This window comes from Nicotiana tabacum, chromosome 5, assembly GCF_000715075.1.
Source record: "Nicotiana tabacum cultivar K326 chromosome 5, ASM71507v2, whole genome shotgun sequence".
Classification (NCBI taxonomy): domain Eukaryota; kingdom Viridiplantae; phylum Streptophyta; class Magnoliopsida; order Solanales; family Solanaceae; genus Nicotiana; species Nicotiana tabacum.
In genome coordinates, this window is record NC_134084.1 from 21,719,284 (window position 1) to 21,791,372 (window position 72,089).

The 72,089-nt window shown below is 39.2% G+C and overlaps 1 protein-coding gene across 1 annotated transcript; it reads right to left on the bottom strand.

Annotated features, from left to right (window-relative positions):
- Nucleotides 1-19,922: 19,922 nt before the first annotated feature.
- Nucleotides 19,923-23,247, bottom strand: LOC107800924 (histidine decarboxylase-like). Its single transcript, XM_016624193.2, has 6 exons — nucleotides 23,091-23,247; nucleotides 22,395-22,623; nucleotides 21,700-21,934; nucleotides 21,053-21,246; nucleotides 20,807-20,943; nucleotides 19,923-20,710 (listed from the first exon to the last, which is right to left on the bottom strand). The coding sequence occupies exons 1-6, from the start codon at nucleotides 23,112-23,114 to the stop codon at nucleotides 20,132-20,134; spliced, it is 1,398 nt and encodes a 465-aa protein (XP_016479679.2). The 5' UTR covers nucleotides 23,115-23,247; the 3' UTR covers nucleotides 19,923-20,131.
- Between the last annotated feature and the right edge of the window lie 48,842 nt (nucleotides 23,248-72,089).

Genomic DNA, 72,089 nt, shown 5'->3' on the forward strand with positions numbered 1-72,089 from the left:
TTAAAAAAGTATTTACTGAGGGCTCCGCAATTTGTGTTTTTATTCGGCGAGGCTCATCTCATTCTTATTTTTAAAAATGAATTTGCAACGTCATGAAAATGCATCTCAGACCACGTCACAGTCAATGCACCCGTGATTAGAGACACATTTCGATTTCGCTGAGATTTAGATTTGGGTCACATAAATGTGCACCCGAGTTTAGGAGAATTAAATTATTAAAGGCGCGCCTGAAGCAACTAGCGCATTATTATTTTGGGTAGGGTCGTGAAACTTACTAAACGGCCCGTCCCGGAATCTAAGTATTTAATATATACATTTAGAGGGCCCCGCGACTTGTGCATTTTTTCTTTTTCTTTTTTATTTTTTGCGAGGCTCGTCTCATTTTTACTATTTAAGGGCAAACTTAAAACAACTACGATTTCCTACTAGTGAAGCCATCCGAGATTAAACAAAAAAAAACGATTCTAACAGGTAATAATATCCATGGTAAAAATGAAAAATAGAATAACCTCGTTCATATGCTCATATTTACTTTAAGCATGCAGTAACTAAACATAAAATACCATTTTTTAACACAACAACAAAAATTGCATCGTTGACATTCATAAATATAGGATATTTTCATTTATTGCCTTGAACCATAATATGCAAATTGAATGAAATGAAACAAAGGACGAAGAACACCAACCTTCGAACCTCGACAATCCTAGAACGACAAACAGTGCTTCCTACGGAACTCGAACCGGACTTCACTGAACAAGGAACAACAAAGAAAACCCCGGAACAAAATCGACGAACCGGACCTCGACTCAACTTTGGACTTTGGACTGGAACTTGACTTCAACTCGACCTCACTGACGGACTGTTTGGTCGACGACTGTGGGGCCAGCGGGCAGTGTTTGACGACGGGGGGTGCAACAGGCTGTTTGGGCAGTGGGTTTGGGGTGCAGTGACAACAGGGTCGTCGTGGGGTAGTGGTCGACGGAACTGGGCAGCAGCGACGTGAGGGAGTAGGTTGAAGTTGCGAGGAGGATGAAGCAAGAGGTTGACGGGCAGGTGGGTTTGGACGTGATTTTGCTGGTTTTCGTTATGAGGGTGACGGAGGGGTTGGGCTGTAGGGTTTTTGCGGTGGAGGCGACGGGTGGTGTTGGGTGCTTGGTCGACGGAGGTGGTGCTGGTGGTTATGGACGCTGGTTTTGGGACTGGTTTCGTCAACTGTGAGGCTGTGACGGGAAGGAAGCTGCTGTTCCGGCATCGGGGAGGGTTTGCGACCGTAGAGGTGCCGGGGAAGGTGACGGGTGGTGATGGAGGTGTTGTTTATGGTGGTTTTGGGTGGTGGAAGGGCTGGTTTTTGGTAGTAATGGAGGAGTGAGCTTCTAGGGTTTTTTGCTTCTTCTTCTTCTTGAAGAAGAAGCGTGAACAGTAGTCCCTCTCAAAATTTTCAAAAAAGTCCTCCTCCTCCAGTCCAAGTCTCGTGCATTTGTATGGGTTTGCCTCAGAAATTGAGCCCCACGCGTGGTGGGGTTCGAGACTTATGTCCCCCCACGCGTGGTGGGGTTCCCTATGTGTCCTGGACACGGTTTATTGTGGGCTAGGTCCGAAAATTAGGCTTAAAACCGGGTAGTTTAAACCCGAATATTATTCTTTTGCCAGGACCCGAGAAATAAGAACACGTTGCTTAACTAGTCCTATGTAAGCAAAATAACTACCAAAAATAAGACTAGTATTTAAACAAAACTATCTTTTTTTAAATATTTTTTAAAGATTTAAAATAGCTACAAAATATTAATGAAACTATTTTTTTTTGTAATTTTCGTTTTTCTTAAATATTAAGATAAAATATGAAGTAATATTTTTTTGTATTTTTCCAAAATTAAAACGACTACAAATCATTAATAGAATTATATTTTTTGTAATTTTCGAATTTTATATAAAGTACCAAAATAAAGTACAATTTTTGTATTTTTCAAGTTTATGAGAAATACATAAACTAAAATTTATATATATATTTTTTGAAATTTTTTCTTTTTTTCAACGAAATAAAGTAAAAATAGTTAAAATAGCTAACTGGACCCAATTTCACATATTCACGCTAAAAATGTGAAAATTCTCGGGGAGGGTCAAAAATCACGTGCTTACACCATGTACTGGTAAGTGCAGAGCCTAACCTCGACGAGGTAGTGATGAGGCTACGGCGGGGCAATTATAATATAACCTGCATACAGTATATAGTAAAGCGAAAAAAACGTACGGTACAAAATAAAACAGTAACTTGCAACAAAATGAATATGGAACTTCAAATATCTTATCAGTACCAACTATAACCAATCTTTAAGTGAGAAGGATACATAAATAATAAACTGATGCGGCGTGCATCCTGATCCCACCATATAATCAGTAACAATATGAACATTCACCCTTATTACTCCTTATCAATTCACCCTTATTACTCCTGTTGCGGCGTGCAACCCGATCCCACCGTGCAGTAACAATCTACCCTTATTACTCATCAATCTATCATCCTTATTCCTCCTCAATATATCAACCTTATTCCTCCTGTTGCGGCGTGCAACCCGATCCCACCATATCAGTACCAATCACAGAGTAAGAATAGAAATTTCACAATTTGGCTAAAACCCTCCATAATACTTACACCTCAAACCAAAGCAAGCATGAGGCTATACAATTATGAAACATCACTCAACTAATACTACACAGCGAGACCAACCAAAATATACCATGAAATACCGGTAACCAACTTAAACCAATAATTTAATACAATGAAAATACGGAATAACTAATACCTTCAAAAAAAACATCTAACAAGAAGCAATTAAACATGGAAGCACCAAGCATGTAGCAGTTAAAACAGGAAGACAACATGTTAGGAACGGGGAAGGGAATAGGCTAAACATATAATGTGGCAACGCATAGGTACTAGTCGCCTCATCTATACGCGACACACATCGATTTTCACATAGCAAGTAAGTCGGGGATCCCTAATCCCTCGAGTCAAAGTTGGATACAATATTTACCTCAATCCAACGGCCAACTCAAAGCTCAATTATCGCTTTTCCTCTAGATTCCACCTTCAATCCACTCGTATCTAGTCATAAATAACCTAATAACATCAATTATCGCTAAAGAAATCAATTCCAATACATAATTACAAGTTTTCCAATATTTTTCAGAAAAAGTCAAAAATCGACCCCGGGCCCGCTTGGTCAAAACTCGAGGTTCGAACCAAGATCCATTCACTCATTCACCCACGAGTCCAAATATATAATTAGTTTCGGAATCCGACCCCAAATCGAGGTCTAAATTCCCAAATTTGCAAAATCTCCAATTCTCCCAAAATCCCTTATTTTCTACCCTTGGGAACAAGATTTAGGGCTAGAAATCAAATGGGTGTTGATGGAAATTGAAGAAAATGAGTTAAAGAATACAAACCTATGATTTGGTGTTGAAATGCCTTTTCATGAATTGACCTAGGTGGAGTTTTAAAGGAAGAGATATGAAAAATTCCCGTTTTGAAGTCTGTTTTTAAAACACTGGACAAGTCTTCATCGCGCTCGCGAGAGTCCTGTCGCGATCGCGATGCACAACAGCCTAAGGCCTTCGTGTTCGCGATCCTATCTACGCGTTCGCGTAAGGCAACTCTCCCCCGCTCCCCCCGGCCTTTGCGACCCAGTGGTCGCGTTCGCGTAGAAGAGCATGACCCCCTGCCCCAGGTCCTATATTCTTCGCGTTCGCGAAGGTTAAAGCCCACGCTGCTCCGCGTTCGCAACCAATCCTTCGCGTTCACGAAGAGGAAATTCCCCCTTCCCCATTTTACCTTTCGCGTTCACTATACTACCAATGTGAACGCGAAGAAGATCATATTAGAACAGCTGCTGCAACACAATACCAGATTTTTCTAAGTCTAAAACAACCCGAAGCCTATCCGAAATTCACCCGAGCCCTCGAGGCTCCAACCAAACATGCTCACAAGTCTAAAAGCATCATACGAACTTGCTCACGATCAAATCGCCAAAATAACACCTAAAACTACGAATTTAGCACCAAATTGCATGAAATTTTCAAGAAAGTTTTAAAACTTCTATTTTCTCAACCAAAGGTCCGAATCACGTCAAATCAGTCTCGTTTCTCACCAAATTTCACAGATTGGATATAAATAATATATTAAACATGCACTGGGCTCCAGAACCAAAATACGGGCCCGATACCAAAGAGATCAAACATTAATCAAATTCTTTAAATCATTAGATTTTCAGTCTTACAATGTTTATCAAAAATTCATTTCTCGGGCCTGGGACCTCGGAATTCGATTCCGGGCATACGCCCAGGTCCCATATTTTACTACGGACCCACCGGAACAGTCGAAACGTGGGTCCGGATCTGTTTACCCAAAATATTGACCGAAGTCAACAAAAATCAACTTTTTAGGCCAAAAAATACATCAATTTTCCACATAAAAGCTTTCCGGAATCACGTTCGGACTATGCACGCAAAACGAGGAGAGATAAAAGAAGGCTTTTAAGGCCACGAAACACGAAATCGAGTTCTAAAACAGGGGATGACCCTTTGAGTCATCACAATTATGCTGGAACATTCCGTTTGTTAGAGTTTTAATATAATATGCTGGAAGTTATACGCATGAACTCCAAAATCTAGCATCTTATGCTGGAAATTTTCGGATTTCAGCAAAATAATGGCTATTTTTCAATTACCAGTCTGAAAACTGGCTAACCCATACTATTTTCACGATATAATTGTTGACATATAAAATTGGGATATTGTCATTTTTAGCTCTTACCAGAAACTATTTATATTTGGTAGCCGAAAAAATGTATAAAATTTGTATATTTTTTGTATATAACATACATAATGTATATATATACAATATATATATATATATATATATATATATATATATATATATATATATATATATATATATATATAGATAGATAGATAGATAGATAGATAGATAGATATTTTAATTTTTTAGCACAACCAACTTAAGTGAGACATATATTCAATTTGTTGCCCAAATCAACACATCCGATAGATTGCGTCACATTTGATTATATTACTAATTACTAATACAAAGCAAACCGTAAGAGAGTTTTGTCAAAAAATAGAAAAGAAAAGACAAATAAATGGTTTTGACTATACGATATATTGCGATATAGAATATTTTCTTAGCTCAGCCGCATAGCTACAAATTATTTTTAAAAGAAAACAGAAAAGTGATTTTAAGTTAGGTGGATTGAGTTATGGCCAATTATCCAATCCATTTATGACCCAATTATTATCTCAGCGTGACTAATGTGATTTAGCCAACCTTAAATCATGAGCCTATTGAATAACCAGTGGTACTTGACTTGTTAAAAAGTTGATATAGAGACCTTATTACTCTAATATCATTCTTTTTCTTAGATCAATTTTCCTTTTCTCCGAACAATGATTTATCAAACCTTTGTGAGGTAGCACTTTATTCTTGATATGTGATTTTTAGACGTAAATTTGAATTGTCAGGCTACAATAAAAGTACCGGACACGATCAGAAGGGACACACACGAAAAAAAAGATATATATATATATATATATATATATATATATATATATATATATATATATATATATGTATGTATGTATATACCACACGTATTATATTTTTATTATTTTTTGGTCTAAAATATATTATCTCTTCCGTCCCAATTAATGTGGCGGTGTTTTTCTCGTCAAGGAGGTTAAAAAAGAAAGGAAGAATTTTGAAATTTGTAGTCTTAAACAACTCATGAATATTTGTGTGGCTATAAATCGTTTTACTACGAGTAAATTATGAATTTTAGGGTTGAATTATTTTCGAATAAGGAAGTATGACATTTTTTTTACAGATTATAAAAGAAAGTATGACATATAAATTGAAACAAATAAATTATTAATAACTAGTAAGCAATACAAAACTACAACTTAACATAGTCTAAGCTACAACAACAATAACCCACTATAATTTTACTTAGTGGGGTCTAGGGAGGGTAGTGTGTATGCAGACCTTACCTCTACTCTCTGGTAGAGAGACTGTTTCCAAATAGACCCCCGACGTCCTTTCCTCCAAGAACTTCCCACATCGCTCTTGGGGAGACTCAAACTCACAACCTATTGGTTGGAAGTGAAGGTTGCTTACCATCAGAACGAAGATAGTCTAAGCTGCATTATATATATTGACCACTTCAAAAAGCATATCTAATGGAGGTGGTTGGAACTGAGAAGGGACAACAAAAACAGTATCAACTAAGTTAGGTGACTAAAGAATTAAGATTACGATTTAGTTTTGAACTCTGTCAGAGTCTTAGTGGATTCTATTTTATTATTTATTGTTTGAAATAAATGACACATGACATAAGGGCTTGGGATAGCATTTGCTTAGATTATGATGAAAATGATCGGGCTTGTTTGGATATTGTACTTTATTATGAAAAATTAGGTAATGGCAACTATCAAAAAATGAAAATCAAATGTTAAATCTGAAGATTAAGTTCTAATGTCTAAGCATGTTGTCATCTCGTATTTCCGCGTCACTTAATTTTGACTTGGGAAAAATATTGGTTGTTCGAAGGTTCGCATTGGTTGGTAAGAACAAGGACTATGCAGTTCTAAATACCAATGGTGGATGCAGCTTTTGTTCCGTACCAGATTCATTTGAATTTAGTACATTCGATGTCGTATATTAATTTATGTGTAAAAAGATTTATTAAAATTACGATAGATAATAAATATAAATTTATAACTTTAAACATATAATGAGTTAAATAATTATAAAAACCTTACAAATTAAATTGATAGGGCTTAAATCCTAGATTCTATCACTGATAAATATGGCTTGACAACACTCTTCATCTCACGTTGATAACCCTTGAGCCGATAGACTTGCTTCACTCTTTTTCTATTTATCTATCTATACTATATTAAAAGCACGAACACCTTTAGCGAAATATCGTTCGCTTTTTTTACCCTTTAAAAATATATTTTATATTGGACAAAATAATAATTTGTTTATCTTCCTAATATTTGGGACTTCTAAATCAACTAAAATTTTATTTATTATATCTTTCCTTATTTGATATATATATAGAGAGAGAAACTCACATATTGTAAGGAAATGATTCAGCGGCAATAATGGTAAACGAATAGTACAACTAAAGTGAATGTTCACGCTAAGTGATTTTGGTCAAACAAATTAAAATACTCTTAGTGGAAAGGAAATTGATAGCGTAGATTTATGAAAACAATCCGCCTATTCTATTCTTTTTTTTCCTAAATATTACAAAAAGTATAGTTATAGCCGTGTCATAATTAAATTAAATAATTTATGTAAGGTAAATTTTAGTTAATATTAAAGTTGTTTTCTACATAATTCAAATAAGAAAAGATATAATAAATAAAATTTTAGTTGATTTAGAAGTCCTAAATATTAGGAAGATAAGCAAATTATTATTTTGTCCAGTATAAAATATATTTTTAAAGAGTAAAAAAGGTGAACGAGAATAATATATTGTTTGAGTAGGAAAAAGTTCAAAAATAATCCGCATCTTCTATACTATCTTAAAAGCATGAAATCTCAACAAATAATTAAGTCTTTGCATTAATAAATTAGCAAAAAAAAAATCAATTCAATATTTTTCAAAATCATTATGTAAGTAAAATTATTTGTCAAGTTGATAAAATTTTTAAGGTACATAAATTTATTTTCATTAGAACGGTCGTGAAAGAAATAAGAAAATAGAGCAAAATCCATTATAATATAGTATTAAAAATTAAATTGCTAAACATGCTAAGTTAAAGCATTAAGGATGTAGCATAAGATAAAAGGTATTCAAAAGAAATGTCATTATCATTTTCTTTCTTTTTATATTTATTCCAATAAATGATAATTTCCTATATTTTCAATATAGTATTATATATTTTTGTAATTCAATATTAGTTACTTAAAACTTTTATGGTTATTTATTACTATTTTTCTATAAGGAGCTCTATCTCATCACTCACAAATTTCTACAATACTAAAAGATTCAAATTCTTCAATTTGTTTTGTTATCTTTAAATAATTGTGGTAAAAGTATTTTTGTATTATTTGCTTATAGTATTTGGTAACAAAGATAACAATAATTTTCATAAGATATTTCACACCTCATAAATTATAATAAGGGCATATAAAACTTATGTTGAGTATGATTTTTTTTTATTGAGCTAGCTTAGTGAGATTAACATTCGTTATTTTAGGAACTTACATTTTTTCCTTTAATATTTGTTCAGTAACGAAAAATACATTATTTAATAATATTTACTTAATTTTTAGAATTTGTATATTCATTGACACGTGTAGGACATGCGTAAAAGCACGTACCCTAAGACTAGTATAATATAATATGCGCACTAGTTTCATAAAAAATTTAAATAATTTTTAAAAAATTCACTAGCTTGTTGATTGATCAAGCTCTAACTATGTCACGACCCGAATTTTTCACCGTCGGGATCGTGATGGCGCCTACTCTTGAAAGCTTGCAAGCCGACAGATATAGTTTTACCACATTATTTATTAACTAGAACAGAAATAAATAATAGCTAAAGACAAACAAAGATAAAGTTCGGAAGTGTTATAATAGTTCAACAACTCTAATACATGACTACCCCAATGATCTGGTGTCACAATCTACGAACGTCTAAGAAATTCTACAAATACTGGTTTAAAAGATGTACATCTGTTCTCAAAATAAAAACTGACAGGAAATCCAAAATAGGGGAAAGGGGACTCCAGGGTCTGCGAACGCCAACAGATTTACCTTGGATCTCGCGTGGATTGAAGGTAGCAACCCAAACTCTACTCACGAGGTCCGGTACCGAAATCTGTACAGAAAGTGCAGAGTGCAGTATCAGTACAACCGACCCCATGTACTGGTAAGTGTCGAGCTTAACCTCGGCGAAGTAGTGACGTGGCTAGGACACAACAACAATATAAACATGTGTAATAAAAATTTAACAGATAAAGATGAGAAGGGAAAACATAAGAAACAACAAAATGGCACAACATCACCCTTCGTGAATATCAGATTCTGACAGTAATTCAATGGAGAAGCAAAGTAAACACCATATTTGAACCAACAGAAATAATGATATAGTAACACGTGCACGGCATCACCTTTCGTGCTTTTACTCTCATCCTCACCATAAGAAAACAACAGAAACGACACGATATCACCCTTCATGTATTAACTCTCATAATCGTGGCACGACATCACCCTTCGTACATTAACACTCACAAAATATGGCATAACATCACCCTTCGTGCATTAACACTCACAGAATATGGCACGACATCACCCTTCGTGCATTAACACTCACTCAAAATATCGTGCACGACATCACCCTTCGTGCTTTACACTCTTCCTAACCCAAATAGTAGAAACAATAACATCCCGACAAGGGAATCAATAATAACAAATCTCATTTCAATAGTTAACTTCACAAAATAAGTCTCAAATTGAGTCAATACTCGACAACGATCTAAAATCAATAAAATATCATAAGAGTTGTTCAACATGGAGAATAATCAATTTAAGCATAAACAGTACGTAACAAGAGACACAATGGTCATAGTATATGACTCACTTGCATGCCCAACATCAACGTATAGATAGTCGACACCACACCTATACGTCGTACTCAATACTAACACGTAGAAAATAAGACACCAATACCTATTCTCTCAAGATAAGATTAGACAAAACACTTACCTCGATTCCACGGCCAAACTCAAGCCTCAAATACCGCTTTTCCTTTAGTTTCCACTTCCAAAACCGCCTGAATCTATGCATTATTAACTAATTAACATCAATTAACGCCAAATAAACTAATTCTAATGCATGATTATAGATTTTCCAACATTTTCCCCAAAAAGTCATGAACCGACCCCGAGCCCGCTTGGTCAAAACTCGAAGTTCGGACTAAAACCCGATTACTCATTCACCTACGAGCCCAAATATGCAATTAGTTTTGAAATCCGACCTCAATTTGAGGTCTAAATCCCCAAATTTTGAAATTCCTAAATTCTACCCAAAAATACCCAATTTTCAATGAAAAATCCTAGATTTTGTGATGAAATCTTGTAAAAAGATAAAATAGATTGAAGGAAATGAGTTAGAATCGTTTACCTATGAGTTGGGAAGAACTCTTCTTTTGAAAATCGCCTATGAGAACTTAGGGTTTGAAAATTTGAGAGAATGAGTTTAAATCCAGTCTAAGTCATGTTTTGATCAGTTGCAGATGTGGCAATTGCGAAACTCGCAAATACGAGACAGGCATCGCAAATGCGAACCTACATCATGTCTGCTACTGTTGCAATTCCGAACCTTTGGTCGCAATTGCGATGGTTGACCCTCCCTAATGACTTCGCAAATACGAAGATATATTTGCAAATGCGAACTATGCTGGCCCAAGTCATCATTGCAATTCGATAAAACCCTTGCAATTGCCAAGCCTATGGAGCTCGCAAATGCAAAGCTTGATCTCGCAATTAGAGATCAGAGGCCTGCAACAGATACCAGATGCAACATCAGATTTTCTAAGTCCAAACTCACTATGTGGCCTATCCAAAACTCATCCGAGCCCCCAGGGCTCCAAACCAAACATGTACACAACTCTAAAAACATCATACGGACTTGCTCGTGCTATCAAATCGCCAAAATAACATCATAAACAACGAATCTAACTCCAAAACTCATGAAATCCTTAAGAACAGTGAAATTTCTATTTTCACAACCATACGCCCGAATCACGTTAAATTATACCTGTTTCTCACCAAATTTCACAGACACAACTTAAATACTATATCAAATTTGCACCGAGCTCCGAAACCAAAATACGGGCCCGATACCAACGAGATCACACTATTCTATTTCTAAAAATTCTTATATTTTCCAACAAATAATTTTCTTTAAAATTTTATTTCTCGGGATAGGGACCTCGAAATTCGATTCCGGGCATACGCCCAAGTCCCATATTTTCTTACGAACCCTACGGGACTATCAAATTACCGGTTCGGGTCCGTTTGCCAAAAATATTGACCGAAGTTAACTTTAATCAAATTTAAAGGCAAAAAATTCAATATTTTTCTTAAATTTCACATAAAGGCTTTTTGGAAACGCGTTTGGACTGTGCACGCAAATCAAGGAGGAAAAAAATAAGGTTTTCAAGGCCTCGAACCCGGATTCGGATTCTGAAACAAAATATGACCCTTTGGGTCATCACATTCTCTACCTCTAAAACAATTGTTCGTCCTCGAACGGACATAGAAAAGTCCCTGAGTCGGTGATAAGATGGGGATATCTACTCCTCATATTGGACTTGAACTCCCATGTAGCTGCCTCAACAGGCTGACCCCTCCACTGCACACAAATCGAATGGTAACCCTTTGATCTCAACTGACGAACCTGCCGGTCTAGGATAACTACCGGCTCCTCCTCATGGGTCAAATCCTTGTCCAACTGGATAGTACTGAAGTCTAACACGTAGGATGGATCACCGTGATACTTCTGAAGCATGGACACATAAAATACTGGATACACAGCTGATAAACCCGACAGCAACGCAAGTCTGTAGGCCACATCTCCCACTCGATCAAGGATCTCAAAAGGCCCGATGAACCTAGGGATTAGCTTGCCCTTCTTCCCAAATCTCATCACGCCCTTCATGGGTGACACCCGAAGCAACACTCGCTCTCTGACCATGAATGCCACATCATAAACCTTACGGTCGACATAACTCTTTTGCCTTGACTAAGCTGTACGAAGCCTATGCTAAATAATCTTAACCTTATCCAAGGCATCCTGTACTAAATCTGTACCCAACAACCGAGCCTCCCTCAGCTCAAACCACCCAACCGACGATCGACACCGTCTACCATATAATGCCTCATAGGGGGCAATCTGAATGCTCGACTGATAACTTTTATTATAGGCAAACTCCGATAACAACAAGAACTGATCCCAAGAATCTCCAAAGTCAATAACATATGCTCGGAGCATATCCTCCAAATCTGAATAGTACGCTCGTACAATCCGTCCATTTGAGGATGAAATGTTGTGCTCAACTCGACCCGTGTACCCAACTCATATTGTACTGCCTCCATAAATGCGAGGTAAACTGCGTACCTCGATCAGAAATGATAGACACCGGCACACCATGAAGGCGAACGATCTCACAAATATAGATCTATGCATATTGCCTTGAAGAAAAGGAAACTGCCACAGGAATTAAATGCACTGACTTAGTCAGCCTATCCACAATAACCCATACTGCGTCGAACTTCCTCTGAGTCTGTGGGAATCCAACAACGAAGTCCATAGAGATACGCTCCCACTTCCACTCAGGAATCTCAATCTTCTGAAGCAAACCACCATGTCTCTGATGCTCGTACATTACCTACTGATAATTCAAACACCGAGCTACATACGCAACAATATCCTTCTTCATCTTCCTCGACCAATAATGCTGCCTCAAGTCCTAATATATCTTAGCGGCGCCCAGATGAATAGAATACCGGAACTATAGGCCTCCTCTAGAATCAACTCACGAAGTCCATCCATATTAGGCACACAAACTCGACCCTGCATCCTCAAAACTCCGTCATCTCCAACGATAACCTGTTTGGCACCTCCGTGCCACACTGTGTCTCTAAGGATAAGAAAATGAGGATCATCATACTGCCGATCTCTGATACGCTCAAATAATGAAGAACGAGCGACTGTGCAAGCTAGAACACGACTGTTCTTAGAAAAGTCCAACCTCACGAATTGATTAGCTAAAGCCTGAACATCCAAAGCAAGCGGTATCTCACCGACTGGAATATACGCAAGGCTGCCCATACTAACTGACTTTACTCAAAGCATCATCCACTACATTGGCCTTCCCAAGATGATACAAGATGGTGATATCATAGTCTTTTAATAGCTCCAACCACCTCCTCTGCCTCAAATTTAGCTCCTTCTACTTGAACAAGTATTGCAAACTCTTGTGATACGCGAACACCTCACACGACACTCCATATAAATAATGCCTCCAAATCTTCAGCACGTGAATAATGGCTGCTAGCTCCAAATCATGAACTGGATAATTCTTCTCGTAGATATTCAACTGCCATGAAACATATGCAATAACCTTGACATTCTGCATCAACACCACACCAAGTCCAATATGAGATATATCATAATATACTGTATATGGCCCTGAACATGTGTACAATAACAAAACCAGTGTCGTAGTCAAAGCTGACTCGAGCTTCTGAAAGCTAGCCTCACCTACGTTCGACCACCTAAATGGGGCACCCTTCTGGGTCAATCTGGTTATCGAAGCTGTTATAGATGAAAACCCCTCTACAAACCGACGGTAGTAGCCCTCCAAACCCAAGAAACTCCGTATCTCTGTAGCTGATATGGGTCTAGGCCTATCCTTGACTGCCTCAATCTTCTTAGGATCCACCTGAATACCCTCTACTGATACAACGTGACCTAAGAAGCAACTGAACTCAACCAAAATTCACATTTCGAAAACTTAGCATATAACCGACTGTCTCTTAGAGTATGAAGAATGACTCGAAGATGCTGCTATGCTCCTCTCGGTTTTGGGAGTAGATCAAAATATCATCAATGAAAACAATCACGAAGGTATCCATAAAGGGCTTGAACATCCGGTTGATCAAATCCATAAATGTTGCTTGGCCATTTGTCAACCCAAATGACATCACTAGAAACTCGTAATGACCGTACTGAGTGCGAAAAGATGTCTTAGGGACGTTAGATGCCCTAATTCTAAAATGATGTTAGCCAGACCTCAAATCAATCTTCGAAAACACCTTGGTACCCTGAAGCTAATCAAATGAATCATCAATCCTCGGCAAAGGATACTTGTTCTTGTTCAACTGCCGATAGTCTATGCACATCCTCATCGACCCATCTATCTTCTTAACAAACAACACCGGTGCACCCTAGGGCGAGACACTAGGTCTAATAAAGCCTTTATCAAGTAAATCTTGCAATAGTTCCTTCAATTCTTTCAACTCTGGTGGGGCCATGCGGTATGGAGGAATGGAAATGGGCTGAGTGCCCGAAGCCACATCAATGCAAAAGTTAATATCCTTACCGGGTGGCATCCCTAGAAAGTCTATAGGAAATACCTCTGGAAACTCACGAACAACTGGTACGTAATCCATAGAAGTAACCTCTACATTGGAATCGCGAACATAAGCCAAATAAGCCAAACACCCCTTTTCGACCATACGCCAAGCCTTCATATAAGAAATGACCCTACTGGTAGAATGACCAAAAATCCCTCTCCACTCAAATCGAGGCAACCCCAGTAAGGCTAAAGTCATGGTCTTGGCATGACAATCCAATATGGCATGGTAAGGTGACAGTCAATCCATCCCCAAGATTACATCAAAATCGACTATATCAAGAAGTAGGAGATCTACACGGGTCTTAAGACCCCCAATAATAACCACACATGAGCGATATACACGATTTACAACAATAGAATTACCCACAGGTGTGGACACATAGATAGGAGCACTCAAGGAATCACGAGTCACAACTAAATATATAGAAAAATAAGAAGACACATAGGAGTATGTAGACCCTGGATCAAATAGAACTGAAGCATCTCTATTGCAAACTGAAACCGTACCTGTGATAATGACATCTGATACCTCAGCCTCAAGCCTAGCTGGGAAAGCATAACATCGGGGATGGGCCCCACCACTCTGAACTACATCCCTGGGACGGCCTCCCGCTGGCTGGCCTCCACCTCTTGCGGCCTGACCTCCACCTCTAGCTGCCTGACCCCTACCTCTAGCTGGATGAGCGGGCGGTGGAACACCTGATGCCGAAACCACGACACGAGAACCCTAATGCTGAGAAATGCTCGATGCTCGAGGGAAAAATCTAGCAATATGCCGCGGATCGCCACAAGTATAATAAGACCTCGGCTGCTGGGACTGCTGACCCTAAAACTGACCCTGACAGCCTGAGTAACCACCCTGAAAACTCTGGAGCGCCGGTGCATTGATAGGAGCTAGTGATGTACTGTAGGGTAGCTGATCAGAATACTGCATATGAGAACAACGACCACCTGAAGCACCGTGAGAAGCCTGAAGTGCTGAATGAAACGGTCGGGGAGGATGGCCCCTGCCAAAAGGATCCCTGCCTCCAAACAAGGCACCACTGAACCTACCAGATTGACGAGGCCTCTTGTCAAACCCCTGACCGCTCCCTTGAGCTAGAACCATCTCAACCTGCCTGGCCACATTGACCGCATCCTGGAAAGAAATCTCGCTCCATGTCTCCTTAGCCATCTGCAATCTTATCAATTGAGCGAGACCCTCAATGAACCTCCTCTCTCTCTCTCTATCTCGGTGGGGAGTATAAGAAGAACATGACAAGCCAAATCAACAAACCTAGTCTCGTACTGGGTGACAGTCATAGAACCTCGCTGAAGATGCTCGAACCACCTGCGGTAGTCCTCTCTCTGAGTGATAGAAAGGAACTTCTCGAGTAATAGCTGAGAGAACTAGTCCCAAGTCAAGCCAGGTGACCCAGCTGGTCTAGTCATCACAAAATCATTCCACCATCTCTTGGCGGACCCTATCATCTTGAATACAGCAAAGTCGACCCCATTAGTCTTTACTATCCCTATGTTTCGCAACACCTTATCGAAGCGGTCAAGATAATCCTGGGGGTCCTCAAAAGCTACCCCACTATAGTGAACCGGGAAAAGCTTGGTGAACTTATCCTACCTCAACAAAGCCTCAGAAGACATAGATGATCCACCAGCGGCCTGAGCCGCAACAACTGGCTGAGCTGCTGGAGTCTGGAACTAAGGATCCATCTGCTCCGGGGTGTGGGTAGCGGGAGTCTGAGCTCCTCCCCCAGCCTGAGAGATGGCTAGTGCTATAGGGAATATGCCAGTCTGAGCTACGCTCTCCATAAGGCCCACTAGATGGATCAAAGCATCCTAAAGTACCGGGGTAGCGATCAATCCCTTGGGAACCTGAGCTAGCCCTATCGGAACGGTCTGAGCCAAAACCTCATCATCAAACTCCACATGATGCTCCGCTTGCTGTGCTATTGCTTGAGTTCTAAGCTGAGCCCTTCCACTTCCTCAACCTCTAGCATGGCCTCGGCCTCGTCCTTTGCCCCGCGTAGGAGCTGCCACTAGGGGCTCGGGCTGTTGATCAGTGGATGAAGCGGTACATGTCTCGCCATCTGCAAAAGAATAGAGTAGGAGTTCAATTATCATTGAGAAGTCAAATCGCACGACAGAGAAGAATAGATGTGAAGTTATTCCTAAACTCTGAAGCCTCTAGGGGATAAGCATATGCGTCTCCGTACCGATCTCTTAGACTCTACCTAGCTTGTTCGTGAATTGTGAGATCTACGCAACCTAGTGCTCTAATACCAACTTGTCATGACCTGGATTTCCCACCTTCGGGATTGTGATGGCACCTACTCTTGAAAGCTAGGCAAGCTGACAGATATAGTTTTACCACATTAATTATTAACCAGAACAAAAATAAAAAATAGCTAAAGCCAAAAGAGATAAAGTGCGGAAGTGTTATAACAGTTCAACAACTCTAATACATGACTACCCTAATGATTTGGTGTCACAATCCACGAACGTCTAAGAAATTCTACAAATACTGGTTTAAAAGAAGTACATCAGTTCTCAAAATAGAAAGAGATAAGAAATCCAAAATAGGGGAAAGGGGACTCAAAGGTCTGCGAATGCCAGCAGATCTACCTTGGGTCTCCCGTAGAGTGAAGGCTGCAACCCAAACTCTACTCACGAGGTCCAGCACCGAAATCTGCACAGAAAGTACAGAGTGCAGTACCTGTACAACCGACCCTATGTACTGGTAAATGTCGAACCTAACCTCATTGAAGTAGTGACGAGGCTAGGACACGACAACAATATAAACATGTGCAGTTAAATAATATTCAAGAAAACAATAATAACAGAAATTTAACAGATAAAGACGGGAAGGGAAAAACATGCTGCGAGTGAATATCAGATTCTGACAGTAATTCAATGGAGAAGCAAAGTAAACACCATATTTGAACCAACAGAAATAATGATATAGTAACACGTGCATGACATCACCCTTCGTGCTTTTACTCTCGTCCTCACCATAAGAAACAACAAAATGGCACAACATCACCCTTCGTGCATTAACTCTCATAATCATGGCACGACATCACCCTTCGTGCATTAACACTCACAGAATCATTGCACGACATCACCCTCCGTGCATTAACACTCACAAAATATGGCATGGCATCACCCTTCGTGCATTAACACTCACACAATATGGTACGACATCACCCTTCGTGCATTAACACTCACTCATAATATAGTGCACGACATCACCCTTCGTGCTTTACACTCTTCCTCACCCACACAGTAGAAACAATAACATCCCGGCAAGGGAATCAATAATAACAAATCTCATTTCAACAGTTAACTTCACAAAATAAGTCTCAACTTAAGTCAATACTCGACAATGATCCAATACCAAGAAAATATCATGAGACTTGTTCAACATGGAGAATCAACAATTTAAGCATGAACAGTACATAACAAGAGACACAACGATCACAGTATAAAACTTACTTGCATGCTCAACATCAACGTATAGATACTCATCACCACACCTATACGTCGTACTTAATACTAACACATAGCAAATAAGACAACAATACATATTCCCTCAAGCTAAGGTTAGACCAAACACTTACCTCGATTCCACGACCAAACGCAAGCCTCAAATACCACTTTTCCTTTAGTTTCGACTTCCAAACCGCTAGAATCTATGAATAATTAACTAATTAACATCAATTAACGCCAAATAAACTATTTCTAATGCATGATTATAGATTTCCCAACATTTTCCCCCAAAGGTCAAGAACCGACCCCAGACCCGATTGGTCAAAACTCAAAGTTCGGACCAAAATCCGATTACTCATTCACCCATGAGCCCAAATATGCAATTGGTTTTGAAATCTGACCTCAATTTGAGGTCTAAATCCCCAATTTTGAAATTCCTAAATTCTACCCAAAAACACCCAATTTCTCATGAAAACACCTAGATTTTGTGATGAAATCTTGTAAAAAGATGAAATAGATTGAAGGAAATGATTTAGAAATCGTTTACCTATGAGTTGGGGAAGAACTCTTCTTTGGAAACTCGCCTATGAGAGCTTAGGGTTTGAAAATTTGAGAGAATGAGTTGAAATCCCATCTAAGTCATGCTTTGATCAGTTGCAGATATCGCATTTGCGACTAGAGTTTCGCAATTGCGAAGCTCGCAAATGCGAGACAGGAATCGCAAATGCGAACCTGCTGCATGTCTGCTACTGTCGCAATTGCGAACCTTTGGTCGCAATTGCAATGGTTGCCCTTCCCCGATGACTTTGCAAATGCGAAGATATGTTCGCAAATGCGAATAATGCTGGGCCAGGTCATCATCGCAATTGCGATAAAACTCTTGCAATTGCCAAACATGTGAAGCTCGCAAATGCGAAGCCTAACCTCACAATTGCAAGATCAAAGGCCTGCAACAGATACCAGATGCAACAACAGATTTTCTAAGTCCAAACTCACTCTGTGGCCTATCCAAAACTCACCCGAGCCCTCGTGGCTCCAAACCAAACATGCACACAAGTCTAAAAACATCATACGGACTTGTTCGTGCGATCAAATCACCAAAATAACATCTTAAATAACGAATCTAACACCAAAACTCATGAAATCCTTATGAACATTGAAATTTCTATTTTCACAACTAGACGTCCGATTCACGTCAAATCAGTCCCATTTCTTACTAAATTTTACAGACACGACTTAAATACTATATCAAACCTGTACCGGGCTTCTGAACCAAAATACAGGCATGATACCAACAATATCACACACTATTCCATTTCTAAAAATTCTTATATTTTCCAGCAAATATTTTTCTTCAAAAATTCATTTCTCGAGCTAGAGACCTCGGAATTCGATTTCGGTCATATGCCCAAGTCCCATATTTTCCTACGGGTCGTCACATCGCGAGTCTGGGTCCTTTTTCCAAAAATGTTGACCGAAGTCAACTTTAATCAATTTTAAAGGCAAAAAATTCAATATTTTTCTTAAATTTCACATAAAGGCTTTCCGGAAACGCGCCCGAATTGCGCATGCAAATCGAGGAGAAAGAAAATGAGGTTTTCAAGGTCTCGAAACCCGGATTCGGATCTAAAACAAAAGATGACCCTTTGGGTCATCACAAACTATATGCACAAATTATTGTCTTATATTTGTTTCAAGTTTTATTTCATTTTTTATTAGCTTTACATTTTGGGTTAATTTCAGAGACCTCAACAAGGACATCGAGTTCCTAAGTAGAAGTGTATGTAAGAATCATGCAAGCAAATTTCAAGATTAGAGATGTTTGGTATATAAATAAGCAACCGTAAAACCTATAAATGCATTATAAAGTCATACAGGTTTAGGATAAAGCGAGCAATATTACTAGTGAATCAAACTATTTGATAATGTAGTACCACATTCCCCATCCATGCATGTTTACCATTCCTCTAATTCTCAGTTCTAATCACCCTCCTTTTCAACCTTTACTATCTTCTATACCCCACTAAATGGAATTACGCTATGCTAGTTTTGAGGTAATTAAACTAATATTGGAGTTATTTTCTTGTGTTTCAGTCAGAAAAAGTTAATTTCTAATCCCAAAACTTGTTGTATATGTTAGAATTCATAATGTGATAGATCTGATGAAACCTTTAATCAAGATATATAACATGCAAAGTAAGTTGTGAAACTGATTCTCAAATATAACCATGTGCATCAAACCATATATTTTTCTCGACATTTTTTTTATGGGGTACAATAGCAACCCTACTTATAGTATACAATTCATTGTAGACGTAAATAAAAAAATTGAAGTCATAGAAAAAGTTACAAAATGCCATGTCCATAGAGACAAACTCAGTAGCAAAGAGTAATAGATTTTCATGGTCCTCTATGGGATAATGAAATCAATTTTGTGGTAAGAGCAAGCACAATTTTGGGCACCAATATCTTCTGCAACACAAGGAGGTGTAACATTTCCATCTTTGTACCATTTTTTCCTTTGTTGCAATAAATCATTGATGAAACTGTCCAAGATTTCTCTGGTTATACCTGGCATAACAATAACATGTGCCATATCTCTCACACAAGAAAGCTGCCAACGACGAACAAATTCATGGTCACGAGGTCTCTCGAGGACAACTATGATGCTAAGTTCATTGAGCATGACACTGACTCCTGCTTGTTGAAGACGATCTTTTAAGTATTTGGCATTGTCAAGACATCTTTTAACGTCTTTTTGAAGCCCAATTTGTCCTTTAGAGCTTAAACTATACCACAGGAATATTGGAGCTAAACCATTTCTACTTCCAGAAATTGTGGCATCTACTGAAGCAATATACTCAACTTTTCTTGAGAGGTTGTTAATGTAACTTTTCCTTGTTATTTGAATTCCACAAGGCATTGGACATCCCAAGAACTTGTGACCAGAAATTGTGACGCTTCCAATTGGCTTCTTGAATGAAATCATCTGTTGTAAAATACAATCGTAAATGTCAGAGCTAATTTTATCTTAATCTATAATACTTCAAATATTTTAAGATAAAAGTAAGAAAAACGAACTTACATTTTTAATAAAAGGGATAATAAGCCCATTGAGTGCTGCATCACAATGGATGTAAAATTGATCATATGTATAGCCACAATCTTTAAGTGTTTGAAGAATAATATCAAGATCATCAACAGCTCCTTTGAAAGTAGTACCTATAGTAAAAATTACAATCATTAACCAAAATATGTATGATAAATAATCCTCAAACAACTCTCTAGCGAAAAATGAACAAGATTAAAGGGAGGATAATATAATATTTACCAATTGTAACATTAATTATTGCTGGTTTGCCCTTGTTTTGAAGTAATTTTGCTTTCAAATCTGAATAATCCATTTCTCCATGTACTGATGTATTAACCATTTCAAAGTCCATTCTGTACATCATTGCAGCTTTGGCGACCGAATAATGAGAGTCTTTTGATGCATATAAGATCCCAGTTGGAAGTAATTCTCTCCTGCAAAAATAAAGTTAAAATGTTATTCTTGAGTAGTAAAAAGAAAGACTTCTATTTTAATTGCTTTTATTAAATTAATGATATCAATTATTAATATTTTAAAATTTTACTCATATTTTTCAACATTGACTTTCTGACCCCAAATTTCTTGTGCTTTGTTAGATGAGAAACAACTAGCTAAGAGTATTTTTTTTTTTTTTTTTTTACAAAAGTAAATAACTTCTTTCATTGAAATAGAATTTATAAACTTGGGTGGCTGATTAGGGGCTTAATTATATTTTGCATAAAGCTAGAGTGGTTGAAGAAAGTGTTTTGGGCTCACGTAATCAAACATAAAAAATTAGGATATATAAAACTTTCTCAATATATTTGCTTAGTCTATTTCCAAAATTCTTTTTCTTTTCCAAATAGGAAATTAGGAAATAGAGGAAACTAGTCAAAATTGGTGCATACCCAACCAAAATGCCATGGAGATTTCCTTCAGTGCCACCATTTGTAACATAACCCCAATATTGATCTTTTTCAATTTCCCATAAATCTGCAAACCAATTCAAAACAGCCACTTCGAAATCTTTTGAATGGAAATCCACTGTGTTTTGAAGAAAGGGATCACCACAATTATTCAAGTGGAATTGCAATAGTGGGGCTAAGCTAGCATAGTGCTCATAGCATATGTTCACTGGATAACCTGAAAAATAAAATAATCGAACAAGATTTCAACAATTCAATATTTGAAAATTCATAAAAATAAATAAATATGTTATCCTTTTTCTTAGAGTATTATAGTCAAAGAAAAATAGTTAGTTTTTCATTATAAATAACGTTGAGATGAACTGAGACAACCTATTTTGACAGCTTTAGTCAAGAATCTGTAATAGATTAAGATAATAATTTTGTCGGCTCCATTTTGAAAATTTTGAAAGGTAAATATGCCTCAAATACTATTTGTCAAGTTCTCCTATTCGATACGAGTATTTCCCTAAAAGAAATTGTCAACCCCATATCGTGGAACGAGTAGTAGACCTAGACTTAGAACCGTATATGCAATGTTTTTATTATGTACATATACTAGAAATTGATTCTCTTAATAAAAAATTTGCCTGCAGTTGAAGAATATTATGTATTTAAAAAAAAGAGAGACGAATTACCTATATGATAGTTGATACGTTGAGAAAGAGTATCAATATAATTCATCAAAATGCAGTCGAGACTTGGTCCGTTATTTCTGGACCCTGGCTCTGTCACTGCAACATTCAAATTCTTCCTTGGTGCAGTTGGCGTTGCCACCTTTAGTCTTTTCATTTCTCCAAAATCTCCATTTGCTATTAAACCAGGTGGTGCCAATCCTCTGGGAGTTACTGCTGATGGCTCAAAATCCTTTGAAATATCACAGAAGAGAAACCATATTAATTTTCAAAAACATGAACATAATTTTTTTTTTGATGATTTAGAAGGAATTATTAGACCTAAATAACCATGCAAAAACGACTAAAAATGATAAGAAAAAGAATGTTCTGTGTGTGTGTTCTGTTTTTTTTTTGGTTTCCTTTGTCTTCAAGACAAGATATTAGAAACCATGCATAAAGATGAAGCAAAGAAACAAGAATAGGATTAATTAACCTCAAGTCCTTCAGCTAAACCAAAAGGAAAAAAATTGTAAATAAATTTTCTTTTGGATATTAATGAAAAATGATAATAATTCAATTCCATAATCTGTACACTACCCATGAGTTATATTTTTTGGTTTCATAAATAACAAACTAAAAAGATCCGAATATATATATATTTGGTAAAGTAATGGGGATTGTAATGATAACAAGAAATTGGATGAAATATTAGAATACCTTCTCAAATGATAAGCTTCCCATTCTTGGAGAGCTAAAGGTATTTTGAGTTCTTTTTTGTTAGCTTGGAATGGAAACTAAGTTGCAATAGAATTATGTATATTATCTTAGGATTATATAGGTCTAAAAGATCGTGGGTTTGGGCACCAACCACAATTTACTTTTTTTCTTGTTTCTTTTTTCCTAACTTTTTCCTCTTGGTTTCCTTCTTTCCCACTTACCTAAATTAGTGTAATTATAAGAGTCTTTTTAAGTATTACAAAAGTAAAAAGTCATCTTGCTATTATGACGTGTGGCCAATTTTTGACCTCGTGTTGAAAGACATACACTAAACTTTGCCAACCCAATTTTTTAAAAATTGGTAGGTGAGAATATTCATTAATCCAATTCAAATTAAAGATTCATGCAGACAGTAGTGTCCAAAATCGACCTTGCATAAACAAATCATTTTGTGCTTGTTTTGGATTTATGATCAATTATCACTAACTACAAATTACAACATAATCATTTCCTCCCAAATTTCTCTTTTTTGGTTTTCCACTTGGTATCCAGTAGGGGCAAATTTATAGACACTATGGGAAACGTAAAGTGATGATCTTTTCGTAAAATTAAATATTTTATGTTAAATTTCTTAAAATTGATATAATACTAATTGTCGATACCTATGCTACAAAACGGTTGGCTGGTGCCTTTGGTTGAAGGTTCAATTATTTACCAAAAGAAATAGGGATCAATACTCACTTAATATATTTTTTTCTCCCTTTTTTTATAATGTACCTATGTACTAGAAATTTTAGATCAACCTATGGTATCTAGTATGTATTTTGAAGCCCGACTAATCCGGATTTACTCTAGGAAGCTCCATTTTGGATGTAAAGTGCTCCTATCAAAGGGGACTCCATACAAGACTCGAATATGAATGTCATGACCCAAATCCTAACCTGTCGTGATGGCGCCTATCATGGTACTAGACAAGTGTAAGGCCCCGTAAAATTTTTATTTAAAAACCCCAGAATTTCGTGGTGCTAAGTTACGCTTTTTGGGTTAAACAGTGCACCGGAGAGTTAAAGAAAAATGTTGGCAGAATAAGGCATTTCTGCAGCCCACTATGCGGTCGCAGAATCACTCTGCGGGCCGCAGAGTGAGGCAGTCATTTGGGCCTTTTTGATGTCACTTTTGCGGCCCATTATACGACCGCAAAATGATTTTGCGGGCCGCACTTTGATCGCATATCAAGCCTCGAGATTTCTCAAATGGTGGTTCCGTGGCGCATTATGCGACCGCAGAACAAGTCTGCGGGCCGCAGACCGGTCACAGACTGAGGCAGAAAATTCCAGTTCTTTAGGGCCATTTTGCGGCCCATTCTGCTAATCGCAGATCTGGTGTCAGGGCTCCTAATTTCTAATTTTTGGACCCGATCCTATGTCGATATATCTCATGCAATACTTTATTTTGAGCCTATTTTATGGTACTCTTAGAGTGAAAATGGAGTCTTAGAGGGAGAGAGTGTTCCTCATCAAAATTACTCCTCAATTCTTTTTTAAACCTTGAAGATTGTCAAGAGAGGCACCTAGTTCTTCTTCCTAAGAGGTAAGATTCTATCACCAAAATTCTTAATATCAAAATGCAACTAGAATGGGCAACTAGAAAGGTAATTCATGGGGATGAGAGTGATTATCTTGCATGAATGTGTTACAAAAGAATGTAGGGAGATTGTGAGCTAAAATGGTGAAGAATGGGACGTGGGATGATAGAATCTTTCACAAAAAGGTCTTAAGAACATAGTGCACACCTAGTGTTTGATAATGTGCTCAAATGAACTAGAATCTTGATCATCCTTGTAATTGTTGATTCAACTTGTTATATCCTAAAATAGATTTAAGGTGCTAAAGGTTCCAGAATTATTGTAAAAAATTAAGAAAAGCTCGATTTTGGTATGTATGGCTAAAACACCCTCTTCTTAGAATTGAACCCCATGGCGTTCATGCAATCAGTATAAGTCCCAAATCAATCATTATAGAAATTGTTATCTCGAATGTGCTTGCGGTGAATAATATATGTGCAATGTGTATTCCAATGATTTCATCATGTTATCTTACCATTTGAGGTTGTGTTAAAATATGGAGCATGTGCTAAGAATGCCTAGACTTGAAGTCAAATTTGAATAAAGGTTGTTATGCCAATTTGTATGAAAAGCCTATATATGCTCAGGATTTCCCAAGTTTTTTCCTTATGTGTACAAACACCTTACATGATAGGCCTTATTGTTGCTGATGATAATGTTATTTGAATATGTAAAAAGGAAAACTTGAATTGTGAAAAGCGGCCAAGAGACAAGTAAGAAATGAAATGATTGATAGAAAATGGTAATGTCTTGGGCAAGACGGCCTAGCCGATCGGGCCGTGATCGGACGCCATGCCACACACATGGTTAAAACTAAAAATTGAAATTGTGATTATGATTGATGTCTCAAATTAGACTACCTAGCCGATCGGGTCATGATCAGATTCCGCGTAAGAATACAGTGGTATTGTGAATGATTGTGTATCATCATTAAAGATGTCCAAGCTAAAGCTATGGAAATTTATTTGAAAGCTTATGTGATTTTTTAATTTGATATTTTGGTGTTGTTTAAGGCTTTTATTGATTTTATGATTACTTCCTTTTTGTATTATTGTTCATTCTAATGAGACGGTGTTTAGTTATACATATTAGTGCTATTCAACGACACTAACGTCCCTTTTGCTAGGGGGCACTGTATCTTTAATTGATACAGGTGGTTCCACAGCAGGCGACATTGATCAGTGTTATCGGTATACTCCCTTCTAGCAGTCTTGGTGAGCCCCATTTCATTTTGGGGTCATACACCTTTTGGTTCCTTATGTACTGTACTTGAGGTATAGCCGGGGCCTTGTTGCTAGCACTTTTGTATTACACTTATGTAATTTATATAGAGGCTCCATAGACACTATGTGGGTTGTATATGAGGGTTGGAAAGGTCAATGGATTATGTTATATTTTGGATTCTTGTTCCACTAAATTATAAGGTGTATGTATTTTGAAATCTAACAATGATATAACTAATGAAATGGCTTAGTATTGTATATATATGATCTCCTATTGTCTAATTAATGAAAATACATCTTCTCTTGATCGTAAGTAAGTTGGGTAGAAAGTGTCTAATAGGCTTGCTCAGCTGGGTTCACTCGATTGAGCGCCGGTCGCGCTCCCCGAGTTTGGGGCGTGACAACAAGCCAACATTTCAAAAATACTTCCAACATTCAACAGAAAATGAATTAAGAAATTTTAAATAACCGGAGATTTCATAAAAATGAGGTAAAATCCAACCACAAGTGCGGAAAATAACTCTTAAATCATGGCATCACTGAGCTCATGAGCATCTATACAACACCAGTCTAGAAAATAAATGTCTACGAGAGTCTGTATCAACATACAAATAAAAGATAAGGAAGGAAAAACATGGTCTCCGAACGCCTAGCAGCTACCTCGTAATCTCCAAAGATCGACTGTGCATGATATCAACGCCCACCGTGTCCGAAAACACCTGGATATGCACATAAAGTGCAGGGTGTAGCATGAGTACAACCAACTCAGTAAGTAACAATAATAAATAAAGAACTGAAAGATAGTGACGAGCTACATAGTTATAGTTCATTTTCAGCAATATCAACAAAAAAGTAGACATGCTTTCAAATCTAGCAATTTAAGTCAATCAGTTTATACATGCCAAGTTCAAGTAAAATCCGGATATGATATCTCCAAAAAGTTTCAAAATAGTGACATATAGCAGCTATGTGCAACAACAATGAAAGCAATTACCGCCTCTCAAGGCAACAGTCACTCAGTCTTTATCAATAGCTCATCACTCGTCTCTCAACCCTCAACACTCACACTCAATAGGTACCTATGCTTACCGAGGGTGTATAGACTCCAGAGGGGCTCCTTCAGCCCAAGAGCTATATCGCTGCGGCATGCAGCCCGATCCCATCATATATAAATAGCCATAAGGCTCGTTGCAGTGTGCAACCCGATACATATATACATATATATGTAACCCTAAACCTTAAACCATATATATATATATATATATATGCTCACAGCTCGACACTCAGGCCCTAACTCAGTCACCAACCTCTCCCGTCTCTCGGGCTTTCAGAAATCATAAAGAACCAGCCCAAATAGAGATAATATAATTTATCAACAAGAAACAAGAAGAGACTAAGATATGATACGCAAGTAAAATCGTGACTGAGTAAAAGATAGAAATTAGCAAATAATTCAACAAGTACCGACTTTTGCGGGTCCTAACAGTGTCATCATATAGCCTAAGCATGATTTCTAACATGATTTGCACTCAAATTTCTATAACACAGGGAGAGCATATAGCTAACAACAAGTTATTCAACTTTACAGTTCCACGGAATGGACCAAGTCACAATTCCTACGGCGCACGCCCACACGCCCGTCACCTAGCATGTGCGTCACCTCCAAACCAATCCCACAATGCATAATCTGGGATTTCATACCCTCAGGACCAGATTTAAAACTGTTATTTACCTCAATCCGAGCAAAACTACACTCCTATATGCCTTTACCTCATGAGTCGGCCTTCGAATGTCCCGAATCTAGCCACAAGCAGTACAATACAATCAATACGGGATAAAGGAATCAATTCTACAAGAAATTACAAAATTATAGCTCAAAAGCTGAAATTAGCTTAAACTCGACCCTCGGGCCCACGTCTTGAAATCCGAATACTCATTCAACCACGAGTCTAACCATACAAAATTTACTCAAATCCGATAACAAAATCCCATTCAAAACCTCAAAAATTTAACACAAGAATTCTTCCTCATTTTCCCCAATTTTCCACCCCAACACAAATTTAATGATAGAATCAAAGGCATAATCATGAAAATTAACCAAAACTAGATAGAAATCACTTACCCCAAACAGCACCCACGTGAAAATCCCTCCAAAAATCGCCTTCTACCGGGATCCCAATTCAATTTTGTGATATGAACTCGAAACCCTTATTTTAAATCTTTTAAGTCTGCCCAGTGATGCCTTCATCGCGAACGCGGAAGAATGCTCACGTTCGCATAGAATAACTCAGACTGCCCCTCAAATTTACTTTATGCGAATGCGGTGGCTCTCCCGCGATCGCATACCTCTGCCTCCTTCAATCTATGCGATCATGTCTCACCTTAAGTGATCGCGAAGCACAAATGTTAGAAACCCAAATTCCCTCCTTATCTCTTCACGAACGCGGCATAGCCCATGCATTCGCGACTCACAATCTAGCCACAACTACGCGATCACGGACCCTCACTCATAAACGCATAGACCGAAAATCATCACTGCTTAAACCAAGCCTATGCAATCGCGGACCTACCCACGCGATCGCATAAAAGGAAATCAAAAAATTACACCAGCAAAATTCAGCCATAAAACTAAGTCCAAAATGATCCGTTAACCACCTGAAACTCACCCGAGGCCCCCGATAGCTCAACCAACATCAAGTCCCACAATATCATACAAACTTAGTCAAACCCTCAAATCAACTCAAACAACATCAAAAACACGAATTGCACATGGATTCAAGCCTAATGAACTTTAAAATTTTCAAATTCTACAAATGACGTCAAAACCTATCAAATCACGTCAGATTGACCTCAAATTTTTCACACAAGTCACAAATGAGCCCACAAACCTACTCAAACTTCCAAAAATCCAATCCGACCCCGATATCAAAAAGTCCGCTCTTGGTCAAACTTTCCAAAAACTCAACTTTCACCATTTCAAGCCTAATTCCACTACAGACCTCCAAATCATAATCTGGGCACGCTCCTAAGTCCAAAATCATCAAACGGAGATAACGGAACCATAGAAATTCAAATCTGACATCGTTTACACACAAGTCAACATCCGGTTAACTTTTTCAACTTATGTTTTCAATTAAAAGACTAAGTGTCTCGATTCTCTCCGAAATCTCTCTGCACCTGAACCAACCAACCTAGTAAGTCATATAACAGCTGTACAACACAAAATTAGCAAAAAATAAGGGAACGGGGCTACAACTCTGGAAACGACCGGCTCGGTCGTTACATCCTTCTTAAACAAACGTTCGTCCTCGAATGAGTCTAGAAATATATCTGGAGTCACAAATAGGTGTGGATATCTACTCCGCATCTCCCGCTCGGTCTCCCAAGTAGCCTCATCAACGGACTAACCTCTCCACTGCACCTTCACTAAAGCTATGGCCTTTGAACTTAATTTTCAAACCTGCCGATCCAAAATGGCCACGGGCTCCACATCATAAGTCAAATCACCATCTAACTAAACCGTGCTGAAATCCAAAACATGAGATGGATCGCCGATTACTTTTAGATCATATAAACATGAAATATTGGATGCACACTAGACAAACTAGGTGGCAAGGCAAGCTTGTAAGTCACCTCCCCAATCCTCTTAATTACCAAATGGACCAATAAACCGAATGCTCAACTTGCCCTTCTTCCCGAACCTCATAACACCTTTCATGGGTGATACCTTCAGCAGAACATTCTCCCCAATAATGTAAGCAACATCACGGACCTTCCTGTTGGAAAAACTCTTATGTCTATATTGCATCGTGCGAATCCGCTCCTGAATCAATTTAACCTTGTCTAAAGCATCCTAAAGCAAGTCAGCACCCAATAGCCTAGCCTCACCTGGCTCAAACCAACCCACCAGATATCTATACTACCTCCCATACAAAGCCTGATACAGAGCCATCTGAATGCTCGTTTGATAGTTGTTGTTGTAAGCAAACTCCGCGAGCAGCAAAAACTGGTCCCATGAGCCCCCGAAATCAATGACACAAGCGCGTAGCATGTCTTCTAATATCTGAATAGTGCGCTCGGACTATCCGTCTATCAGAGGGTGAAATGTTATGCTCAACTTAACCTGAGTGCCCAACTCTCGATGCACGACCCTCCAAAACTGCGATGTAAACTGCATGCCTCTATCTAAAATGATGGAAACCGGCATACCGTAATCTCTCTGATGTAAATCTTAGCCAACCGATCTGTCTAATAAGTAGTACCCATTGGAATGAAGTGCGCAGACTTGGTCAGCTGATTCACAATCACCCAAATAGCATCAAACTTCCTCGAAGTACGTGGAGCCTAACTATAAAATCCATGATGATCCACTCTTATTTCCACCCTAGGATCTCTATCCTCTGAAAATATTCACCCGATCTCCGATGCTTATAATTTACCTGCTGATAGTAAAGACACCGAGCAACAAACCCAACTATATACTTCTTCATTCTCCTCCACCAATAGTGCTACCTCAGATCCTGGTACATCTTCGCGGCACCCGGATGAATGGAGTACCACGAGCTGTGGGCCTCCTCAAGAATCAACTCTGTAGCCCATCTACATCGGGCACACATATCCTATCCTGCATCCTCAACACCCTATCATCTCCAATAGTAACATCTCCGGCATCATCGTGCTGAACCTTGTTCTTGAGGACAAGCAAATGAGGATCATCATGATGGAGCTCTCTGATGCGATCAAATAAGGAAGACCGAGAAACCACACAAAATGGTTGGCCAAGGCCTGAATATCAAATGCAAGAGGTCTTTCACCACCAAGAATTAATATGAGACTACCCATCTTACTGCCTTTCTACTCAAGGCATCAACTACCACATTGGCCTTTACCGATTGATATAGAATAGTGATATCATAGTCCTTTAGCAGCTCCAATCATCTCGGTTGCCTCAAATTTATATCCTTTTGTTTGAACAAATGTTGGAGGCTCTGATGATCTGTAAACACCTCACAAGACACACCGTAGAGATAGCACCTCCAAATCTTCAATGTATGAACAATGGCAGCCAACCCCAAATCATGAACAGGGTAGTTCTTCTCATGAGGCTTCAACTGGCGCGAAACATAAGCAATCACTCTACCATACTGCATTAAAACATACCCAATACCGATCCGAGAAGCGTCACAATATAGTGTGTAAGAACTAGAAGCTGAAGGTTGAACTAGAACTAGAGTTGTGGTCAAGATAGTCTTAAGCTTCTGAAAGCTCTCGTAACACTCATCCAACCACCTGAAAGGAGCACCTTTTTGGGTCAATTTGGTCAAGGGAAATGCGATAGACAAGAAACCCTGTACGAAGCGATGATATAACCAGCCAACCCTAGAAAGCTCCGAATCTCCATGGCTGAGGACGGTCTGGGACAACTCTGAACCGCCTCTATCTTCTTAGGATCCACCTGAATACCCTTACTGGACACCACATGCCTCAGGAACGCCACTGAACTAAGCCAAAACTCACTCTTGGAAAACTTGGCATAAAGCTTCTCCTCCCTCAACCGCTGCAACATAATTCTCAAATATTGCGCATGCTCCTCCTGGCTATGAGAGTATACCAGGATATCATCAATGAATACAATGATAAATGAATCGAGATAATGCTAAAATATACTATTCATCAGATGCATGAACGCTGCTAGGGAGTTGATCATCCCAAAAGACATCACAAGAAACTCATAATGACTATAACGGGTCATGAAAGCCGTCCTAAGAATATACGAGTTCTGAATCTTCAACTGGTGATACCCAGACCTCAAACCAATCTTGGAGAACACCCTCGCTCCCTGAAGCTGGTCAAATAGATCATCAATACACGACAAAGGATACTTGTTCTTGATTGTGACTTTATTCAACTACCTATAATCAATGCACATTCTCAGAGTACCATCCTTCTTCTTTACAAATAGAACCGGTGCACCCCAAGGTGACATACTAGGCCTAATAAACCCCTTATCAAGGAGTTCCTGAAGCTGCTCCTTTAATTCCATCAACTCAGTCGGTGCCATACGGGACGAAGGAATAAAAATGGGTTGAGTGCCTGGCACCAAGTCAATACCAAAGTCAATATTCCTGTCGGGCGGCATGCTTGGCAGGTTTGTAGGAAACACATCCGAAATATCTCGCACCATCGGGACAAAATCAATAGTAGGGGTATCAGCACCAATATCCCTCACAAAGGCCAAATAAGATAAACAACCCTTCTCAACCATCCGTTGGGCCCTCAAGTATGAAATCACTCTACTGGGAACATAGTCTAATGAACCTCGACTTAATCTATGACAACCCCGACATCGCCAACATCATAGTCTTAGCGTGACAATCCAAAATAGCATGATATGGAGACAACCAATCCATACCCAAAATCACGTCAAAATCGACCATACTAAGCAGCAAGAGATCAATTCTAGTCTCCACTCCCCCAATAATTACTACACACGACCAATATATACGGTCCACAATAATAGTATCGCCGATCGGTGTAGATACATGGACATATGAAGCTAAAGACTCACGAGGCATATCCAGATAATGCACAAAATACGATGATACATATGAATAGGTGGAACCAGGGTCAAATAATACAAAAGCATCTCGATGACATACTGAGACAATACCTATGATCACTGTGTCTGAAGCAATAACATCTGGTCTTGCAGGGAATGCATAGAAACAGGCTTGGCTGCCACCTAATCGACCTCCCCCTCTAGGGCGACCCTTAGCTGACTGAGCTCCACCCTGAGCTGGCTGGGCGGGTGGTGAAGTAACTGGTGTTGAAGTCGTAAGTTGGATCCTCTACTAATCTGGACCTCCCAATAGGAAGGGACACTGCCACCTGATATGACCAAACTCTCTACACTCATAGCAACTTCCCCGGGTGGTGGGGACTAAAGGGAGCCCCGAGCATCGGGATAACTAGTAGAAGGGCCTGGTATAGATAAGCCCTGAACCGATAGAGCACGAGACAAACTCTAAACTGGTAGGGCACTGAGAGATGACTGACCCTAATGAGAACTGTGTGAACCATGGCCAGATTAAGCACCACGATGAACTAGGCGAGCCATCTGAGCATGCCTATAGGGACGACCCCTGCCGTGGTGGAACTGACCTCCAGAAGGAACACTACTAAAACCACCTAATCTACGAGACCTTTTGGCTTCCCTCTCAACCCGCTCCTGGCTGCGGACCATCTCTATCTACCTAACAAGGTCAACAACCTCATCGAAAGTAGCACTAGATACCCTCTCTCTAGTCATAAGCAATTGCAGCTGAAATATGAGGCCATCAATGAATCTCCTGATCCTCTCCCTATCAGGGGGAACCAACCAAACTACATGACGGGCTAACTCAGAAAACCTCATCTCGTACTGTGTCACAGACATATCATCCTAATTTAACTGCTCAAATTGTCTGTGCAACTCCTCTCTACAAGAATGCGGCATAAACTTCTCCAAGAAAAAAATGGGGAACTCCTGCCATGTAAGTGGTGCTGCACCGACTAGCCTATGCCTCTCATAAGCTCCCACCAACTGAAGGCAGGCCCAGAGAACTGAAAAATAGTGAACGAGACCTCACTGGTCTGTAGAATACCTGTTGTACCGAGAATCCTCTAACACTTGTCCAAGAAACCCTGTCCATCCTCCACCCCTGACCATTGAAAGATGGAGGTTGGGGTCTCCCAAACCTCTCCAATCTCCACTGCTCATCATCAGACATAACAGGAACCATATGGAGCTGAGCAACTGCAATCGGCTAGGCTGGTAGTGCCCCCGATGGTTGGGCTGGGCGGTAGGAGTCTGAGTACATTCCCCAGCCTGAGAAGTGGTTGCTACGGTCGGAACAAAGATCGACTGATCAAGATTAGTGCACACAGTCATAATCTGAGCTAAGGCCTCCAAAAGGCCTGTAATCACAATAGGCACGGGTGGTGTCTGAGCTGGCCCCACTGGCTAATCCACAACTGGAATCATGCTCCTGAACAGGCCAACTGGTGGATCTGCAGGTGCTTCCTTAGCTGCTGCACGAGCATCGCCTCTACCCCTACCGCAGCCTCTACCACAACTTCGGCCTCTCGCGGCCCTCACTGGTGGTACTGGTGGCTGTCCATCATGTCCAGTAGTACGTGTTAATAGAATAAAAAAAGTTTAGTTACCAGGATAAACATATTCGCACGACAAAAATGCAAGATGTGAAGTTTTCTAAGGGTTCGGAAGCCTCTCGAAAATAAGTACAGACATCTCTGTATCGATCCGTAAGACTCTAAACATGCTCATGACCCGTGAGACTTGTGTAACCTAGGTTCTAGTACCAACTTGTCACGATCCAAATCCTAACCCGTCGTGATGGCGCCTATCCTGGTATTAGGCAAGCAAATATTTCCAAAATACTTCCAACATTGAACAGAAAATGAATTAGGAAATTTTAAATTACCGGAGTTTTCATAAAAACGGGGTAAAATCCAACCACGAGTGCGGAAAAGAAATCCCAAATCAGGGTGTCACTGAGCTCATGAGCATCTATACAACCCTAGTCTAGAAAAGAAATGTCTATGAGAGTCTGTACGCACGTAAAATCATGACTGAGTATAAGATCACAATTAGTAAATAATTCAACAAGAACACGACCTCTACGGGTCACAACAGTGTCGTCACATAGCCTAAGCATGATTTCTAACATGATTTGCAATCAAATTTCTATAATACAGGGAGAGCATATAGCTAACCACAAGTTATTTAACTTTACAATTCCACAGAATGGACCAAGTCACAATTTCTGCGGTGCACGCCCACACGTTTGTCACCTAGCATGTGCATCACCTCCAAACAAATCATATAACGCATAATCCGAGGTTTCATAGCCTCAGGACCAGATTTAAAACTGTTACTTACCTTAATCCGAGCAAAACACTATTCCAATATGCATTTTCCTCGTGAGTCGGCTTCCAAATGTCCCGAATCTAGCCACAAGCAGTATAATACAATTAATACAGGCTAAAGGAATCAATTCTACAAAAAATTAAGAAATTATAGCTCAAAATCCGAAATTAGCTTAAACCCGACCCCCGGTATCACATCTCAAAATTCGACAAAAGTCATAAAATCCGAATACCCATTCAACCATGAGTCTAACCATACCAAATTTACTCAAATCCGATAACAAAATCTCATTCAAAACCTCAAAAATCTAACCAAAAAATTCTTCCTCATTTTCTCCAATTCCCCCCCCCCCAAATCATAAATTTAATGGTAGAATCAAAGGCATAATCATGAAAATTAACCAAAACTAGATAGAAATCACTTACCCCAAACACCTGTCACACCTCCTTTTTCCACTACACCCGCAAAGGGGTGTAAAAGGGAGTTTTTCCAATTAAAGGACAATCGAAACGCGATTTATTTATTTATTTCAGAGTCGCCACTTAGGAGATTCATGGTATCCCAAGTCACCGGTTGAATCCCGAATTGAGGAAAAGAATGACTCTGTTTAACAGTCTACGTACCAGAAATCCGGATAAGGAATTCTGTTAACCCGGGAGAAGGTGTTAGGCATTCCCGAGTTCCGTGGTTCTAGCACGGTCGCTCTACTGTCATATTCGGCTTAATTATCTGATTTTATACAATTATGAATCTATGTGCAAATTTTAACTGTTTACCGCTTTTGTTATTATTTATTCAAAGAATTGTAACGTCGTGAGAGTGCATCTCGAATCGCGCCACATAAATGTACCCACAATTTTTGATACGTTCCAACTTCATTGAGATTTGGATTTGGGTCACATAAATGTGCACCCGAGTTTAGGAAGATAACATTATTAAATACACGTCTAAAGATACTAACGCGTTGTTATTTTTTGAGAAAAAGCCGTAAAGTTCGCTATGCGGCCTGTCTCGAAATCTAAGCATTTGAAATAACTGTCCGTTGAAGGCCGTGCAGTTTGTGTATTCTTGTTTGTCGAGGCTCCTCTCATTCATTATTTTTTTAAAGGAATTATCCTAAAGTAACTATGATTTCTATTTTTTGTTGATCTCTAAAAAAAAATTCCTAATCGATTTGTTACGGGGTTGGTGCAGACTAATTGGTTATGATGTACCAAAGCCCAAACATCGGGCTTCGAAAACAGGCCATCCGTATATCTCAGCCCAGGCCCAAGCGCATACAGTCATAAAACGGGACCTGGGCTGCTTGTTTATCTATCTGGAGACTACACCTCTTGGGGGAAAAGAAATGGTTAAGCCCATGTGACTAAGCCAGACACGGTAATTCAAATTGAGCAAATGACCAGTTAACAATTGTTCTAATGCATTATTCAGATGTTGTTGATCAGATTAACACCTTAATAGCTAAAGGAAACTTATCAAGTTTAATGGACAAATCCAATAGACGTGCACATTCTGATGTTTACTAACATTCTTGTACTAACTTGAAAATACTACTTCAAACTGATATATCAATTGATGCTTAAGGTAATTAATCATATGAGGTTACAATTAACTAAGTGGCTGATTGATATAACTACTACAAGCTTTAGCTTTAGGTGACTAATTCAACAACCAGATTACCTATAACCAATTCAAATAATTTGCTCAGTTGGTGCAGCCCAATACAACTACCTTAACTACAGAAATCCGTATTTCGGTCCACAAAATACAACTAACATCTACTGCACAATAAACGAAATCACAGAAAAACTTTCAGAATAACAGAACTATCGAACATACAAATCCCCAGTTAATGAGGAACACAAGTTCCCATACTACCTAACAGTCTATACCAAATGATAGCTAACACAGTCCAATTGCAATTCAAATTATACAATAGCTCTGTTAGAATCTAGTTCATATGATTACAAAACTAATTTTGTTCCACACAATTGAACTAGAGTCTAAGTTCGAATCGTAGACAACGAATCAATTAAAAAAAACGATAGAAGACATTTGGTCAATCTCCATTGATTTTTATGTTTCAATCATGTGAAGCTACAGTCAGAGTCTCGAATCGTGCACCTGAAAAATGGAATTTTAATAGAGGCAAAGATTAGCAGCAGCAGTACAATAGCAGACCAAGAGACAATCAAACAGTAGCAGATGCACAGCCCAGGAACTTGAATCACAGCCCAGAAAGAGTTTGAAACCAAACGAAGATGAGAATGTAACCATAAATCACACGAATGCACCCAAATTACTTGAAATTGAACTTCAAATGCCCTAGGACTTCACTGTTTCTGACTGCCTTTTTAGCTCTCCCAAAAAAAAATTCCTCCTCCTTTTTTCAGTCCTCATTTCTGCCCTCTTATACAGACCTGTCATCTCTTTCAAACTTACTGCCCGACCCCCTTCCCCACTAAAAATCTACCTTTTTCCACTTAAAACCCACTGAGGAAAGCTTTTTCCTTATTTTCAGCCCTCATTCCCTCTTGTTCCCCATTACCATATTAATTTAAAAGCACTAATATCCCACTAACAAAACACTAACATTAAAATATTATCCTAACTGTTCCATTCCCAAATCACCCCTGAAACCCCTTTAATATTATTGCCTCAATACAATCTATTCATCTGCATTAAACCTTTAACTCTAAAATCTGTTCAAACTAACAATGATTTAAAACTAAATCTGACTAACAGCTATAACCAATTCTCCTAAACTAACATTAAAAACTGAATTCAACTCAACATTTATTAAAAACTAACAGAATCAACATTTATCAACATTTATTAAAACTCTGTTCAAAACTAACATTGATAGACTAACAATTATAAATTCAAACTAAACTGAATTTAAATCATAACACAGAACTCAACAGAATCATAAAAATTGAAATTGAAACTGAACCAAAAATGAACATGAATGCAAGTAACATGAATGCAGGTTCATTGTCAGCCTATTGACAATGCCCTGAAGCTAAATGTCCACAGATCAAGCATACACAACAACCATTTGACGAACTTATTGGTTTACAAAAAAGAACGAACTAATCGAGGAAACTATTTATAACCTATGTTGTTAATCGACAAAACATAAACTGATGGAGAAAAGGGAAAATAACGGACAAAAGATGAATTACAATAAACCTAATTTAGGTAAATAAAGAATTGATTGAACTACTCAAACAAACATTGGAATATTTAATCTAACCAGGATCGGAAAAAGAAACAAAATATATATACTGGATTAACTTAACCTGAAAACCCTAAAAAAGCGACTAATCACACAGACAAACAAACACATAGAAAAGAGGAAAAGAAGAAGTTAAGAAGAACTCACCGTTCTTTTCTCGGATTTCAACCATATGCCCTTTCGAACTTGAATTCCAGTTAGTATTATACGTCTATTTTATCAGAAATAGACTTATAATACTAACCAGAAACTGTTCGACCCTGACAGCTTCGAAACAGTCTCGAACTGTCGAGCCCTAGATCCACCATTCGATGAATTTTTATTCAGATTCGAGCCAATCTGGTTAGGGATTAGCGACGAGGAGGTCAAGGGGATTATTGGGTGTGATTTTGGGGTTCATTAGATGAACTGGGGTTTTGGGTCCTGAGTTTCGATCGAAGATTCGACGAAGCCGGTGATGATTCGAGGACAACGGAGTGGGGATTCAGGTTGAGGGTGGTTAGAAGGCTCAGGGGTGTTAATTTCATGGCTGACGGCGTCGTTGCCACCGGGTTTACGGCGAAGGGGAGGGGTGGCGGCTGCTAGAGTTTGAGGGGAGGTGTTCGTCTCTGAATTTGGAGACGATGGGGTGGGTTTGGCTATGGGGGGCGGGGTAAGGTTTAGGAATATATACTAGGTGTGAGATTAAAACCTGGCCGTTTGATCTGATGAGATCAACGGCTCGGATTAATTCTCTTGAAGGAAACAGTGTCGTTTGGGTGCAGTAACGGGTGAGACCGGGTTGGGGAATGGGTCGGGTTAAGTCAATGGATATAGGGGTGTGTTTTGAGCCGTTGGATCGATGTGGATTGAATGGCTAAGATTGATTGCCCACAAAACGACATAGTTTGGCTCCTATACTACGTCGTTTCATCATCCTGTGAGACCTGAATATTTGGACCGGGTGGGATAGTGTTGATTTGGGCTAAAAACTGGCCCAATACGTTGGTCCAGTCCGATATCCCTATTTTTTTTTTGTTCTTTTCTACTTGTTTTTTTTCTTCTTATTTCCCTTTTTTTTTAATTTCTTTTCCCAAAACGTAAAAAAACCTAAATTAACTTATTGAACTAAATTAAATTATAAAAAGCACTAATTAACTTTTAATAACAATTAACACACAATTAAATACCAATTAAAATAAAATCACATGATTTGGACATTAAATGCTAAAAATGCAAAGTACATATTTTTTTGTGATTTTTTTCATTTTGTAAAACACTTAATTACTTCTAATTGTAGAATTAAATCCTAAATAAAAATGCAACATATTTTTGTATTTTTTTATTAATTTAACAAATAAACATGCACAGACAAATGCAAACAATACAAGAAAAATAACACAAATTCGCAACAATTGCAAACAAACAAAATTATTTTATTTTGAATTTTTTTTTGGGAGTAATTCTCATATAGGGCAAAAATTACATGCTCACAGCTGCCCCTCTTTGCTCGTAAACTCGAAGAGTTTTCGTGCAAAGATAAAGTGAGCGGATATGAGCGATTTTTCCCGTTCGGCTACTCCGTTTGAAGCATTTTTTGAAAAGATTTAACCGAACCTTTGCTTCAAAGGTTTCCTAAATATCCCTGGCTAAAAGGGAATCAGGTTAATGTAGTTTGGGAAGTTTTGGTAGTTGGGACTACCATGGGACTGCGATGTTGTTGTTACTGCTGTTGCATGCCGTTACCACTGCTTTTTCGACCTCCTTATTACACCATTGCTAGAAAGAAACAAAAGCTAGACTAAACTAATTATTACAGAATCTTATCTATCTTCGACTTGCTCTTGTAGTTTTCTTTCTGATTTCTGAAGTGGGATTCGTGCTAGGGGTATTTTTGTTGTGACCTTCCGCATTATTGACTTCTGACTTGCTCTTGGAATGTATTCCTCTGTTCTGCAGGCAGGCTCCTGACTTCATCAACTTCAAAATAATTCAGCCTCTATTCTCCAGGCGGGCTCCTGACTTCATCAACAACTTTGAAAATAAATCAGCCTCCATTCTCCAGGCGGGCTCCTGACTCCAACAACAACTTAAAAATAATTCAGCCTCCATTCTCCAGGCGGGCTCCTGGCTCCAACAACAACTTAAAAATAATTCATCCTCCATCCTCCAGGCGGGCTCCTGACCTCAACAACTTCTTAAAATGTAACACCTCCATTCTCCAGGCGGGCTCCTGACCTCAACAACTTCTAAAAATGTAACACCTTCATTCTCCAGGCAGGCTCCTGACCTCAACAACTTCTTAAAATGTAACACCTACATTCTCCAGGCGGGTTCCTGACCTCAACAACTTCTTGAAATGTAACACCACCATGCTCCAGGCGGGCTCCTGACCTTAGCAACTTCTTAAAATGTAACACCTCCATTCTCCAGGCGGGCTCCTGACCTCAACAACTTCTTGAAATGTAACACCTCTATTCTCCAGGCGGGCTCCTAACCTCAATAACTTCTTGAAATGTAACACCTCCATTCTCCAGGCGGGCTCCTGAACTTAACAACTTCTTAAAATGTAATACCTCCATTCTCCAGGCGGGCTCCTGACCTCAACAAATTCTTGAAATGCAACACCTCCATTCTTCAGGCGGGCTCCTGACTCCTTTAACTTCTTAAAATGTAACACCTCCATTCTCCAGGCGGGCTCCTGACCTCAACAACTTCTTGAAATGCAACACCTTCATTCTTCAGGCGGGCTCCTGACTCCTTTAGCTTGAATCATCTTCTTTCAGAACTGCTTCCCTCAAAACTGGTATTTTATTCCTCTGAAAACTATTGGGGATAACATCGATATTTTATTCATAAATATGTTATTTTCCTTCTTTAAAGACTACTTCCTTAAAAGCTGGTGCTTTCACTTCCCTGAAACCTGCCGGGAATAACACTGCTGGGGAATTATCTTCCTCCTTTAAGCCCAATTACTCTCCTCCTTTTAACAATGGCAGGGATGATACTGATTCAAAGGCCACTACCTTTAAAACTTTGGGTTATCTTGCTTTTTCCAAGATTGCTTTCTTTAAAACTTGTATTGCCTTTTCTCGTATACTGCTGGGGATTTTACTTCCTTCAAAACTCATGTTATCTTCCCTCTTCCCCAAGTGGGTTTCTGATTTCAAGAAAATTTTCGCAATGAGAGAAAATTTTCAGCCCCAGTTTAATAATCTTCTTTGTAGCCATGTCTTCCTACTGTCCATAATATTTCCTTTCCCTGCTTCAAATCAAAGAAAAATTTGTTAGTTTAAAACGTGGTGAGTGGTCGTGCCACTTCTGCTGGGGATAGTTTTTCCCTTTTTCCTTTCCCTGCTTTGCTACAAAACTTGTTGGGGATGATATTATTTGCTGAGGATGATACTCCTGCTGGGGATGGTTTTTCTTTTCTTCCTTCCCCGCTTTGTGTTGTCCGCTCATTGCGGAACCTGGTCGAGAATCTGTCGGAGTTGTTCCTGTATCTCGCAAATCTGTTGGGGATCCTCATAACCTTTTAACTATTGCTTTTTCGTTTTTCTCCAACTTCCCCTGGAAATTTGGTCCTCTTGGGATCTAGACCCATTCATCATTTGGTCTTGCGACCAACTTCTTTTTGCTTTGTCGCCTTATCTTTGGCCTGTCCTATTCACATTGTGTTTTTGCACAATCTTGGCAACTGGTAATAAGCTCTGAAAATCCTTTTCAAAACAAACTGCTGGGGAGGTAAAGTCTTTAAACCAAGAAATGAAAAAGTTATGACTTCAAAAATAGAAAAAAGAAGAAGTTTTTCTAAACAAATGCTGGGGAAAAGGAAAGAAAAGAACTTATCTGAATGATATAACCGATCCCAACGATCATGTCGTGCATTCCAGATTAATCAACCCAGTCTATTTGTATCAATCAATCTTTCGGACGACGTCATCTTGCTGGGGATAAACAAGCACTCAACTCTTTGCCAAATGCGGATCCTTCCCGCCAATCTTGTCTTGTCGCCTCATAGTGCCCTTCGATGGGTTTTCACTAATAAAACTCTCTCGTTTCTCTCAATTCCCGTCGTCTTATGGTGCCTGTGAAGGTTTTCACTGATAAGACTCTCTCATTTTATTTCTCTCATCTTCCATCACCTTATGGTGCCTGTGAAGATTTTCACCGATAAGACTCTCTCATTTTATTTTATTTTATTTTTTCAGTTGGGGATTGGAGTGCTGCCGATATGACTCTCTCTGTTGGGGATTCTTTTCGGCTATCAATTCATTTCCAGTTCATGATCCTCTTCTCTGCTGGGGATCGGGGTGTTATCCCCGACTTCTGTTTGCATGACTTGACACTTCTCGGATACTGATCGAGAGGCCTTTTTTGGACATCAATATGGGTTTTCGTGTATGGCTAAAGAAAAGGGGTATCAAGATTTCAAAATAATTTTGATGGGTGAAACAGTACAACTCTTGGAATCAAACTTTCTTTCCAAAATTACAAACACAAACTTCTGCCCCTGTTTTTTCTTGCTTGGGGATTTTTATTTTTTGTTACACTATGATACACTATGCACACTATGTTACACTATGACCGAGCTGTGAGGTGCCTACGTATCCTTTTTGAGGAATCAGGTCAAACGTAGTTCCCAATTCCTTTGTTTTTTTTCTTGTTACTTTTCTTTTGTCTTTATTATCATTATTCTTCTCTTCTCTTTTTCTTTTATTTTCATTACTGATTCTAAGAGAGGGGTATGAAAGAATAAATAAGTCTCAAAAGGGGAAGCAAAGGTTAAAGTGTTTGGATAGAAGAAAGAATTGCCTCCGTCATTTCATTCTCCGATAAATGCCAAGTACAAACAAACAACAATTACAATCAAAAGAAATCATACATAATATCTCTTAACTGCGTCAGAATTGATAGCCATGTCGACGCATTTCCCTTCGATATCTATTAAACACAGAGCGTCATTGGACAACACTCTGGTTACAATGACTGGCCCTTGCCAATTCAGGGCGAACTTGCCTTTTGCTTCGGCCTGATGTGGCAGGACTCGTTTCAACACCTGCTGCCCCACTTCAAATTTTCTAGGGCGCACCTTCTTGTTGTAGGCTCTTGCCATTCTCCTTTGATACAATTGGCCATGGCATACCGCCGCCAATCATTTTTCATCAATCAAGTTCAACTGCTCCAGACGAGTTTTGACCCACTCATCATCATCAATCTCAGCTTCAGCGACAATTCAAAGGGATGGAATTTCAACTTCCGCCGGTATCACAGCTTCAGTTCCGTATACCAACGAATAAGGAGTTGCACTCACTGAAGTGCAAACAGTAGTGCGATATCCCAACAAAGCAAATGGTAATTTCTCATGATATTGCCTCGAACCTTCTACCATTTTCCGAAGTATCTTCTTTATGTTTTTGTTGGCTGCTTCAACTGCTTCATTCCCCTTGGGACGATATGGGGTGGAATTGCGGTGTGTAATCTTAAACTGCTGACATACCTCTTTCATCAAATTGCTGTTAAAATTAGCACCATTATCTGTGATGATCACCTTTGGGATCCCAAATCTACAGATGATGTGGGAATGAACAAAATCTACCACTGCCTTCTTGGTTACCGACTTGAAAGTTTTAGCTTCAACCCACTTAGTAAAATAATCGATGGTCACCAGAATGAACCTATGACCGTTGGTAGCTGCCGGCTCAATAGGTCCAATGACATCCATGCCCCAGGCAACAAATGGCCATGGTGCTGACATTGTATGCAATTCTGTCGGCGGAGAATGAATCAAATCTCCGTGTATCTGACACTGATGGCATTTTCGCACGAAATTGATACAATCACGCTCCATAGTGAGCCAATAGTACCCTGCTCGAAGAATCTTCTTCGCCAACACATATCCACTCATGTGTGGCCCACAAACTCCAGCATGTACCTCCGTCATAACTGTCGTGGCTTGACTAGCATCTATATATCTCAGCAATCCCAAATCTGGTGTTCTTTTGTATAACGCTCCTACACTGAGGAAAAATCCATTTGCCAGTCGCCGATGGCTCTCTTTTGATTCCGGTGGCCTGCTCCGGGTATATCCCTATCCTGAGGTATTCCTTGACATCATAAAACCATGGTTAGCCATCCATTTCTTCCTCTATCATGTTGCAATAAGCATGCCGATCACGAACCTGAATATGTAATGGGTCAACATGAATTTTGTCTGGGTGGTGCAACATTGATGCTAATGTGGCCAAAGCATCGACAACCTCATTATGAACTCTTGGGATGTGTCTAAACTCCACTGATCGAAATCGCTTTCTCAGATTGTGCAAACATTGTCGATATGGTATAAGCTTTAAATCTCGTGTTGCCCATTCACCCTGAATCTGATGCACCAGGAGGTCCGAGTCTCCCAAGACCAAGACGTCTTGGACATCCATGTCTGCAGCTAACCGTAAGCCCAGAATGCATGCCTCATACTCAGCCATGTTGTTGGTACAATAGAAACGTAGCTAAGCCGTAACAGGATAATGATGTCCTGTTTCAGAAATAAGTATCTCTCCTATTCCAACTCCCTTTGCATTTGCAGCTCCGTCAAAGAAAAGCTTCCAACCTGGTTCCTCAGATAATTCCAACTCATCTACATGCATTATTTCTTCATTAGGAAAATACGTCCTCAAGGGCTTGTATTCTTCATCAACAGGATTCTCGGCCAAGTGATCAGCCAATGCTTGGGCCTTCATGGCCGTCCTCGTCACATAGACGATGTCAAACTCCGTAAGCAATATTTGCCATTTCGCTAACCTCCCTGTAGGCATAGGCTTTTGGAAAATATACTTCAGTGGATCTAAGCGTGAAATGAGATAAGTAGTACATGATGACAGATAATGCTTCAATTTCTGGGCCACCCAAGTTAGGGCGCAACATGTCCTCTCGAGTTGAGTGTACTTAACCTCATAGCCTATAAACTTCTTGCTGAGATAATAGATGGCTTGCTCCTTCCTTCCTGTAATGTCGTGTTGCCCTAATACGCAGCCAAACGAATTCTCCAGGACCGTTAGATAGAGAATTAACGGTCTCCCTGGCTCAGGTGGAACCAATATAGGTGGATTTGTCAAGTAACCTTTTATCTTATCAAACGCTTCTTGACACTCATTAGTCCACTTGATCGCAGCGTCCTTCCTCAACAACTTGAAAATAGGCTCACAAGTTGTCGTGAGCTGAGCAATAAACCTGCTGATGTAGTTCAGTCTTCCTAACAGACTCATCACTTCAGTCTTGTTCCTAGGAGGGAACTCCAAATGCACATTTGGTCGGGTTGAGCTTAATATCGTACTTTCGAAGTCTTTGGAAAAACTTCCTTAGGTCTGCTACATGGTCTTCCTGATGCTTAGATTTTATGATCACATCGTCCACGTATACCTCAAACTCTTTGTGTATCATGTCATGAAACACAGTAGTCATTGCTCTCATGTACGTTGCCCCAGCGTTCTTCAAACCAAATGGCCGGTAGTAATAAGTCCCCCACGGTGTAATGAATGCCGTCTTTTCCGCATCTTCTTTATCCATCAGAATCTGATGATACCCCGCATAGCAATCTACAAAAGACCCGATCTCGCGTCCGACACAGTTATCGATCAAGATATGGATGTTGGGAAATGGAAAGTTATCCTTTGGGCTTGCCCTATTCAAATTGCGGTAATTGATACACACTCTGATCTTCCCATCTTTCTTCGGCACTGGCACCACATTAGCCAACCAATCAGGATATCGAGTGACCCGAATAACCTTTGCTTGCAGCTGCTTGGTTACTTCTTCTTTAATCTTCACACTCATATCTGTCTTGAACTTCCTCAATTTCTGTTTGACGGGAGGGCATGCCGGGTCAGTGGGCAATTTGTGAACCACTAGATCGGTGCTTAAGCCCGACATGTCATCGTACGACCATGCAAAAACATCTTTGAATTTAATGAGTGCTTTGACTAGTTCTTCCCTAATTTCTGGCTCGAGGTGGACACTTATCTTAGTCTCTCGGACATTGTCTGTGTCCCCTAAATTGACGGCTTCTGTGTCATTCAAATTGGGTTTGGGTTTTTCTTCGAAGTGAATTAACTCCTTACTAATTTCTTCGAAGGCTTCATCCTCATCATCATATTCTGATTCGTAACCACAATCTACTTCTTAAACTATCATTTCGGGACCAGATTGATTTTTAAGACTGGGCTGAGGATTCCTTATGCACGCCATGTCATTAAGACCAGTATAAAGAGAACTGTACAGAAAAAGAAAAAAAGAAAACAAAATTAAAAATAAAAAAAAATAAGGAATGAAGAAGAAACTTTTTATTTTATTGAATTACGAGATAACAAGGTTTCACACTTTGATGAACACAATAAAAATAAAAAGAAAATCTGGATTACAACCCTGGAATATTCCAGAAAACAGGAAGGAAAATCAGAGCCAACTACCAAGACTCCCTCCGAGTAGGAAGAGGAGTAGTTGTCCAATTTTTGACATTGTCTCTAGGAACCACAAATTGTATGTCTGCCTTACTGGAACCTTCTCCATCTTCTATCATGTTGACTTCGGCGAACAGCCTTTCAAAGCCCTCATTCAAATCTCCATACAACCTGATTAGTGGTCCGAGAACTTTCGGGACCGACAACTTTCTGATACCCGCTATGACAAATGATCTGGATAGGCGCGGGATTGGCTTGGGAAAGACACAGACTCTTTTCTTCAACTTGCGGGCTCGCTTTACATCTGCTGCCGTAGGCTTGAATCCCAGCCCAAAAGTATCCAGGTTCTTGGGCAAAGAAACTGGCTGGACGATACCCTGCAGATCAACCCCCAAACCCTTTCCTGGTACAAACCCGCTGTTTAATATTTCCGAGGCTATCATGAAGGTTGTAGCTGCTATTCTAGGAAGTGGAAGGCCCCCGCCCTCAGGAATTTTGTTCACTGAGACTGCGTCAAAAACATGATAAACCCATGGGCCCTTGTCGTCGTCGGTTTCTATGAAGGGCACAATGGCATCATTAACGGCGCCTGTACTATCATCCCCATGTACCACAATCTCTTGTCTATCCCATTCAAATTTGACCATCTGATGAAGTGTAGAAGGCACTACTTTGGCTGCGTGGATCCAGGGTCGCCCCAATAGAAGATTATACAACACCGCCACGTCTATCACTTGGAATTCCATGGTGAACTCGACCGGACCAATTGTCAATTCCAGCATGATATCACCCACTTTGTCAGTACCACCCCCATCAAAACCTCGGACGCAGACGCTGTTCTTATGAATCCTATCATCATCAACTTTCAGTTTGTTCAGCATGGCCAGAGGACAAATATTGGCACTGGACCCATTATCAATCAGTACTCGAGTGACCACCGAGTCTTCGCATTTTGCAGTCAAATAGAGTGCTTTATTGTGTTCTGTACCCTCTAATGGCAACTTATTGTCATAAAATGTCACTCGGTTTACCTCGAAGATTTTGTGCACTATTTTCTCCAAATGGTTCACTGAGAGCTTATCCGGAACATGGGATTCGTTCAGAATCTTCATTAATGCCCGATAATGATCGCTTGAATGGATTAACAAGGATAGTAACGAAATCTGGGCCGGGGTCTTCCTCAACTTCTCTACAATGGAGTAGTCATGTGCCTTCATCTTCTTCAAAAACTCTTCTGCTTCTTCCTCCGTCACTGGCTTCTTCATTGTTATAGAATTGGCCCTTCTCAATTCTGCGGGAGCAAAACACCTTCCCGAATGAGTTAACCCCTGGGCCTCGCATACTTCTTCCACAACCTCCTTCCCCTTATGCATCACTGTCACTTGACTGTAGCTACATGGCACAGCTTTCTCACTTGTTATCGGCAACTGCATTACTGGCCTGATAACAACTGGTTCTATGCGGGCCGCCTTTACAACTAGCACTGGTGTGCTTGGTACTCCTGCAGCACTACCTTGACCGGCTCTGGTTTCTTCACAACAACAGACGAACCTTTCCCCATTACCACAACTAGCTTGTCATCTACCCTTCCCAACTGTACCACTGCCTTTCCACTGGTCAGCTTTTCGTTTGGACTGGCACGAATCATCATTACCGTTTGTGAGGGTTTCTTGGGCTTCCCTCCTTCGTGCACTAGTTTGATCATGTGGGCCTCATGGTGTACCGGCAACGGGTTCTCATTGATGTTGGGTGCCTCTGGTGCCTGAACCTCGATCCTATTTGTGTCAATAAGATCTTGTACGACAGTCTTCAACTTCCAACACTTCTCAGTATCATGCCCGGGAGCCCCCGAACAATATTCACTGCTTACCGAGTGGTCCAGATTTTTGGGAAGGGGATTTGGCAATTTGGGCTCAACAGGACTCAATAGGCCTAATTGCCTCAATTTGTGGAACAGAGTAGTATAGGTTTCTCCCAGCGGAGTGAATGTTCTCTGCCTGTGCACCCTTTCATTCCTGAAAGCCTGATTTCCGCGGAAGCCTGGCCCTGAATGATTCCTGTAGGCCCTTGGTGGTGGATATGTGCTTTGCGGAGGTGGGTATGTGTTTTGTGGAGGTGGTTATGTATTCTAGGGAAACGGCGCATGCCATTGTGGGCGTGCCGGAGGCTGGGTGTAAGTTTGGGCGTGATGGACGGAGAAATGTGGTTCTTGTGGAGGATAATAGGGTTGTGGAGGGTTGTATGGAGTGTGTGGGTAATTTGGGTGATGGGGTCTGGGTTGGTAGTGAGGGGAAGGACCTAAGGATCTGGACCAAGTACCTGCTTCGGCTGTTGCGACCTCCTCTCTCTTCTTTTTCCCGAGCGCACCTCCCGTGCCGCTTTGGATAGCCTGAGTTGTGGCCTTGATTGCCGAATAGCTCATTATCTTATTGGACCTGAGTCCCTCTTCAACCATACCGCCCATTTTTACTACTTCGTTGAAAGATTTACCAACTGACGTCACCAGGTGACCAAAGTAAGTTGACTCCAAAGTTTGTAAGAAGTAGTCCACTATCTCACTTTCCCTCATTGGTGGATCGACTCTTGCTGCTTGTTCTCTCCAACGGAATCCGAATTCCCTGAAGCTCTCTCCGGGCTTTTTCTCAAGTTTCAATAGTGTGAGACGGTCAGGGACGATCTCAAGGTTATACTGGAAGTGACCTGCAAATGCTTGTGCTAGATCGTCCCAGGTATACCACCTGCTAGGATCTTGCCTCGTGTACCATTCCAGTGCGGACCCGCTTAAAGTTTGACCAAAATAAGCTATCAGCAGCTCATCCTTTCCACTTGCCCCTCTCATCTTACTATAGAAACCTCGTAGATGTGCCATGGGATCACCATGTCCCTCATATAGATCAAACTTTGGCATTTTAAAACCTGCCGGCAATTGAACATCGGGGAAGGGACACAGATCTTTGTAGGTCTTGGCTGCCCAATCATGCATATTCCTGAAGGACTGCTCCAGGCTTTTCACTTTACGAAGCACTTCGTCCTGCTCCGGATTCTTAGCCGGCCTCTCAGTTTCCGCCGGGAGCTGAAGGTGAGGGGTGTAAGTGTATGGCTCGGGTGCTTTGAAGGTGAGTTCGGGAGGATAGTATTGGTTGTCGTGAACCTGAAACACTGGTTCATCGGATGATTTTTGCAATGTGGCGGGTGGAGGTGCCACAAAACAGGAACAGTTGGTAGAGGAGGGTTTGATTTGGGTGGTGGAGCTTGGGGATTATAGGAAGTTTCCCCCTGATAGTATTGGGCAATGGGGAAGCTCGTTGATGGACCAGTGGGAGGGTGTTCCGGAGTCCGAGCCGGTGAGAGGGTAGGAGTAGGGGGAGGTATTGGTAATGTTTGTCCCCTAGCCCAGGCTAGGTGCATCCCAACTATCTCTTGTCTCAACCTGTCTACTTCCTCATTCATCATTTGCATCTCCGTCTTTTCCTCCTCAACACTTTTGTCCGAACCAGACATACTTTTCGGAATGGGCCCTTTAGAACTTGTGTGGTAATGGTAATCTGCCAGAACGTTCTAACGAGCTAACTGTTTCGAAATTTCTGGTATCAACAACAAACTTGTTAGCGTTAGAGTTTAACACATATTGCAATTTCACATTGGGGATGCAATGTTCCTAAGCAGTTTAACCATTTCTATCATATCTTTGTTCTGACTGCATGCGTCATTCTGACTTCTTTTAAGTGCCTCCAAACTTTCCCTTTTTTAGTGGTGGTCGAATCTTATGTGGATTGCCTACGTATCATGTCCCCACATGAATCAGATCGTGCGTAGTTCTGACACAAGTGCGGAAAGTAAAGACACCATTTTTGGATTTTTCAACCTTTACTAGCAAAACGTTTTAAGACAAAACATTTTTGAAAGGAAATTGACAGACTTGATACAGACTACAGACTTTTATTCCAAAAAGGGAAATACAAACTCCGACGGACAACAGACTCTGAAGACAAGGAAAATACAGACTCAAACTATGAATGTTTCAGAGTTTTGAATTTTGGCGCCCGCGGGGCGTCGTTCGGTCTCGCCGCGGGTTTTGGTGCAAGGCCCTTTGCAGATCTTTCAAATCTTCCATGATCTGGTGGACATAAATCATTATTAAAGCAAAGAAGGTGGTACGGGACATATCCTCACAAGCTAGGCACTTTATGGTGATGTAGTGCCCGATATCGTCGATTCTTCCCTTAATTCTGTCCCTTTCCATAAGCAATCACTTTATTTGTTGATTCCGCGTCCCCAGCATTTGCGCATTGTAAAGGAGTTGATGTTGAAACTCAGTCATCTGTTTCTCCATTCGGGCCATTAGATCATAGCAGCGTTTCCTATCTGCTCTGGCATCTCGGGCTTGTCTGAAGATCCACTCTTCGAGAGTGGATATTGTTTCTCTCAATAGAGCGATGCTCCTTTCGTAGTCCCTCTTCATTTGTTGCATAGACCGTGCTCGCTCTTCTTCCTTCTTTATCCATTTCACCTGGATTCTCGCTATATCAGCTTTAGATTTTTCCAGGTCTTCTTGATACTCGAGGACTTTCTTCTTCAGACCATTTATGAGCTTTTCATCAGCCCGACTTCTTTTCGGGTTTCGGGCAGCTATTTTCATTTCCCGGGTTTGAGCTTTGAGGATGTCGCTTTCCCGAGCTAATTTGTTCTTCTCTCCTTCATCGGCAGCAACTTGCACTTTGTTCTCAAATTTCAGATCACTAATCTGTTGTTTCAGCTTGCCTATTTTAGCCCGGTATTCGCGCTATTTGGCCAACCAGTCCCACGGTTCTTGTGACGCCTCAACGAACACTTGAATGTGAGGTTTTTTGGTTGGCCGTTCTGGCTTATCTCTTACAACATCTCTCTTCCTGTACCACGCGATATAAGCCGGTGAGACTTCACCTCTGGATAGGTCGTGCACTTGAGTGTTTACCGTTAAATACTGGAATTCATTCCATATAGAACGAACGGTTTCTTCATGAAATTGGCCGTTGGTACTAACCTCGATTGCATAAACACTGAGATCTTCATCTGGGTGTACCACCTGACACCTCCCCAACTGCCTCATCACCCGGTAAGGCATATAAGGCTGAATGCCTCAGATTCCCATTAAGAGGAAGTAAGGACCCATGGCGGGCATGTACACAATTTCTTCAACAGGAAGCCAACCCAATGTCCACCTTATTTGTGCTGCAGTAATGGCGCAAAGGCAAGATACCCAGTCTTCAGGCCCTTCTGGAATTTTGAGCCTTGAAACCATCGTGTTATATCCTTCAATGCAACCTTCATTTGTAGATCTATAGCTCATATACTGAGGATGATGACACAAGTGCTCGATCATCCACATCTGCAATAACAAATTGCATCCTTCAAAAAAATCTGCCCCGGCTTTACAGGCTGTGAGAGCTCGGTATATCTCGGACACTATCATAGGGGCAAGCGTGCTTTTGTTGTTGGTAATTAGGACCTTGACGACTCCAGCCACCTTCAAATCAATATTTCTGTCTTTCCGAGGAAACACAACAATGCCCAAGAATGCTACCGTGAAGGCGAACCACCTATGTTCATCCCATTTTGTCTGATTCCCTCTGCTGCAAACCCCGCTTTCCAGATCGTCAAACCCTCCTATATGCCCATACCTCTGGTATATGAACTGCAGAGTAGAAAAACCTCTATCCAACTCAGAGTACGAGACTCCCTTGCTTATCTTCAGTAGATCCATGAACTTGTGCGAATTGACGGCTTTTGGAGCAATCAGATATTTGTGCCTTAGCCCCTCAGTTATGTCCATATAACCTGCTACCTCCTCTAAGGTTGGGGTGAGTTCAAAATCCGAGAAGTGGAATACGTTGTGGGTCGGGTCCCAAAATGTAACCAAAGCCTTTATGATGTCACATCTGGGTCTGACATTCAACAAACTGGTGAGACCTCCCAGATGTAGTTTGATCTTATCTCGCTCTGACTTTTCCAAATCCTCCCACCACAAACGCAACTCCAAAGGGATCTTGGTCCTAACTGTTACCGACAAACTTGGACCCGGGCTCATTTTGTATGTTTGTTTGGGGTGATTAACACTCACCGGACTCAAAGAAAGAATAAACTAAAATTGACACACATTTAAATAAAACTCCGGTCTTGTCAATACGGCTTTTCAGCACTTCGAAGAAGATTTAAAGGCTGTGTTTTACCAACCGGACAAAACTTCGAAAATGACCAAAAGTGGCTATTTTCGCAAAAACAGCCTTCCGGCGTCTTTTTAGGGACATTCGGCTATTTTTACAAGAATGGAATCACCCGACTTATCTATGACGAAAGATTAAAATTTTTGACATCTTTTTGGCTATTTATGCAAAGGGGAGGTTGGACCCGATGAGGGCTGCCTACGTATCTCACATCCTATGAGAATCAAACCGGCGTAGTTCGGGCCATGACAATAAACTAATTCTGACAACAAGACTTGTTTAAATAAATTACACTAAAAAACATTTTCACAAAATTTTGGCAGAGTTCGCTATTTGGGCACTGTTTTTTTTCCAGAATTACCTCTCTACACTGCTATTTTCTTTCTCTTTTTCCGATATTCCAGTATTTTCAGAAGCCGGTCAGCATGCAAGTCTGCAGTAAATAAATGCGTAAAACAAACAGGATGCAGCAGGATGGCCTTTTTCATTTCAGGTCGCTTGTCCTAGACGGACCCAACCCCTGTGTTGAGTCCCCTAAGTCAAGTGCACATGATGCAAATAAGCGTTCCTACTAGGGATCCGACATGAGGTTCTGTTATACTAGGTTCATCCTGGGTGTTTGTTCTGGACCTGGCTTACCCGAGCGGACAACTCGAGCCGAGGATGGGAACTGCGTACCGGTAACCAAAAGATCATCCGGTTTTGCAACTCCTCCGAATCCTCATTCTATTTTGGGATATGACACTAACAGAAAGAAGTCACGACCAACGTGCACTCCTCAAGAGAGAGAAGAGAGGAATTTCGTAGCAGTTTATATATACAGTTCAGATAATATCAAAGCGGTAAAAGCAAAATTTTAGCACATTAAGACGAAACATGTAATAAAATCAGATAATAATAAATAAAGCCAAATATAACAATCCATCTAAGCTCAAATTCTGAACCCTGAACCAGAGATTCTGGGTTATCCTCCCCAGCAGAGTCGCCAGAGCTGTCACACCTCCTTTTTCCGCTACACCCGCAAAAGGGCGTAAAAGGGAGTTTTTCCAATTAAAGGACAATTGAAACGAGATTTATTTATTTATTTCAGAGTCGCCACTTAGGAGATTCATGGTGTCCCAAGTCACCGGTTGAATCCCGAATCGAGGAAAAGAATGACTCTGTTTAACAGTCTGCGTACCAGAAATCCGGATAAGGAATTCTGTTAACCCGGGAGAAGGTGTTAGGCATTCCCGAGTTCCGTGGTTCTAGCACGGTCGCTCTACTGTCATATTCGGCTTAATTATCTGATTTTATATAATTATTAACTTATGTGCAAATTTTAACTATTTACCGCTTTTGTTATTATTTATTCAAAGAATTGCAACGTCGTGAGAATGCATCTCGAATCGCGCCACATAAATGTACCCGCCAATTAGTCTGCACCAACCCCGTAACAAATCGATTAGGAATTTTTTTATAGATCAACAAAAAATAGAAATCATAGTTACTTTAGGATAATTCCTTTAAAAAAATAATGAATGAGACGAGCCTCGACAAACAAGAATACACAAACTGCGGGGCCTTCAACGGACAGTTATTTCAAATGCTTAGATTTCGAGACAGGCCGCATAGCGAACTTTACGGCTTTTTCTCAAAAAATAACAACGCGTTAGTATCTTTAGGCGCGTATTTAATAATGTTATCTTCCTAAACTCGGGTACACATTTATGTGACCCAAATCCAAATCTCAATGAAGTTGGAACGTATCGAAAATTGCGGGTACATTTATGTGGCGCGATTTGAGATGCATTCTCACGACGTTGCAATTCTTTGAATAAATAATAACAAAAGCGGTAAACAGTTAAAATTTGCACATAGGTTCATAATTGTATAAAATCAGATAATTAAGCCGAATATGACAGTAGAGCGACCGTGCTAGAACCACGGAACTCGGAAATGCCTAACACCTTCTCCGAGGTTAACAGAATTCCTTATCCGGATTTCTAGTACACAGACTGTTAAACAGAGCCATTCTTTTCCTCGATTCGGGATTCAACCGGTGACTTGGGACACCATGAATCTCCTAAGTGGCGACTCTGAAATCAATAAATAAATCCCGTTTCGATTTTTCTTTAATTGGAAAAACTCCCTTTTACGCCCCTTTGCGGGTGTAGCGGAAAAAGAAGGTGTGACAACATCCACGTGAAAATCCCTCCAAAACTCACCTTCTACCGAGCTCCCAATTTAATTTTGTGATATGAACTCGAAACCCTTGTTTTGAATCTTTTAAATTTGTCCAGTGATGCCTTCATCGCGAACATGGATATATCCTCACGTTCGCATAGAATAACTCAGCCTACCCCTCAAATTTACTCTACGCGAATGTGGTGGCCCTCCCGCGATCGCGTACCTATGCCTCCTTTAATCTATGCGATCGCGTCTCACCTCACGCGATCGCGAAGAACAAATGTTAGAAAATCAACTGCCCCCATCGTCTTTTTGTGAACGCGGCATAGCTCACATGTTCGTGACTCACAATCTAGCTACACCTAAGCGATCGTGAACCCTCACTCGCGAATGCATAGGCCAAAAATCATCACTGTTCAATCCAAGCCTGCACGATCGCGGACCTGCCATGCGATCGCATAAGAGGAAACCAGAAAATTACACCAGCAAAATTCAGCCATCAAACTAAGTCCAAAATGACCCGTTAACCACCTGAAACTCACCCGAAGTTCCCCGGACCTCAACAGACATACTATCAAGTCCCAAAATATCATACGAACTTAGTCGAACCCTTAAATCACCTCAAACAACATCAAAAATACGAATTAAACATGGATTCAAGCCTAATGAACTTTGAAATTTTCAAATTCTACAAACGACGTTAAAACCTATCAAATCTCGTCTGATTGACCTCAAATTTTGCACACAAGTCACAAATGACCCCACGAACCTACTTCAACTTTCAAAAATCCAATCCGACCTTGATATCAAAAAGTCCACTCCCGGTCAAACTTTTCAAAAACTCAACTTTCATCATTTCAAGCCTAATTCCACTACGGACCTCCAAATCACAATCCGGGTATGCTTCTAAGTCCAAAATCACCCAACAGAACTAACGGAACCGTCAAAATTCAAACCCGAGGTCGTTTACACATAAGGCAACATCCAGTCAAGTTTTCCAACTTAAACTTTCAATTAAGAGACTAGGTGTCTCAATTCTCTCTGAAATCTCTCCTGACCCAAACCAACCAACCTGGTAATTCATATCAAAGTTGTAGAGTACAAAAGGAGCAGAAAATAGGGGAATGGGCCTACAACTCTCGAAACGACCGGCCAGTTATTATAAAATCTTTGGTTAAGAATGAAGGAGTGCTTATCATTCCATCATAAACTTGAATGGTACATTTTTAATTCTATTTAATTGTGAGAAAATAGTTACTTTTTTAATTTAAGAAAGTAAAATGACTCATTTCATATCATCAGTTTTCCTGTATGTTCAAATATACATGGATATTAATGTAAAATTGTAGGAAATCCGTTATTATCTTGGAATGTCATTTTGAAACAAAAAAAAAATGTAGTAACAATCATTGACCTCTTCTCTTAAATAAAGGGTACATAAAAGAATAAGGTTATTCATGTGAAAAAAGAATTATGGAATATCACCAAATAATACTATTATGACCTCATGTACCATTTCTTCTTTTAATATTCCACAAACTACCCCAATTCTCATACAAGACTAATACATTAGTTAAAAAAATATTACTACTATCACTCAGATTCAGGAAACAGTCAGTAGTACTTAATCGTTGCCTATTTATTTTTGGGAAAATTAGAGGCACTCAAGACCAAGTAAAGATTGAAAAGTGAGGGACTAATTAAAATGAAATTACTTGTATTGTCTTGAACCATATATTAAAAATATCAAAGTTAATTAGAGGCACTCAAGACCAAGTAAACATTGAAAAGTGAGGGACTAATTAAAATGAAATTACTTGCATTAGTGTTGCCCTGAACCAAGTCAAACCAATTAGGTACTTTTTTCATTAAACAAAAAAAGTTTTGCTGTCTATTCTCTAATTTTATACACGCAGTTGAGAAGAAAAAAAATGAGTTTTTTATCGAACATAGCCGGTGTCGACTAAGTTTGAACAAAAGAAAGAAGACTGCGCGCAGTGGTCCTGCATATAACAACAATAAACCCAGTATATTCTCATCAGGTGGGGTCTGGGAAGGGTAGTCTGTAAACAGACATTACCCCTACTTAACAGGTAGAGAAGCTGTTTTCAATAAACCCTCATCTCATAAAGGGTAATAAGAAAAAGAAGAAAGCAAGAAAGAAAGAAAGAGGGAAGTGAAAAGAAAAAGAGAGAGATAAAGGATAAGTAGTACCAAATAATAACAACAGAGAATATAATACCTGAGGCGAACAAAACCACATAACGTAAAAAATCTAAGAATATGAAGAGACATGCGCAGTGGTCCTGCATAGTGAAGGAAATTTGGGAGGTGGAACAAAATGTACATTTTAAAATTGTTTAGTGTAATTTCTTTATAACTGTGTACGGGTAAAATAGGTGACACAGTTTTTTCCGATTTCCCGATGAGGAAACAAAAGGGAAGCACAGCTCGACATGACTACAAGCCATCTGAAGGACCCCTCGTATCGGAATTCGGGAGGGGTGAACGATGCATCTGGGATCGGACACAATGAAATGATGGACCCAAACCAAGTAAGGTTTCTGGACCACAGGAAACACGAAGAACAGTTATGCATGATGAGTAGAGAGCCGTAATATTCGCCCTCAACCGGATATTACAGCGCGAATCTCATCCGACATCAAATGTGGATTGCCATTTACCTGAAAAGGGAGATTTTTTTAGTTTATTTATACTTGTACTAGGACTGAAATTCTCCTATTATATAAAGGGGAATGTTTATAACTCTAGAATAAGTGTATTTATATCTTAATTAAAAATAAACAAGTTAAAGGAAGACAACAAATACAATTATGAATTATGTTGTGCATTCTCTCTAAAATGTTATATATTGCGCTCCTATCACTATTTTTAGTGAATCCGACACGCATATTATGTTATTTTTTGGAGATTTCAATCAACATAAATTATGAATACAATGATTCCAATACATGCTATTTGTGATGCAACAAAAGTGGTCCCAAAGCCTAAACTGTGGTCTAAAGCCATTGACTAATCGAATTAGCGCGTTCAAAGGGGAATCAACCCCAGCTTTAACTCATGCACCCCAATGATCTCTTTTAGGAGTACTATAATAGCCAATAGGTGTTTGTGTACCCAATGTTGTTCATGTGTTAGGATTATTTCATTGCCAGACTTGTTTAGATGTGTTACAATCAACAACTTGAGCCACTACAATGTGGATTTTCTTATTTTTTTGGTTACTAATTGCCATAAAACGTTAGATGAAGTTGACTCTAAAACATTAGTGGGTGGGGGTGGTATTTATCCTACCCCTCAAGATAATTGGTAAAGGGTTTAATTTTCTTATCTGGTCAGTGTAAAAGTTATTTACGCAATCACATTCCTTATACAATAATAACACTTAAAATAATATGATTAACATTAACTAATAACTTGATAAAATGGTGTTCTGATATCATAAGTCCAATATATCGATAGTTTAGAAAGACTTTTTTTATATTTTTAGTATGTATAACTTAAATCCATTTCGTAAAGGTGGAGAGGGGGGAGAAAATTGATCTTTCGTTATGTTCAATTTAAGGGGTTAAAAGTATAGTCCTGGAGGAAAGGCATAACCTAAATGGAAAAACTTTACTCGTATTTGGTGTTATACCAAATAAATCAATGCAATTATGTGTCTTAATTGTATTGACTTAATATAAATAACTAGTGCGGGCCAAGTAATTAGTATATATTTACCTAACCTAGACTAACGAAAAATGCTTTATCTGTACTCTTTTACTAATTCCCTTATGGTAGCTACCAACGTCCAACATTTCAATACTTATCCCAAAATGAAGTCAAACCACTTTGTTAGTATATATTAAATCTATTCTTTCTTTAATTAATTATGTTAATTAAAATTTAACTCATGTAGGCGGCTTTACTTTAAGAGATTAATCCCTTTTGGACTTTGTAATCATTATCTTGGCTACAAGAAATCTATTATAAAGTGATTTCTGATTGACAATGTGAAAGGTTCGTTAGAGCTTCAAAAAGGACTTCCAGACCATATTATTATTATTTTAAATCTCTACCAATTATATGTAGTCTTTGAGATTGTGATAGAGACTCAAGATACCACATTAAAGACCCTTTGGGTGGGATAGACATATTGGGATTTTGCAATACAATTCCATGATTGAACTTTTAGCTTTTCTTACATGATTTTTAAAGTTAGAAAACGCATATGGATGGACAGAAATGAAATATATCTAAAGGATCTAACCACCATGAATGAAAATTTAAAAAATAAAAAATTATACCACTAGCAATAGTTAACGCATAACCTCTTGATTAATTAATATCAATATTTACAACTCAAACAAGGCCAATTTAATATAACACTGGTTCACGTGTTATAAACAACCAAGTCAAATATCATTAAAGTAGATCATGCACAACTATATATACAATTGCACTAATTAGTGTAACTACTAGGCAATCTTCCTCATCACCTTTATTCCTCATAGATACATTGGATTTAATTATTTGGCATCAATGTATTTAAAGCTAGCACTAACATTGTAATAAACTAGGTATATGTTTTCGCCTTGCATTTTGTTCATAAATCGACTGAATTAACTAAAAAGAAAACCACAATGGAAAAATTATTATTGTCGGCGAAGTAGTAACCTTCAGAGACATTTTTATATTAATTTGTTGGGTAATGCCAATATCCTGCTCATGGCAGTCTCAAGTGATGAGTTGAAGATAGCGCCTGCAAAAGCCATGGTCGAACATGGCACTTGCTTGACGAGCTTGAAGATAGTTACGTTATTACTGTTAGTTATGGTTTTTGTATGAGTAAGCGTTAGATCCAAACAATTGATGTTAATGCCAATGTCATGATTTCAATTCGCAAGGACAAACTACTTGGGGGTTGGGGGTTTGGGGGGGGGGGGAAGGCTTCTGATCTGATAATAGTTGAACATGGTGCTTCTTGATGGGCTTGGAAAAAAAAAATTAGATTATCTCTTAATATTAGCTATGCCTTTTAACATGGTGGTAAACACAAGAACCTAGCAGAATTCTTCTAAGTTCAAATACTTAGAGGAACTTTTAACCATTTTGCTCATTCTTATATATATATTTTTTGTTAATCATACACAAAAATTTGATGTTTCGACGGAACTAAAGCAACAACAACAACCCAGTATAATCCCACTTAGTGGGGTCCCACTTAGTGGGGTCTGGGGAGGATATTGTGTACGCAGACCTTACCCCTACCCTGGGGTAGAGAGACTGTTTCTAAATAGACCCCCAACATCCTTCCCTCCAAGGACTTCCCACCCTGCTCTTGGGGAGATTCAAACTCACAACCTCTTGGTTGAAAGTGGAGTTTGCTTACTATCAGAGCAACCCTCTTGTCTTAAATCATAAACATTATATCATTATTAATTCTATAAGAGTGGAGGTCAATGATTAAAATTCTTTAGTTCCTTTTTAGTCACCAAGATACACAACCATTTCTCTAGCTAGTACCTATCTTGACAATATATAGTTTTCTATTTCATAAACGCCATTCGTTCAAACAAATCATTGAAACTCTATGGAAATTCTAAACCTAGATATTACATCAAATTGAGTCTCAAAAAGATTACTAAATCACATCTAAGTGGATTGGAATGTAGACATTGTCATGATTACAATTTCTTATATTCTTATTTTCTTTGATATGCATTATCATTATCTATCAATTGAGCAATGTGTCACGTCCTTAGTCTTAAACTAAACGCATGTGCGGCACTTGACAACTCGCTCACGATCTTGCACAACTTGATCACGTTCTTACTATGCCAAGTCAGCCTTACTACATTCATGATCGCTAAGAAATGTTAGAACACATGAGAATTACCAAAGGAAGCTTTTGTATTTGAGAGAACTTGATTGTTTTGCTTGGTTGATGAATTACAAATGAATGCCCCTATTTATACTAATCACCTAGGGGCTAGTATGTAAATAATAATTGTTCTACAAGTCCTTCCATATTTACAACTAAGTCCATTCTCTAGAATATTCTACACAGCTAGATTCATCTAAGGACTTTCTTAACAATTCTATAAGGTTCTAGGGTCTTCCTATGGAAACATCTATATTTCTCTAGAACCTTCCTACAAATGCATAAATATCTAGAACTTTTCTAATAAAATTCCACCAAGATCTTTTCCCTAACTTATGTAACCCTTCCACATGGCAAAAATATATGCCAACTGGCACCTATGTGGCATGATGGTATGGCGGGTCATGACACTCTCTTCTACCCAATTTTGTGTCGCCCTCGGCACAAAGCAACGACGCATATGCGTGCACCTCGCCTTGGCGTCGCCAAAGATCTTTGTCTATTAGCCATGATGCCCTATGAAGTGGTTCTCCTTCCCATTTCACAAGGTACTGGCTACCTTTCTTCTTACGCCGTTTGTACTTTGGACAGCTAGCAATGATGGACTCCATCCTCCGCCCATCGGATTCCCCTCCTTGTTCTTGGCCTGAATCTTCCCATGACTCAACCAAGTCTAGCAGTTTCTCAAGCATCGAGTCCATGCTTCCACTCCCTATTTAGCTGCCCTCCGTGGTCCAGCCTTACTGGCAAACTTGAACCCTCTGCTTGGTGCATCGTCTGGGTCTGATAGCATGCCATCACTTTATAACTCGCCATCCTCTTCAACTATGTCCGTCCAACTTTTCTTGCTGACACTATGCTCCATTTGCATGGTGCCAAGATAGGCTTTGGAATCCCATACTTTCGGCTTAGATTCCAAGCGCATCCTCCAAATAAAAGCGGTTCCCCCTGTGTCATCCTTATGTACTTGAGCAAAGTTCCCTATCATTGTTGCAAGCTTCCCTGTGATCCTTCACAGAAGTAGCACCCTCCCTTAGACACGTACTCCTTACCATTTTCCGGCCCTTTGCCGTTTCTCTTGGATCCCTATCTATTATGGGATGGCCTCTTGCCATTAACCTTGTATACCTCAGCTATGCATTTCCCGTTGTCCTCATCATGATCTCCCTCATCCCTCTCGGGTTGCCTTCTTTGGACTTAGCAAGCTCCATCTTGAAGTCGACAAGTGACTAGGCTACTCCGATGGCCCCATTCATGTTGGTTATTTGATGTCTTCTTAACTTATGCTTTGTCCAATTTTGCAACCCATCTATGAAGTAGAAGAGGAAATCTTCCTCGGACAATGACGAGATTTGCAGCATTAAGGTAGTGAACTCGCGTACATACTCTAGAATTGTGGCCTCTGTCAGAGCTCCCTTAGCTTCTGCCAGTTTGCCACCTCGCGTGCAGCCCGTGCACCACCATACTGCTTTCGCTTAGGGACCTTCGCGTTGATCCCTTCTCCAAGTACCAAGCCTTTGGTAATTCCGGCCATGGTTCCCTACAATACTTCCCTCTAGCAATCTCTTTTATTCTTTCTAACATTCCTTAGTCATAACCTTTGCTGTGATACCATATTGTCACGTCCTTAGTCTTAAACTAAGCGCACGTGCGGCACTTGACAACTCGCTCACCATCTTGCACAACTTGCTCACGTTCTTGTTATGCCAAGTTAGTCTTACTACACTCATGATCGCTAATAAATGTTAGAACACATAAGAATTGCCAAAGGAAGCTTTTGTATTAGAGAGAACTTGATTATTTTGCTTGGTTGATGAATTACAAATGAATGCCCCCATTTATATTAATCACCTAGGGGCTAGTATATAAATAATAATTGTTCTACAAGTCCTTTCATATTTACAACTAAGTCCCTTCTCTAGAATATTCTACACAGCTAGATTCATCTAAGGACTTTCTTAACAATTCTATAGGGTTCTAGGGTATTCATATGGAAACATCTAAATTTCTCTAGAACCTTCCTACAAATGCATAAATATCTAGAACTTTTCTAAGAAAATTCTCCATAGTTCTAGAATATTCCACCAAGATCTTTTCCCTAACTTATGTAACCCTTCCATATGGCAAAAATATATACCAAGTGGTACTTATGTGGCATGATGGTGTGGCGGGTCATGACAAATGGCTTTATAAAACTAGTGAGAAGAATTATGCAATGCTAGCAGGGTTACTATGGTGATTCTATAAGAGCAATCAATCCTTGTGGGTAAAAATTCTACAAGAAAAATATGTTCAACATAGACATGCAGGAACACACGAGGCTAAACCTACTGATTCATACATATGGAAAAGCATGACCAAAGCAAATGAACTATTCCGCACAGGGCTTTCTTGAAAAATAGGAGATGGAAAAAAATCAATCTCTAGAACGACAACTAGATTCCTCATAATAACTGTTTGCGCAACTCAATACAGGGGCCTCTACAACATATGGAGGAGCAACAAATAGTGTCATCGATCCTTACAAATCATTCGTGGTATTTGGATAGATTATCTTTAACCTTATATCCTGATACTGTACATCAAATCAAAAATACCTACATCCCATTCTCAACCAAACCTGACCAATCCTTCTGGAACCAAACATCTCTTGGCAACTTTACTACAAAGCCAACCTATCTAGTCCAACTTCAGATCAACAACCAAATAGCGCAATCCAACATTGCAAATAACTCTTGGGTTTGGCAGCTTAAGTGTTTGAATAAGCTAAAATCTTTCTTGTGGCTACTTGTACATCACAAATTACCTACTAAAGACTTAATGATCGAAAAAAATATACTCCAAACAAATCTTTGCCAATTTTGTCTAACTATAGTGGAGGACATACACCACATATTCTTCACATGCAAACACTCCTACCACTTATGGACTTTGTTCAAACTACAAAGACCTGAAGTACACAAGTTTGTTCACAGGATAAAAGATACGTGTCAGAAAGATACTATCATCCACACAACAAATGCCTCCTTTAAAACTCCAAACTCCACCCTACTACCTTTCATCCTTTGGAACATTTGGATTAATAGGAACTCAAAACTCTTTAATCATACTTCATCCATAACGTGCCACAAAAAAATCATGACACAAGTTGCTGAATTCATTTCACTCGCCCAAACTACTGTGACATCAAATCCTAGGCTTCACATACCAATAAGATGGCTCCCACCTACTAGCCACTACAAGCTAAATATTGATGGAGCTTATGACAAAAAGAAACAAACCAGTGGCACTAGTTTGACTGATCAAAGACCACAATGGCAATTGGATAGTGGGTTTTGCGCAGAAGGTAGCTGCAACATCCGCTCTTCATGCTGAACTGCTTGCACTAATAGCAGGACTAGAACTCTCCTTCACAAAAAATCTTTTTCCCACTATAGTGGAAACAAATTCACAGGTATTATATAATTTATTTACAAATGAACAATCTCGCTACTCACATCTTCTTCGTGATTACATTTTTCTTCTTGATGCTATCGGAGTTGAAGCGATAACCCTTATATATCGGGAAGGCAACTCTGTAGATGACACTCGGGAAAAGTGTGGAAGCTCCAAGCAACAAACAACAACGGAGGGAGATAACACTATGTTCTGGGAAACACCTCCAGACTTTATTTTACAAGTTTTTAATAAAGACAAATCGGGAAAAACCGCTATGTGGTCTATCTTTGTGTTATCTAATAACTAAACTTTCTATTCCCTCCGTTCTAGTTTATGTTAACCTATTTCCTTTTTGGTCCGTTCAAAAAAGAATGACCCCTTTCTAAATTTGGAAACAATTTAGCTTAAACTTAAAATTTTACCCTTAATGAGAAACTTTTATAACCACGCAAATACTCTAGACCTCTTTTTGACTTGTTTAGGACCACAAATTTTAAAAGTCTTTATTTTTTCTTAAACTTCGTGCCCAATTAAACAGGTTCACATAAATTGGAACGGAGGGAGTATATTTTTAATTTAAAGTATCTCCTTTTTAGAAAAAAAAAAAGAAATAATAAATTATTCTACAGGTGAAGTTTGAACATTCTTCTTAGCCAATTAAAATTTATTATGTTAGCTATTTTATGACTTCATTAATGTGAAAGCATGACGACATTGTGGCTTCTTTTTTTCCCTTTAGAGTTTGTGATAATAGATGAATTAGTCTGTGGAGTTGGTAGTTACACTGGTTCATTAACTTTGTCAAGGGTTGCAATATATTGGGATTTAGTACCAATAGGACTTTTTTAATTGGTGGCTGTTGTTGCAGGCGAAAGGGCAATAGCATTGTAGGTATTGTAGGGTTTCCTTTGTTTGATGATTTTCCTCAGCTTTCTTCTTTTGCACTCAAATGCAGAACTAACTTTATTATCCTAAATTTTAGAATAACATAGGTATTAATAATTGGATATTAAATTGAATTTTAAAGTATAAATACAGAGTTTTCATATAGTTACCGTGTTAGACCGAACTCAATAACTTTCTAACTCGGCCCTAACATTTGGAACATTATTTGAATTTTGATGCGATGAATTTTGTGTTAAGTATAAAATCTATAAAGTATAAAAACAATAAAATATAAACACAGGGAAAACAGCGTCAGCAATTCGAATTAATTGGATTACTAGTTTGGACTGTACGGATGAACAAAGAAACAAAGGGAAAACGATGAAGAAAATTAAAAGTGTTCCTTCCACTTGTTTGGTCACTTGTTTTCCTTCTAAGGCCCTTTTTATTTGCTTCATATTTCTGAATAAAAATAATTCAATTTGCTGCTTTCCTAATTATGAATATTTTTATTATATTGGACTGTGATATTACTCCAGGTAGGGCTAATGTAGGGAAATTTTCACTTAATAAGTCATTTTTATATAAATTCATTACGACAGTGTTAGCGCGTCAGAAGAAGTCATACATTTGACTAGCTAGTCTGTTTTTTAACAGTATTATTGTGGAGAATTTTACCTGTCTACCTTTAAATTTAATAAAGAATTCATATAGCTGCATTTAATTTTGGTTGTCAACACAGTCAGTAACAGAATTTTTTGTTTATACGTTCGTCACTCTTGCAATCATTAGTATAATACGCAGTGGTAGACTTCTTTACATGTTGTAGTAGTTTTTTTTTTTGGTTTTTCACCTGGTATTCTGTACTTACATTGGGACCCGATTAAATCCGGATTCGCATTGGGAAATTTCATATCGGGGAATAAAGCGTTCCCTAACAAAGGCGACTACATACTTAGGGCTCAAATCCAAAACTTTTAGTTAACGATGAAGGCGTACTTAACATTTCACCGTAGCCCTTATTGGTATCTCGTAGCATATAGCTTTTCCTGAGGCTAAACCGATTTCCTATATACTTTCTTTCTAAAGAATTTGAACACACGATGACAGCTAGGTTTACCGGTTATATTGTTTGTTTTGCGTCTAAATTTATCTTGTTTTATAAGGTACGTCATTTGGATCTCATTAAATACTCAACATCTCTCATACTTGGCGGATATGAGATTTTTCTAAAATGGGCATAACTCCAGCCGGTAACCGTCATAAGCTCTATTACTTCATATGTAATAATCCATAATATCAACTCAATAACTCAATATATAACACAACTCAACTCATAAGCATGCATTAACATAAATTAAAGATCTTTGTCATGCGCAATGCCTTTTTTTATTTATAAAGATGCTTTGGGGACGTTGGTTATTATTAAGCATTAAACGTTAAACGTAAGGAGAGTTATTGCGGTACCGGACTGATCTTATCGAAATAGTTCCTAATTTGTCTTTGCGAAAGTAGAGAAATCAAATAAAGGTGGTTCACTCTAGAAGTGTTCGTCACACTCGGCATTAATATATGAGAGGAACAGTTGCTTCCAAACTTTACTAGTGTGTGCGCCATTTGGTTCCCTTCACGGTAGACATGCCTAACTTCCGGTTGATACAGTGCTTTTAACAGGAACCTGCAATTATGGAGAAGATTAACATTAGCTTTAGTATGATAATTGTCATGTAGTATTCTGGTAATACCTGGCAATTTATTTCTACTATAAGCGATATTCGATTTTTTGTGATCGCAAGTTCCAATCCTTTCAGTAGGGCGATGATTTCAGCTTGGATGGGTGATGAGGCTATTGTATGATAAGATAATTAATCGATCCATTGACCTTCAGAGATTCTAATGATTCTGCCTGCTGATCGGGGCCAACCCTACACCACCACAACGTAGCGAGAGTGGTCGAAGCAGCTTTTACCCGAGATGGTCGGGATCGAATCCTCAGGGAGCTAGAAGTGGGAATTGGATTCCTATCTAAAATAGAAATGCGTAATTGCTCTTAATTACTCTTCCATTTCATCTTTTGGTTTGATATTACTTCTAATATTATGCTAATAAGATGCTAAATTAAGCTAAGCGTAAGATACGTAAAAGGTTGGCTAAATGGTTAAAGAGGCACTAGGGAAGTGACTTTCTCCTAGGTGGATACTTGACGGGTTCTCGAGTCTAAGGCAAGATTGTCATGTAGGGGATTAGATATAACCAATGCACGAAACTTCTCACTCTATACCTCTCGGTAGTTTGAGTGATTTTTCCCTAATTGACTTTCTCAAGGCCAATTGGGTATGATAATTTGTGCAAGCAATTGAGGTTCAAGTCGGGTATTACTATCTCCAGGTTTAACCCTTTAATTGAGGCTATAAATCTCTTGAATACGACCCAATTCCTTGTTGGACTAATTTTCCTAGACTCAAGCTCTCTTTCTCAAGAAGAGACCAAGTCAAAAATGCACAAATTAGTGTTTGCAACCACTAATTCAACATGGAAAATACAAATTAGTCTAAATATCAAACACCCATAGATATTTAAGCCTTAAAACTCAAGACATATCAAATACCCATACTAGGGTTGAACCACAACCCTAGCTAATGGGTCTAGCTACTCATGATATTAAAAGAAAACAAAGAAATAAATGAAGAAAAACCCATAAGATTTAATTACAAACTAAGATAAAGAAACTTCAGTGTTAAAGTAGCTACAAATTACTTAAAATAGTCAAAAATCACTGTTCACGAGCGCAGTTCTAAGTTAGATTACAACTGAAGACCTAAAGATAGGAAAAGAAAGTATTTATACTAGGCTGAATTTTTTGGACAAAAATACCCCTGCGGGAGTTATGCGGTCCGCACAAAATCGAGTGCGGCCGCAGTGAGGCTTCTTGGTTTCAGATCACTGCTCTCTGAACTTGGCCACTGCAGGCCGCATAAAATGGACCACGACCGCGGTGTCTTCTTCTACGGTCCGCACAAAAAGGATCGCATACCGCGTTGGCTATGTCCTCAAAACTCCCAACTCTCTGAACCCCATCATTTCAGACTACACAATCTCGATTGCGGCCGCGGTGAGTCCAGTGCGGTCCGCACAAAATGCTTTTTTGTCGTATTTCTTGAGTTTCCAAAATACGCACCTCTCTGAATCTCCTCACTGCGGACCGCAGTAAATGGAATGCGGCCACAGTGGACCAGTTGCACTATGCTTGGACTTGTTCTTGGTACTTGTGCATGTTTCACTCCTTCTTGAGCTGGTTTTGACTAATTGTCACCTTTTTGACCAAACCCTGCAAACAAGTACAACATGTAATCCTTTGAGACTATTTTGTATACATTTTTAATCAAAACTCAAGTAAGAAGGAGTGTAAAATGAACCATAATCCCTAGTTATTACCTGCTCTTCCTTTGTAGGAGTTTTTTTCATGTGCACCATCTATATTGAGTTTATAGATGTTTGGTGGTGGTGGATTCCATTTTATTGGTGTTTTGTTCATTATTATGTGTTTGAAGTTTTGATTTGTTAGGTGGAGATATTCCATAGTGTGCGTAATTGTTTTTTTGGTATTGATGTGATGGGATTTATTATAGAAAAGGTTGTGGTTGTGGTTTAACCAAATATGCCAAAGAGTAATAGGTGTTATTATTGCCAAAGATATGGAGATATGATTTGGCAGTAAGGTGCGCGCATCTGCAGTACAATATTCTTTTATCCAGTCAGAATGGTTTAAATTCATTGGTGGAGTAATGTTTAGTTCCCCCCATATGCTGCTGTTGAGGGGGCATTGAAAGAGGAGGTGGTAAATATTTTCCTTTGTTTCACAATGTTTGCAAGAGTTATTTTCTAGTATTTTCCTTTGGTAGAGTGCGGCTGCAGTGGGTAGTCGTTGGTGTAGTAGAAGCCAAAGGAATGTTTTTAATTTGTTATGGCAGTGTGCTTTTCATAACAAAAAGTGGAGGAAAGTGTCCCGTTGTCGGTTATTTTCTATTATTCTAGTGAAGAGATTGTAAGCTGATTTTGTTGTAAAGTTCTCATCCTTTGTTTCTGTCCAGAAGAATGAGTCATTTATGTTTTCAGAGAAGGGTATGTATATTTGATGCATGAATGAGTCTATTGCCTCTAGATTCCAATTATTATTGGTAATAATATTGTTTACTATTTTAGAGAGATACCTGAATTAGTTCCCGTAGTGTGTGGTTACCTATGATCCATCTATCTTCCCAAATGCGAAATTTTGATCTGTTTTCAATGTTCCAAGCTATGCCTTTTGAGAAGAAAGCTAATGCTTTTGCAGCGCTTTTCCAGATGTAGGAGTCATTATTCTTGAAGACCATGTGGTTTCTCCTTTGGGTACTGTTATATTTTGCTTTCAGTATTTTTGCCCAAAGAGAGTCAGGGTTTGTGTGTGATCTCCACAGTAGGTTCGAATGGAGTGCAATATTCTTTCCTGTTGCTTTATACAGTCCCAAGCCACCTTCTTTTTTTGGGGAAGTCACTATATCCCAATCGAAGAAAAATAAAAAGAAAGACACATGGGTTGTGTTGCGACCAAAACACTCACGCAAGTGTACGCGATCCTCAAGTAATATAGTAATAAGTAAAGTATCGTTCCCACGAGGACTTATGATCAACTTATCGACTGATGCAAACTCAAACAATTATCAATTCAAGCTAATTCACCGCAAAATACACAAATAACCAATTTACAATTTAACTAGTAATCAAACAATAATACAACACAAAGTTTCTACGCCACTTATGCAATTTTCTTTTAACAATTAATAAAACAGATATTCCAAGGTCATGAGCTTGCTAGAAATCATGCTATACTTTTAGCTTAAGAATGATTTATTGAATTATCTGGGTTATTAATTATAGGGTTAATAATACCCATAAGAATTTGTCGATTTCTTATGCACCTATTCAAGTTAAATTAATACCTATATTTCTATAGCATTAATATTAACTCAAATGCATTTACAAATCCTATTTTTTTAACCAAACAAGGAAATTAAGTATAGCTCTATCTTAATCGCGAATCTTTCACCCGATGCCCAGGATCAAGATCTTGTTCTATTTGATTCTATATGCAATCAAGAATTTCCTTTTTCAAGTTTAACTCAAGATTCGTAAATAGTATTTCACTGTTAGCTATGTAGTAAAATAATTAACAGCAGAATCAAATAAACAATCCATAACGATAAATTCAAGATCATCAATTTAAACTTCAAACAACATAATCATCTAACACCCACGAACCTAAAATTTTGGGTTTTTAGCTACTCATATTCATACAAACATCAACAATATAAGTCTTAAACATAAACTAAATAGATACTAGAAAAAAGTTTAGAAAAACCCTTTTAATCATTGCTCCAAAGTGTTGTCTCCTCTTGATTTTGATGCTTGAAGATGAATCTCCTCTTCCTTTTTCTCTCTAAAATCAGGTCTGGTCTGTAAATAATCGCTGCTTTACCTTTTTAAATTGTGTAAAAATGGGTTTTGACAATTATACCCTTTTTAGACCGAAATAGAGTAGTTCTACGATTTTTACACGTTCGCAGCGCCCCGCGTGACGCGTATATGGATTGGACAGAGACAAAATATATTTTAACGGAGCAAAACAAATTTTTGTTGGAAATGCACTGCCACGGCACCCCACGCGGCGCGCCCCGCGGTGCGGCAGTGTAATTTTCTGCGGTGCTTCGGTTTTTCTCTTATTTTTCTATCCGGGCTTGCTATGCGACCCCCGAACACGATCCCGACTTGATTTATTTAACTTTTACTCAGACTTCAAAGCCCCAAATTAATCAAATTCATCACAAATTTAATTCTTAAGTCGGAATCTCTTCCTGCAAGGCATAAAGCATGAATTTAGTACAATTCATTATTAATTAAGCTCAAATCTTTGTAAAATGCAATAATTAAAGTGTTGTTACAGCGACTAAAACACGAGTTTTTAGCCTATGATCAGGTTGCCTCCCAAGAAGTGCCTGATTCAAAGTTGCGGCACGACACACGTTACCATCAAATCACTTTAGATGGAGCAGTGCCACCACGTGGCTGTCATCAATCTTGCCCAGGTAGTGTTTGGCCCTGTGCCCATTAACTCTGAAAGCCTCCCCATTTTTGTTCTTCAAGTCAAGTGCACCAAACGGAGTCACAAATACCACTTCAAAAGGTCCACTCCATTTCGACTTAAGCTTTCCCGGAAACAGACGTAACCAGGAGTTGAATAAGAGAACTAAATCACCCACTTTGAAATCCTTACCACGAGCATATTTATCATGGAATCGGAATTCATCAAGTTCATTAAGCTGCTCCACACGAAGATTTGCTGCCACATTCCATTCAAGATTCAGCTTCCTCAAAGCCCACATGGCCTTGTGCTCTAACTCAACCGGTAGATGGCAAGCTTTACCAAACACCAACTGATACGAAGACATACCAATCAGAGTCTTATAAGTAGTCCTATCAACCCATAGAGCATCATCCAACTTCTTTGACAAATCGGTCCTATTTGCATTGACCGTCTTTGACAATATACTGTTGATTTCTCCGTTTGAGACTTCAACTTGGCCACTCGCTTGAGGATGATAAGGAGTTGAAACTTTGTGATTGACACCATACTTTGCAAGTAAAGTGTCAAAAGCTCTATTACAAAAATGAGACCCCTCATCACTTATGATTGCACGAGGAGTGCCAACCCTTGTAAAAATGCTCTTCTTGAGAAACGCAACAACAATCTGGGCCTCATTGTTGGGTAAAACCACGGCTTCAACCCATTTTGAAACACAGTCAACCACCACAAGAATGTATGTGTTCCTACACGAGCTAACAAACGAGCCAATAAAATCAATGCCTCATACATAAAAAATATCAACTCCAAGAATGGTATTGAGAGGTATCTTATCGTTTTTCGAAATTCT

What these genes read in the sequence shown, in the direction of transcription:
- LOC107800924 (XM_016624193.2), bottom strand. Translation starts at nt 23,114, where the DNA reads ATGGGAAGCTTATCATTTGAGAAG. An exon ending in ACGTATCAACTATCATATAG is followed by an intron (nt 21,935 to 22,394) that starts GTAATTCGTCTC and finishes TTTATTTTTCAG; the next exon opens with GTTATCCAGTGAACATATGC. An exon ending in TTATCCCTTTTATTAAAAAT is followed by an intron (nt 20,711 to 20,806) that starts GTAAGTTCGTTT and finishes ATTTTACAACAG; the next exon opens with ATGATTTCATTCAAGAAGCC.